This window comes from Dipteris shenzhenensis, chromosome 2, assembly GCF_047967505.1.
Source record: "Dipteris shenzhenensis isolate YYH24624 ecotype China chromosome 2, Dip_SZ_1.0, whole genome shotgun sequence".
In the NCBI taxonomy this organism is placed as follows: Eukaryota; Viridiplantae; Streptophyta; class Polypodiopsida; order Gleicheniales; family Dipteridaceae; genus Dipteris; species Dipteris shenzhenensis.
Window position 1 is genome coordinate 8,834,698 of NC_141597.1, and position 72,089 is coordinate 8,906,786.

The 72,089-nt window shown below is 43.7% G+C and overlaps 1 protein-coding gene and 1 long non-coding RNA gene across 2 annotated transcripts; both read right to left on the reverse strand.

Moving 5' to 3' along the window:
- Positions 1-9,507: 9,507 nt before the first annotated feature.
- On the reverse strand, positions 9,508-12,383 carry LOC147904300 (uncharacterized). The gene is made up of 2 exons (XR_015543168.1): positions 11,166-12,383; positions 9,508-11,084 (listed from the first exon to the last, which is right to left on the reverse strand). It is a non-coding gene; the product is annotated as an uncharacterized LOC147904300 (long non-coding RNA).
- Positions 12,384-13,381: 998 nt separating this feature from the next.
- Positions 13,382-57,235, reverse strand: LOC147904301 (Peptidase family M48 family protein). Its single transcript, XM_087393977.1, has 4 exons — positions 56,704-57,235; positions 56,149-56,616; positions 21,461-21,612; positions 13,382-13,777 (listed from the first exon to the last, which is right to left on the reverse strand). The coding sequence occupies exons 1-4, from the start codon at positions 57,190-57,192 to the stop codon at positions 13,528-13,530; spliced, it is 1,359 nt and encodes a 452-aa protein (XP_087250103.1). The 5' UTR covers positions 57,193-57,235; the 3' UTR covers positions 13,382-13,527.
- Positions 57,236-72,089: the final 14,854 nt, after the last annotated feature.

Consider the following 72,089-nt stretch of genomic DNA (forward strand, 5'->3'; position numbering starts at 1 on the left):
GTGCTCTTGTGGTGGTGCATGAAAGCATCATTCGTTGATGTATTTTATTTGTTCCTCATTACGTGTACAAGTTCTAAAACAGTTGAGGGCTTCTATGAAGTCGTTGTTGTTTTGTCGCATTGGTTTTTTGGGTTCTTAACATCATGGTTTTGTCAACCAGTAGTAGGTGTTGGCTAATGTTTGTAACGATTCTTTCTTTGTTTTGAATATCTAACTATCTAGTACCTATTTAGCCTGATAAAAATCCCCACATCAAATGACAACGACGTCCCCAAAGTATTCTATGTGGTTTCTTTTGAATGTGCGCATGCGAAGGTCTGCAAAATCTAAAGTTTGCCTACCAACCAATGAGATCTCGTTGAACATGATGAGTGTGTCTAGTTTTTCCCTACCCAAACATGTCAAGTTTTTTGTTTGCAATTGCAAATTCAATGCGGAATGAATAGTGATCCCATTTATGTTGTATGAATATTTTTCAGCATAAGCTAACATCAGCACATGTAGTATTTCATAATCTATGTTTTGTAGTGTTTGGTTATAAAGTCATAGCAAACATTGCACTATGAGCAACAAAAGATATGTTTTTCCTATGCCAACTCCACCTGTTAGGAACAAGTGTATTTTTTTCATTGCTTTAATTCTTTGTGTATCATGACATCATCAAATAGTTATCTTTGTTCAAAGTTGAGCGATCGAATCATTTTGAAGTATTTTTCATTTTGCATGAGTATTTGTTTTTTAATAGGAATGAGAAATTTGTCGTTTGATGGTTTTTGATATTTTGTTTTCATGTCTAATGCAATGTCATATTTAGGAAAGTCACGCTCGTGTATGGCATGATTTTCACTTATTGTAGCATCGTCATTGTTAACCAGTTCATTATTGTTTGCTTTTGTTGGTTGATCGTTGTCGTCGTCTTGTGTATATAAATTCTTGTTTTGTGTAATGGTTTGATATCGAGAGTTGTAAACTTTTTCCCAAAATCCATGTATTAATAATTCATGGTCCTCGTCATTTTTAAAAGGATAGGACAATAATAATTGTTCATGGTAATAATTGTCTAGATCTTTTGCTATGCTAAATTTCACAAATCTTATGATTCTTGATTTTTTTCTTTTTTTGATTTTCTTGTTGTTGTGGTCGTATTCTAGAACAAATGTTGCAAGGCAAATATTGTCCATGTTTTCTCTTTTTTTGTATTTGTCTAAAACTGTTTGGCATGTAATTTCTATTGATTTGATGGAAAATCGTTGCAGTTGTTGTTTTCTTTCAAGAATGAGGGATCCATTTTGTTAATGTTTGTATCTATGAAGTAAAAGTCTCTTGTTGTTCTATGTAGTGGTGGTAAAGATAAAGTAATAAAAGATGCTAATTGTGCACTCATTTGTTGTGCATGCAAGAATGTATTGCCCATTGCTCATAGTCTATCGTGCGTGCTGTTGTTATCTTGAGTGCATGTTATCATTGTCTATCGGAGGCTTGCCGTTATCATATTATCCATTTTTGTGGTGTACAAAGTATAATATGTTGTCACTGAGTATGGATCCATAATGTATCGTATATCCATGTTTGATTGCCATAAGAAAACCATTTTGCGATTGAAAGCATTTGTGAAGATGTCTTTTGGTTGTCTTCTTAAGAATAGAGTTGGTTTTGATATTGATGAACGCAGTGCTAGTATATATGTTGGTATATCCACTCCAATATTATCTATCCCCATTGAGTAAAATTTGTCAATTGTGAGTCAAGTTCTATGCAGTCCATGTTCGCGGAAATGCCTTGGTATTTCTGTTTGTAACAATGCATGTTGCTCTATTCCAGAGGTTCTAATATTATCATTTCATGCAACGGAGGTTTTCGGTAGTGTTATCTGCACTTGTTGTTGATTTTTTTTTTGCAAGTGAATGTGTGTTTGTGGGTTTGGATGGGTCTTTAATATTTGTTGGCAGCAGGCTCTTGTCACATGTTATGTATTTATCGATAAAGGAGATGGTTTGTTCAGTTTCATGAATACCATATGTAGGTGCATTTTGTATCCACAAAATCCCATGTTCATGCTGGCTTCCTCTACTTTAAACTTCCGTGAGTGTGACGAAGTAGTCCATTATGTTTCCAAGTAATTCTTTGTCTTTTATTATCAAATTTAGGAATTGTTGGAGTTTTTGCATATAATATTGCACATATTGTTGGATTTTCTCTTATCAATTCTCTTACTTCCATGGTTGAGTTTTTTTGTTCTGGACGTGTTTTATTGTTGTTTGAATATGTTTGTTGTAAACATTTTGTCAAAGGTTCCCATAGTCTCTCTGCACATGATAGTGTCATAAAAAAGGGTGGACAGCCCAATTGTCTCATAATTGCGAACGCATCTTTTTTTAGTTTCTCTTTATGGTCTGGAGAAGTGTGTAGGTTTTCGAAGTCTCTGTATCCAATTCTAGATTTCAAAATGGCTTCAATGTTTATGTCATTCATGACATCCTTTGCATATATCATTTTGTTTTGTAGTGATCCTTTACACAAGCAAACCTAACTAGATTGCATCACTTCGTTGATCAAAACTTCAATTGACTTGAAGAATAGATTTGGTATATTCTGTGAGAAATGAAGGGATGTGTGTGTTAATTCCCACTTTACAATGTCTTGTTATGTTAGCTTTGCATTTCCAATTTGTCTTTCATGACCAAAGAAAAGTGTCAGAAAATTCAATTCCTCACTGTGCTTGCAAACCCAATGGTTTGTTGCCTTCACAAGGAGCAACATACCTGATGTCTGTTTCATAATCTATGACTTGATCAGCCATAATAAGATTATGAATTAATGTGTTCGTGTAGGTGTCGTCATTATGTTCTCCATTAGCTTCGTTGTTGTTTTCTTCTTCTATAGTTTGGTCATTATGTAGTATTTGTTGTAAATGTTTGGCCCATTGGTTGTTGTTGATTTTGACATTGTTAGCTTTGTAAAGTGGTGTTTGAATGAGTGTGTGTAGTGCTCACATTAAAACATTTGGGCGGAATTTCCCAAGGAGGTATGTACTCTTATATTGTAGTTTTTTCTTGATTCCAAGTATTATGGATGCTCATGAATTGTGGCAAGATGTATTGCACTTGACATGTGTTGATACAACATTGACAATGCTACCTTGTACTCCATATTGTCCATCATGTAACAGCTCTCTGATTTGAGTAAATGCTATTCTGGGGGCAACTTTCGTTCTTCAATATCATTTAGAATTATTACATCGGACATAGTAGTATTTCACCGAATTTGTAGGGGAACAAAATATTTTGGCAACGTATCTGCACATATGGCTTTTTTGCATTCTATGCAACTGCATCGTGTTTCTTTGAAATGGTGTGTCACATTGTATTTTGGTCATTATCCGAGCATGTGTGTCTTGTTTAACATGTACTATTTGTTTTTAAATAGTAAACGTTCACAGGATATGGATCCATGAACTGGAGTATCCTCATTTGCGTTGATGTATGTACGTATAAACTTTATAGGAATTCTAAATGTTTCTGAATACTTTGTAAATGTTATACAATCATTTTTTATCTATGCATGTTTTCTTTTTTATGTTGTCAAAAGTGTTTGTGTAGCTAGATTATGTTCTCCTGGTGGCGTTTTCGAAATGCAGTGACGATGGTCCGTCCTCTCATCGCGGCCATTATCTTGCTTATTGGACTCGTGTGTAGATATATTGGAATTGTATTTTGGAGTCTTTTTTTGAGGTTTGAGATTTTATGTCTAGTAGTATCATGACGTATTCATGTTGAGGGAAATTGTTCAATCAAGGTATGTGCCACATTACTTGTGGAAATAGAAATGTTATTTATGATAATGTGTTCCAATGTAGTCAACATGTCTTCTATTCAACGAGTGCTTTTCTTTTTGGTTAGTTGCACATCAGATACGAAGGTAAACATTCCGAGGTGTCTTACACAACGACTTGTATTTGTTTTGGTTGTTTTGGGAGCTTCATGAGTATTAAAGTACCGCAGCCTATTTCATCACACAAATGATATGTTTTAAGTTCGAAATGCAAAATATTGATAAGAATGTGTTGTAAGAATAGATCTTCCGCACAGTAGTATGAACCATCATCTAGTAATCCTTCAAAGTATTGTTCAGTATTGTTGATGTGTGAGTAAAGCTGTTTGGAAAGGTACGATTCAAAGAATTATTGCCCCCATTTGTCATGTGTGAATGTAGGTGTTTGTAGAACAATTTCTTCCCTTCTAAGTAAACCATTTTCCTTAGTGTTGTAGGTGTGATATGAAATTGCAACATGTAAGATATACATGTGAATACACACTTGTTCTATGGATAAAGCTTGCAGAAGGCTCTGTCAACCTGTATTTCTTTTAAATTATTAGAGATGCTTATTTGCGAGTACTTCTTTTCCATAGCTCGTGCTTCATGAGAAGTGGAAATTGAATATATCGATGTTTTCAAAGTAAGAATCATGTGTAACTATCTCAAGGGTCAATGTTTGTTTTAATAGGTCGTTGTAGGTTGTAGAGTGCATGTAGTTGCCAATGTTTATGCACGTTGTGAGTCTTTACCGTGAGATGTATTTACAGTCCATATGCTGATGATGGTTGTTTTTCATGTCTTATGTTGCACACAATGGAGAGAGTACTCAAGGCCTACTTGTAATTGCAAAGTTGTACACATAATTTGGTTTTCCTTATAGGCATATGTTTTGAAAACATGCAACAAGATACGAGAGGATTTTATCAACAGTTACTTTGTTTTCTACGGCTGTGTTCAACTGTTGTAGAATATGCGTATGAAGAAGGAGAGTAGGTCGCAAACATTATGCAATGACGGAAGATTGCAGGTCGCACGAAAGATGGCTTCTGCGCGGACGTACCGTGAATGTGTGCAGTACATTTCAATTTCAGTATGAAGTTACCAAAGTATGATGATTGCTTGTACTAAAGCATGCGATGTGAAGATAACATGTTAACGAATTTAAATTCGAAAACGTATCTCGATATAATTTATGGCGATGAAATAAGGATTTTTTGGCGATGGAATAAGGATTTGTACGAGTCATATGAGTTCATACTACAACATTTGTTTGATTAAGGGGAGTGACATTTTAAGCAACATCTTATATGTAAATCTGGCTTGGAGTACAAATGGAGTGTCATAGAAGTCGCATAAGAATTACGTCTATATACTTAGATTAATTAATGTTGTACGAATGGAACGTTATACTTAAAGTGTCTAATAGAATGAAGTACTTTAAAGTTACGCAACATTGAACTTCATATGGTCACACCAATTAATACTATCGCTAATGAATAAGCACTTATTAAAGTGTCCAATAGCTGAAAATGCGTAGAAGTCACGAGTATGGCACATAGTCCTTACAGGATGTCGGTTACCCAAAGAGTTTGAAGCTAGATCTAACTGAAAGAGAGGGCAATGGCTATATTACCCTCACGGTAGGTGAGGTGTATTACGCAGATTTCGCCAAGAATCTCAACGTTGGTGACTGTATTAAAATAACCAACTTCTTTGTATGCAGTAGGAACACTCGTAACGATGGGGGGACGATTGATTTCACCCTAGTTTTTTATCCTTCAACTAGGATCGAACGATATGAGCCGTTTATGGTCGATCCGATGTTCGTTCCAACAACAGGCATTTGTAAGTATAAGGAGGAATGTAAGGACCTTCTAAACAAAGGACAAGTGAATTACCTTCCGTTGGCAAACGGTTGTAGTAACAATCATCAAGCTCGGGAGCTTAATCCGTCAGATGGATGAACTAATCATTGGTGATGGCGAGGATGTTGTGGATGACTTAATAATGGTAATGATTCATTATGATTGTTTCCCTTCCACCCAAGCTATGCAAACCTAATCATGGCCACTCTTATGCTCTTACACAACTAAAATGTTTTCCTTTTTTTTTTTACAGCTCACGTTTTGGAGCAATAGTAGGCGTTCCGATTACATTTAGATTGTAAAGAGATTCAAGGCTGTCGCTTTTGGCCATTTCATACTGAGGAATGTTGGAGTGAAGAAAAATAGCCAACCCATTGCCCTAAATATGCTGAATCTAACCATTTTGGTCTCGGCTCGAATTCCCTCCATCTCTACAAGGTTGGCTTGTGTTTTCCATCGACATATTCAACAAATCGGATATGTTCAGTTTGAGCTGCTCCACTACCTTTGTAAGTGCAATTCATGTTATTGCTAATTTACTTTTGCGCTATTTTGTATGAAGGTAAGTGGTGTCCTTAGTATTGTGGGAATCAAATCAACACTGTACGAGCCCATATGCACTTTTTGCAAAGAAGGTAAAATCTCGTAGGACAATATTGTGGCTCGTTGTTTGACCTGCAAGGGTTCTGGAGAAAATTCCCAAAGTGAAAGGCGTTATTACAAGTTTGGATGGTGGGAGTATAGACATTATGCTGAAGGACGTGGGTGGACAAGGTCTTGGATTTACCTCGTCCTTTCATAGAAATTCTAGAAGACAATACACAGTTTCTAAAATCCAAACTTCTTGACATGAAGATTGAAGGCAAGTTTCTAGTTAACATGCACGGCGTGGTCGCAAGATTTGTTCCTTTGCGGAATGTTGTTGCTTAGCCAATACCTTCACCATAGTTCGACTACAGTGTGATACGGTTTGCAATGGTTTCCCAGTTTTCCATCCTGCTTTTCTCTTGTATAGCAGCTGTCGTAAGTTCAATCGGTTTTCATCCATTGTACAACACAAGACCGTCGTCTTTCTTTCTTTCTAGTAAGAAGAGTGGTATCTTACTACTTCACAGTAGAGTGCTTTGCTTTTGGGAGAAGGACATGACATGACATGTCCTCTTGTAAATGTGACCTGCTTTTATGGGAAAGAAAAAATTATACATAGAAAAAAGTTGCACATTCTATTTGTTCCAAAAGTAATTGTTCATTCTATGCGCTATAATTCATCATTTTATAAGGTTCAGTATTACAACTCTCCCTTCGAATATTCCATTTTTGACATACAAGTCAATTTCATCGATTGATAGGGGCCTATCAATTGGAGAGTACTCAATCTCAACACTTGCTTGGTCCGATGATTCTATGGACAAAATGTTTGGAGATCTCTCATCCTTTGGGGCCTCTAATTTAATTATTTTGTCATCTCTCTCATATACACTCTGGAAGTAGCGCTTCACAAATGACTTGTCAATGGTTACTATAGCACAGCTCGATGATTCTGCATCATTATCATCAAGGGCAATAGCTTCACTTCGCATGTACAAATTGCTCGATTCTGCGAGAAGCAACCTCATTGTAAATGTTTCCCCATACAATAGTTATTTACAAATTTAAAGCATGTGTTAGTATTTCAAGGTGCACTTTCATAATTTAATTTTTAAGATGCTCACCACATAACATCATGCCATAGCCCATACTGGCGATATCTACAAGCAATACCAATGCGTGTCAAGAGTCACTGTTGTACAACCATGACACATAAAAGGGTCATATGTACCCATCTATGCGTTTAAAAAAATACTGAAAAATGGATTATTATGAAGATGGAATCTTCAAAGACTCACATGACACTGAAACATGAAGACCCATAGAATTCTGTATACTTTATCTTTTCATTTTATGTGCTTACTAATGCGCACGATGCCATTTTGACCTTAACTCTGTTGGCTCATTTTCAATTAAAATTTTGTGGATTACTAGTAAAGGTAAAAGTATCGAACGCTAAAAAAGTCATTTGAACCTTACAACATTAACAGATCACAATGGGAAGGTTAGTCTCCCGTCCATTAATTTCAATCATACACGAAAGAGTATGTACAAAATGTAACAGTTAATCAAAATTACTTACATCAAAGTGTTAATTGTACAGATGCATGTGCGTACTCATAAACTCTGAAAAACCTAAACCCCTTACAGTTTCATAGTACCAAGGCTTTTTCATAGCTTTGTCTCTTGTTTTCTTACGCTTCGCAACCTTCTTCTTTAGTTGCTTCTTTCTAACTTTGATGGATTTCGAGTTAGAGGATTCATCAAAAGATGAGTTTTTTTAGACATTTTCACAAGCAATCACTAAACACTAGAATTCACTTTCAATACTTGCCGTTCCAAGTCCGAAGTTGTTAGGGCCATACGGAGTCATTGGAGTAGTCACTCACCACACTCACAAAGCTTGAACGAATGTAACTGCATAATGATACGCAACTATTGTCACACAAATGCTATCACTATGGATGGTGTAACGAGTCCCTCATCAAATGTCAACACAATCTAGGTGAAGAGACCATTCTATGCATGCTTCGTTCATTATGTAAATTTCATGATTGCTACGTACAATTTTACCATGTAAGACAAGCTACGTGCACTCAATTCAAGTTTTTTGTGAATGACAATAGGCATGGATGCATGCGCAACGTAAGAACCAACCGTTGACCGATCTGAAATTCAAAACATTCGAGCTACGTTCTCCTACAAATGAATTGCTAATAAGACGTACGTAAGCCTTAAATGGAAAGCACCTCCAATGCCCTAGATCTATTTTGAGTCGTCGAGGTCCTTGGACAGCCTAGGTGACTGAGGAGTTTTCCAGCAACTAACGTGGCACTTCCATGGTAGTGACGTGGTAAAGTCAATGCTCCAGAAGGATACAACCCATGGTAGAGTTTATTGATGCCAAAGAACAAGAAAAGAGTAATAAAGGTAGTCTAACATGGGCTCCAGAAATGCAAAACACTATAGCAAGAACAGCACAGGGCTCACAGGCAGTGAAAGCAGTTAGGAAAAAGATGCAACAACAGATGTGGATGGTGCAAAGATGTGAGAAAAAAGTCACAGGATAGACCAACCGAACAGCATGGCATACTTTGAACAGTAATGTGAAAGCAGCATCAATTTTCATACGCAGATTGAAGTATTTAGGGTGTGCAAAAAACAAGTTGTATAGATAGAGGTCACATTAGTCATGATGTAGACTGCAACAAAAATGCAGCATGTGTGATGGTAGATCGCAAGCTCACAGTAAGCAGCACGCAGGTAAGGAAAAAAGTACGTAGAAGAGAGTTTAGAAGGACGACAGCTGAGGACAATAGCAAGAGGTTTATAGACGGCATTACAACAAACCAACAAGCCAAATACGTAAAAAAGAGAAGGAAAGCGACCCCACGTTGCGGAATGAGAAATCAACTTGAGTACTTGCAAAAAACATCGTTTAATACGTTGAGAGTGAAGAGAGCCACGCTTCATTCGTAAACCACTGTCGAAGGACGTAAGGGCACAATTGGAGGGAATAGGGAATTGCTACAACAAAGAACAATCGAGCACACATGTAAACAGCGCATGGGATCATACATGACACATGGCCATCTGTGGACTCGCATATAGAACATGATGTGGCAAATTACAGCATGTGGACTAAGGAATCTATTTAAGACAAATAATTTGTATTAAAAAAATTCTACTATTAAACAAATTATTTATTAACCATCACAAGTCTTTCCATAATTCCACATTAACAGAATTTGCTGATTCTTGATTAAAATCAAAACATGAAATACATTTTCGAAATGGTGCATTACATCAACTCCCTACATAGGTACTCAAGTATTCCCTACATAGGTACTCAAGATACTTGTAGCCATTTTAAAAAAAATATTAACCATGTCAAATTCTCAAAATACATAATGTACAATCCCAACTGCTTGGGTTGATGCACAACTCTGACAAGGGTGCAGCTCTTCGATTGCACTTGTAGTCTATGCAATGTAGTTCACAACTGTGACAAGGTGCAGCTCCTCGATTGCACTTATAATATATGCAATGTAGTTTTGAGCACGCTAAAAAAAGATTGTTTTGAATGCTGCATTCTGCATAAGAAACATCTAGGGCCAATGAAGGCTGCTGCAACCGGTTTGCCAAAAGTAATGGCGAGCAAAATAATGATGAGGCCGGAACAACTTGATGGATAATATTAAATGTTGGGCCTTCCAAAGAATGTCTTCCAACAAATTTGGAAGACTAGACTGTAACGTTGCAAGCAACCATGCATCAACTAATCGCAACGACCAGACAAACAAACTACACTAATAACCAGTAACGAGTAATCACAACAACAGACAATGACAGTGGTCAAAGAGACGTAATCCACATAAAATTCACAATTCAATGACATATTCTAAGTAAATGATTACATAATCTACACAACAGTGTAAAAGAATAGTTTTGCTTGCTGCATACATGCAACGACAGTGATCAAAGAGACATAATCCACATAAAATTCACGATTCAATGTCATATTCTAAGTAAATGATTCACAACAGTGTAAAAGAATAGCTTTGCTTGTTGCATACATGCAACGACTAGAAGAACCAGTCACCAGGAGGTTTGAAACGAAGTGATAGACTTGAGCAACACAAATAGCAAGTGGATGCATTTGCTACCAGAAAATGCAATTTCGGCCAAAAATACAATTTCGGAGGTCAGATTCAACGTCTGTCCACACAAACTATGTACACTGATATGTGTAAACATTCAAAAGCTATGGACAACAGCCCCATTTAGAAACCCCTGTAAACAGCATACACGTGTTGAGTTCGAAGCTCCAAAATGAAATAACACAAACAAAACGAAGATTCACCTCATATAGATTCCGCCATATCCATCTCGCAAGCGCCAACCATAGCAAAAGAACATTTTCCCTCACAGCTCCCGATACTTGATCGCACTCACAACTTCAGAACACTCAAGTTGATACTTGTAGATACGGTTCGAGTGTAGGCATGCGTCCTTTTATAGACAAGCGCGGACGAGACAAACAACTCCATACAGTTCTCGAAAGAACTCCCTCCCATACATGCTAAACACAACGACACAACGAACGAACTCTGGAAGGCCCTTTTTCTTTTCCCAGACACTCGCGCATGCGACATGCAAGACAAAATACTAGAATAGCCCAGAATTTCGACGTGGTCACCCAAGCCATTGACAGCGCAGCCAAAGAAGACAAAGCCAACGCCGAAGTTAGCGAACACTGTCAAAGCCACTCCATCGCCTCATCTCAAGCAAACGAACAACATAGAGAACATGACGCTCTAGAAGGCCCTTTTTCTATTCCGGTGGACACCAGCATGCAAGAATAGAAAGTTGCATGTCAAAGGGTCTTCGGGATACATCAAAAAAGCAGGACCGCGACAGAAGCCGTCGAAGAGACTTCGGGATACACCTAAAAAGCAGGACCGCGAGAGAAGACGTCGAGTGCAAAGGTTAGACAGCAGAGAAGCCGTCGAGTAGACAGATTGGAGAAGCGCAGGAGAGGTTGGAGCGGCGATGAGGAAGAGAGACGCGAGAGGTTGAAGCGCAGGTCAGATTGGAGCGCAGAGAGGTTGGAGAGGCTATGGTTGTGGAGGCGGGAAAGCCACCAACAAAAAAGGGAAAGCCAACCCTAAAAACCCCTGGACACGGACTACTATCCCAACCGTCCATTTCGCGCTCAAATCGCCACCGTCCGTTTCATGTTCGCCTAGCCGCAACTAACATCGTCCCCCCCTCCCACTCCGCTAACCTGGTCAAACTGACCGGGAAGTCTACAAGCAGCAACCTTAAGGGTGGGGGAATGCCTGAAATTGGTACAAGGACAAATGGCCTGCCAAGACATACTAGCAGCAGTGGAAAGAGCGACCCTGATATCACAGGGAATATGCAAGCTTTGAGCTTAATTGAAAACAGACGTAGCCAAGCACGTATCACATTCAGAACAAGAGATGATAAGCTCCTAATACTACACGAGTCACAGCAACTACAGGGCACAAAACTATGGATAGATAAGGACCTCGTCCCTGCACGATTTGTTGGAAAACACACCTCAATTGTTTGGAATATAGAAAAGCTAATGTGACCTGTAGATGAATGAATGCCCTTGATACCCCCAACTGAGAAAACAAGGCATCTGAATGCAGAAAGCACAACACTCATATATCTTGCTTCAGACTCTGCACTTAGAAGAAGAGAGAGCTCTGCTGAGGTAAGATACCACCTAAGACTTGGTATGCTGCACCCCATGTCTGACATCTCCTCCAAACTGCCGAAGGCCTCTCCAATAAGCTTCAGTAGCTGCTTCTGGTCAAGCTCCGCTTGCTGCTCCCTCCGGGCGGTCTTGTGCTCCCCTAGTGGCTCAAGACAGGCACTGAAATCTGCCCCAATAGAGGCTGAGCTCTGCACTGAACTGAGCTAAATGTTGTGCCCACAAATGGTCCTATTTATAGAGCTCCAGGCCCTCCAGACTGGCCGACACAGTCTATAAACTGGCAAGAACACATGTCTGCCGACCTGCTGCTGCCTCCTACTGCCTATATAAGGCCTCTGTACCAGGCTCCTGGCCTCTGGTCTTTGCTCCAGAGCTCCTGCCTTCAGTTGGCCCTACCCCAGACCACCTGTACCTGCTGCAGCACCTGACCAGGCACTTGTGTTGTACCTTCGCTGCAGTACTGCTGACCAGTTGCAGACTGCTCCTGCCGCAGGCCTTCTGTACTGCCATTTGGCAGCCCTTGGCTGCTGCCTCTGTTGCTGTCCTGCCCCAGCCCACTGGCCCTTGTCCATAGACCTATGGCTGGCTGCATACAGCCATATAGCAGGCCCCATTCCAGGACATGAGTGCTGCCCATGCGCCAGCCTTTCATGCTGTCCACATGGCAGCCACTTTACCTCCTTTATCCCTCCTTATCATGCTACAGCTATCAAACCCCATTCCACTCGTCATTCGGGGCTAACAGGAGGGGCATTGCCCTATACTTCCAACGCAATTGCAATAGAAAGCACCAAATTGGAGAAGGTGAGAACCCAAGAAACCCGGGCAATGACAGCTTAGAGAGAAGGCCCAGCTCTCATAAGAGAATTCCACAAGGGTAAGAAAACTTGACAGGTTTTTAGCCTTCAGCTGAAGTAAAGAAGAGAATGTTTGAGAAGACTGTGATTTTCTTTTGTTAGTTTTCTTAGCCTTCAATTGATGTAAAGAAGATAAAATCTCTGCAAAGATGTTAGTTTTTTTTTGTTTTTCATTTTTGGGGATGCTTTGTTGGTCTGACAGAGCATCTCTCTCTCTCTCTCTCTCTCTCTCTCTCTCTCTCACACACACACACACATGCATGCCTACCACACATTCAAAGAAGTCTGTCGCAGCTTGATTCTCACATCACATAGGTTCTGGAGGCATCATACTGATTGCAACAGCAGCATCTTACACTCTGGGCTGCAGAGGAGCCATGAGACGTTGAAGGAGGCCACATGTTCTGTGTGCGTATGTAATGATCCAAACAAGCTCTCTCTCTCTCTCTCTCTCTCTCTCACACACACACACATGCACGCACACAAAAACACACACACACACACACAGGAACCAAAGCTGTTACCTTCACTGAATACACGATCACAGTGTATAATACCAGCATATATACGAGTATGGAGACCCTTAGATATGGGCTCTGCCCACAATTGCTCATTTATAATGGTCTTCAACTTAGTACCCCATAATGCGAAGTCAAAGAAAACCTTCAATAATTCTTCCTTGAGTCCTTTGTTGGTATATCTTCAAGGCTTCCTCCATTGTGCCAGTCTTCTTTAGCAACTCACCTCGTTTTTTCCCTGATGGATGAGTAGTAACATATTGAAGCAAGTCCGAGGCTCCGCTAAGCTCCCCTAACTTTTCATAAAGATGTGGTGCAACTCGTGGATCATAACCCGCAGCTGCCATCAGCAGCAACCCAATATGATCTGCTTCTAGTTCTTGTCTGCAAAAGTATTCAAACATAGTCATGAATATGCATCTCTTGTAATTTTTGTAATAAAATAGCAAATCCTGATTTCAATATGCCCCTGTGACCTCATTCCGATAAATGTCTCAACCCTGCAGTTTTCTTATCGTTGTTCTTTTTCTTGTCGTTCTTCTTCTCCTAATTAGATTGGGGTGGGGCACAAAAAGAGGATTTGAAGTTATTAGAAAGATTTTTTTTTTTTTCCCCGAAAAAACAGTGCTGATTATATTACTTCGAGAAAAACAAGAATACATGGGGTCAGTTTTGCAGCTGACGGGGCTGCATTCACAAATCGGACGCAGCCCTAAGAGGAATCAAAAAAAGCTCTCTCTCACGGAGGGATCAGGCGGGTGTTAATAAAAAGCCAGAGAGGCGGTGAGTAGCGCCACTGAAGGCCCTGAGATGTATGCTCGAAGAAGAGGCCCTGCGTATCCCAATCTCGGAGGAAACGTCTCCGCTTCTCCCGGCCGGCCCTGGAGTCCCCCTGGACCTGGTCCCACTGGCCTCTGAGCGTGTGGATAATCTCGCTCCAGATGTCGGCCATGACCTGGGCAGTCGAGGGGGAGGTACCTCCGAGGATCTACGCGCAGCGCGAGGTCCAAATGTGCCATCCAACGATGCTGCTAATAATCTCCCAGACTGGCTGCCTCACCTGAGATCCTGTGTCCACCTCTGCCAAATGCTGCCGCAAGTCCCCTGGGTGATGAGGAACATAGGATCCTGCGGGCCTGCCTCGAACATCTGGTGATAGCCAGGTATGGTGCTGCACCAGCAGAACGCGCCCCAAGTGATCAAACCTAACTCCGGTTCTGCACGAGTAAGGATCCCGAAAGCCCACCTCCACACTTCTTGGGCGCGAGTGCAGCTCCATAGGCAATGTTTTGTGACTCCTCGTTCTCATGACAAATCTGACAGAGTCCCTCCTGACCAAACTGCCGCAACCAGCTCCCCACTGGAAGTCCCTTGTGGGCGAGTAGCCAAAGGAAGTAGGAAATCTTCCGCGGCCGCCAACTCTCCCACAAGGCCTTCCAGAAGGCCTGCAGAAATAGCCTGGAAATACCCTGAGCATACCAACTCGGCCGCTGGGTGGGCGGTCTGCTCTGCATCCTCCCGAGAACGCTCCTGCCGAGTTTCGTACTGTATGCGAAGAAAGAGGTCAGCCCCTGGTCTGCCACAACCTCTGGCCATCTCCACTCTCCTGGGTCCTAGTCAAGCTCTGAAAGGGCCCGCCCCTCCCAAAGCCAGAGACGCCACAACTGCAATGCTCTACTCTAGGATCGACCTGCCAAACCTTCCCCAAGAGGCCTACAACACGAACCCTCTGCCACGAGAGAAGGGGGTCGATGAGCGCACCCTCTCTCCTGAGTCGGCCGTCACTCAAAACGGCGAAGGAGACAGAGGTGTCGTCTAGCCGACCTGCGACAACCAATGGGATGCCACGGGGGGTGAATAGTCCAAGCCAACGGGCATCACCAGGCATGAGGAACTGAATCTCCAGTGGTACCAACCATCCGGCAAGAATCGCTCCATCTATCTCTGTACGCCTCGCCTGAGCTCCACGGACGCCCCCAGCTGCGGCTGCAAGTGCAGCTGTCTCCAAGTGTCTGTAAGTGTCCCTCCAAACTCGAAGGGACCGAGCGAGCCCCCGCATCCAGCCATCCCACGAGATATGCGACCTCTCTCCCAACTGAAGGCCCGAGACATCTCTGACCTGACCGTTCCAGATGAGCGGCTGGCGGTCGATCTCCTCCTGACTGCTAGGAGGCGACTGGATGAGACTGAGACGAAGTCGCCTCCAAACCGTAAGCAGGCTACGAATGAGCGGGGAGGGGGAGCGGGTAAGCGGTGCAGAGGTAAAGATCCACCTGAGGGACGGCAGCCACTCTCCTCCTCGGCGCAGGGTGCAAGAACTGATCCCCTGCTGAAGTAGCAACTTCCACGTTTGCCCCCCCGGGGTCAAACCGCGGATAACTAACTTGCCCAGCAGGGCTTGACTCTGGAGCTCTGGATCAATGACTCCTAAGCCACCCTCCGCCTGCGGAAGAATGACTGTCTACCAGGCTACCCTGGCTCTGGTATCTCTGAGACCATCCCCTCCGGACCACAGGAAATTCCGAATCATCCTCCTAAGCTGTGGCACGCAAGACCGCGAGAAGCACCAACAAGAGGCGACATACCAGGCCGTGGCCAGGAGAACCTGATTGACCACAAGGGCACGACCTGCAAGAGAGAGCTTAGCAGTGCTCCAAAAAGCCAGCTTCCGTCGTATGGAATCTAGCACTGAGAGAAACTGTTGAGCTGGCGTGATGTCCAGGCCAACCTGAAAACCGAGATATCTAGTAGTCTGCCCCGCGGGATCCATCTGAAACCCAAAAACCTCCCCCACTGTGAGCAGGCCCCTGGGCCAATGAGAAAACCAACTGCTTTGTTCCAGTTGATTTTCGCACCGGCTGCCGAACAGAAGACCTCTAAGACCAGCCTCACCCTCTCCAGCGTCATCTCATCATCCTGAACATACAGCGCTGTGTCATCTGTATACTCCGAGTCCAAGAGCTCAGTGTCCTCCCTGATGGGAAGGCAAACACCCCGAATCCCTGTCGTCCTAGCTCGAAGATAGTGCGTCATCGCCTCGGCGAAGAAGAGAAACAGGTAAGGAGCAAGTGGGCAACCCTGACGCACTGATCTCTCCAAACGAAATCGCTCTCCCATCTTGCCGCCGATGATGACCCTGCTGGAAGCTGTCCTGTATAACGCTGAGATGCCCTGAATCCAGCCCACTGGGAATCCAAGTCTCTCCAGAGTACCCTCCAGGAAGGACCAGTCCACTCAATCGTAAGCCTTCTCAAAGTCGAGAAGTAGGATGGCTAAATGAAGCCCGTTGTGCTGAGCCCACTCCGTTGCCTCCGAGAAGGTGAAGACATTATCCAGAATACTACGATCCTGGACAAATCCTGTCTGAGTGTCATGGATGACGTTCGGAAGTAGTGGCCGAACTCTGACGCTGATCATTTTGACAAGGATTTTGAAGGCAGCGGTGAGGAGAGTGATCGGGCGCCACTGACGGATCTCCTGCCGATCTCCCCCCTTCGAGATGAGGTAGATCAATCCCAAAGAGAGGCTCTCTGGCATCTGTCCGCTGCTGAAAATCTTCTGGAGAGCTGCAAGAAGGGGCTGATGGATCTGATCCCAGAATGAAGTGAAGAAAGCTCTAGAGAGCCCATCCTCACCAGGGCATTTATGCCCATCGATAGCCATCAAAGCCTCCTGCATCTCGATGGTGGTGAACGGGGCCATCAGCATCGTCTGCATGCTGGGCTGAACAAGGGCCGGAGTGTGCCTCCACACCTCCTCGCGGGAACGTCTAGTGCGGGGGGCAAGCTGCTCCTGCTGGAAAAGAGTCCTGTAGAAGTCGGTAGCCAACCCCATGACCTCCTCCTGGTCGGTAGTGATGTGACCCTCCGTTGTCCTAAGACTCCGGATCTGGTCTCCTGCCGCCCTCTGACCATGCGTTCTGAAGAACTCTCTACTCATCCTGTCTCCCTTCCTAGCCCAGTAATAGAGAGAGGCGTGATAAGAAAACTCCGAGCGACGCTAGAGAGTCTCCTCAAGAAGGGCTCTGGCTCGAAGGGCCTGGTTACGAAGCTCCTCCAAACCCGGAGCTGCTTGCTGGAGCCGCTGAATGGAGGCGAGGTCCCTACGAAGAGCTCTCTCTCTGCCCCACCACTCCTGACGAACCTGAAGGGCTGCTAGCTGGCAAATCTGACTGGACTCCTGCAAAGCCTGAGCCACCGTCTCTGCCAGATCCTCGCACTCGCCCCAATCTCTGTCCCAAAGGCTACCGATACGACTGCGCACCTCCTCCCCAGAAAAGATCGAATCAGGAATCTTGCACGAACAGGGGACAAGGGACTGAGCTGCCGAGTCTAGTGTCAAGAGCACTGGCGCGTGGTCGGAGAGCGTCGTCCCTGGCACTACACCCACCTGACCACCTCTGTCGATGGCCCAATCACTGACATAAAATCTGTCCAATCTCTCCAGGAGTCTGCCCCCTTCCCTGCGGAAACCCCACGAGAAGTCCAAGCTCCCTTGCCATCGGCGGAAGGCAGGATCTCTCCAGATGTCCCTCCCTCCTATCGCAAAGAGAAAGGAGTCCCATGCGGTCTGCTCTGCCTGAGCTATGCCTGTAAACTCTGGTCCTCTGTCCTGCTGGTCCTCCATGGTCTCGAGATTGTTGAAGTCACCTCCAACAATCCACGAATCCATGTCTGGGAGAAGCTCTACAAGTGTCCTCCAAAAGGTGGCTCTGCGTCGGAGATCTGTGGGTGCATAAATGTTGAGGACTCCTATTCTGGAGCCCTCCAACTCTAGGCCAGCCCACAGCGCACGGCCTGGGATCAACGTACCATGGTCAAAAACCCCCTGGGCAATTGACTCGCAGACGGACGTGCAGACACCGCCACTCCTCCCCTGTTCACCGATCGAGGGCTCCCAATAAGTGTGAGAGCGCCCAGGGAGGATCTTCCCGCAACTACTGGTGTGAGCCACTGAAAGCTTATGCTCCTGGAGCAGGAGCATATCCAAGCGACCAATCACTACTGGTTGAAGTTCCTGTCTCAAGATAAACTTCCTGGGACCACGGGTGCCAATAGAATGAAACCCGTTCACATTCCAGGAAACAATGTGTAAGCTCATGGCGAGGACTGGTAGGCTGCGAATAACTGTCTGCTCGCGGTCGAGGTCGATGAAGAGGGTGGTTGTTCGGAATGAAGGCACAGACGCTTCTATGAGGGTTTTGAGGAGGAGGCGGGGTCATCCTGCCCGTTCTTCAAAACTTTGAGCAAAGGCGTGAGGCCTTTGGTGCCATGGACGAACGCTTTCTCGAGCCAGCTCGAGATCTTTGAGGTTGTCATCCCGTAGAAGGCGCAAAGTTTCTGTGCTGTCCAGACTCTGACATCCTGTGGGAGGAGCCAAGGCAGAGGGGGCCTGAGGATCACAATCAACCTGAAACGCTTGGCGACGCATCGCCACCGCAGGCGCACGTCACCCTCGGACCACTGGGTCTCGAGAAGCTGTCCACCCGTCGGGCCTATCCAGGAGCTAATCTGAGCGTGTCTGCTCCCTGAGAGCCTCCCAGACCGAGTCGTCTGTCCAACTCTCGGTGCCGTCGCTGAGAAAAGTGAAGGCAAAGCTGGGTCCATCCCTCGGGGCCAAGGCTGCGATCTTCCCATCCGTCCCTTTGCGGAGCAGGAAGATACTGATGTCAAGGCAAGCTGGGAAGGTCCCGAGGTTGGCCACATCCAAGTAATCCCCGGGTCCGGACCTGTAGAAGTCGCGTGGGAGCTCTCTCTCCTGGAGCTGAGGCCCGCCAGAATCTGCAACTGAGGGGGCCAGGCTAGCAGACAAGGAAGGCTGCTCCTGAGGTGGTGAAGTCTCGAGGTGCCCTACTAGGGGGGAGGAGGGGGGAGGAAGCTGCGGGGTAGGAGACACTGACTCCACTGAAGCATCTAGCTGGGGAGGCAGAGGTGGGGGAGTAGGAGCTGCACGCGGCTGAGATACCACCGGTGAAGCTGACGGTGCGGGAGAGCCGAGAGGGGCGGGGGGGGATGGGGCTGGGGCTGGGACTGGGGCTGAAGGGGAAGAGGCGGGGGTTGAGGCTGAGGGGCGGTAGGAGGGGACTGCGGCTGGGGCTGGGGCTGGGGCTGAGGCTGGGTGAGGGGGGGCTGGGGACAGGGAGAAAGGGGGACCTGATGCTGCGCGGAGCGGGTAACAGACGAAGAAGCTCTCCCTAGACCTTGGGGCGGCTACCTGTCAGGTCTCTGAGGCACTGCTGCAGGCTAGGTATCCTCTGCCTCCTTGCCTTTGTCAAAAGTCTTCTTATTCTTTCCCCTTTTCCTTCTGACCTCGGTCCAGCCACCAACCACCTCTGGACCGGACTCATGCTGCCTCTGCTCTGCTTGGCGAGGCTGCCTGGAGGGGGGGGGAGGGAGCTGCGGGGGAGGGGACGGGAGGGACCGAGAGGGGCTGGAGAAGCGCGGGCAAGCAGCAGCCAGGTGCTTAAAACCATGACAACGCAAGCACTGGCCTGGTTGTCCTGTGACCACCATGCTCTGAGCAATGCTGCCAGCATCTGTCACAACCTCGATCTCTGTAGGGAGGGACGCAGGATCTACCACAACCACGCGGACTCTGGGAGCTCCTGCCGCAGCAACCGCGTCGACAAAAATGTCATGCATCACCCAGCCAAAGTGGGAACCCAGGTCTCTGACTATCGGTCACAACTCAGCAGCAAGGCCTAGAAATACTAGTGTCACTAGGTGGCGAGGTATGCGGAAATGAGCATCAAATTCCACTGCGCTGAATCCTCGGTACCAAGGGACTATCATGATGATCTTTCCATCCACAGATGTGGGGGAACCAGCAATCAGGTTGCTCACAGCTTTCGCAGTGGAGAGTTTGAGCCAGAAGATGCCCCTTCCCACAAGGGCCACCTCCTCGATATGGCTATCCTCTAGCACAAGGGTGGATTGTAGCCAATCCCTGATGGCTGGCCTGGAGGGAGAGTGTCCAATGACTCTGCCATAAACTGAAGTGTGGGCAAAGTCATTGGCAGCCTGTTTCACCAGGGAAGACTGCTGCTCTGTCAGAATCACGCGGTAGGCTACTGGAGAGGGGGGGTCCGGCTGGGCCTCCGGTTCCAGGCAGGGAGCCGCCATACCGCAGAGACAAACTGCGAGAACTCCAACGAGGAAGAGGTTGCCACCGAAATGGAGAGCTAGACGAGAGGTGGAGCCTGGGGGTGGATGAGGGAACGAGGCTCGCAAAGGGGCGACTCCTTCAACCGAACAAGGCCAAGCCAGGGGGAGATGTCGTCGAGGCAGCACGCGGGCTGCCACACGAACTGCAGCGAGCAGGGATCCTTGAACGCCTGGGCGAAGCTACAAGCAGCTGGGCGGAGCTTCGAGCAACTGGACAGGGAGACACCTGAGCTACGAGCAGGCGGCGGCAGCGACGTGCTGAAAGGCAGACTCTGAGCGCGGCGAGGCTCTAAACGGGGGGGGAGAGGCAGCTTGTGCGAGCTCGATCAGGAGATAGGCGACGGAGAGGGAGAAGCAGACGCGTGAGGGGCGGGGGGTGGGGGGGGAGAGAAGAGGCGATGGCGAGGCAACGGGGGCAAGGAGGAGGAGGGCTCGCAGGAGCAAAATTCTAAATTTGTATTGATCCACGTTATTAGAAAGACTGACTTGGAGGATTTGAACAATCAATCAATTGACGGTAGTAGGTATAACACAGGTAGTCTCTTTAAGGTGTGATAACTTTACAGTGCTTTAAGGTTTTTTTACTATGAGCTTTCACCAGTAAAGTCCTTACTATTTAATGGCTTGTATTGGCCAAAGAACTCAATGCTGACAGCTTCATAACCATTGCCCTCTGATTTTTGCTCTACAATTTTGTAAAGGGTTTCTGTCAAATGGAACTCTTTTTTGGAAAAGAAAAAAAATGGAACTCTAAGATATTGCATACTATCTATATAGACAATATAAAAACTAAAACTGGATTTTCTATGGATACAAAACCAGAGATTGAAGTCTAGCACCTCCTTTGACTAAGCTACAACGAGGAAAATACCAGAGTTTCTTTTAACAAAGAGAATTGGCGTACCTTCTTGAGAATGGAAGCTCAAGAAAAAGCACTGAAACTGTTCGCACAATGTCAGGAGCATAGAAAAAGGCAAGAATAAATAGCTCTATCATTGTGAGAAATAAGTGGCGTGTCAACCGCTCTGCACTATGTCTTGCCACAACATGTGCAACCTGAAAAATCCATGTGTTTGCAGTCAAGAAAATATCAATGGAAAACTTTGTTGCAAAACAATAAACTATGCCTTATAAAACATTGATAGCATGCTATGATGTACCTACTCAGCACCTAAAAGTGTCTATAGGTCACATAGATTTAAAACACGTCCACAGTAACATTTGTTCATTTGTATAACTGGCAGAGCCATATTTTTCTTGTAAAGATGAACTGCAGACTTGGCCATGACACATGTCCAAAGAAAATAAGAATAGTCAATTTGGGAAAATTGTCTCCATAACCATCATGCAAATACAAAGCCAAATTCAACAAAGCTAGAAAACAAAACAAAGATGGCAGCGCAAAACAAAGCACAAAGCAAGTTCAATCTCAAACATGGAACCTTTAGTCAGGTCCTAAATGTCTATCTGCATGCTATTTCAAAACAAGTGCTAGTACAACGTAGCCCTCCCTCGGATGGTTCAATTCACCATTATAACATGATTTCTCAGTTTGTCATGTTACGGTCAGTCATCTCTTGTCTGTATACTAGTGAGTGAGGGCTTCTAAATGGGTGTGCCCGCCTAGAGAGAAACATAGTATATGATTCCTTTCAATGCATTTCTACGGATTATGAGGGGGTTTGGCCAAGGTACAATGCCAAGGTTAGATGCTCAATTAGTGGGCCTTGTATAGGCTGACTTACAGCCTGGTAAAGGCCTCAGTTTGGGTCAGTGAAACCAAGCCAATCAAAGGCCCGTTTGGGGATGATTTTAGACCCTAACCAGAGTCGGCTGAGCAGAAGGTTTTTTTTAATATTCAGCAAAGTTTTTCCGTGATATTTTATGCGCAGTTCCATCTCTTTGTATTCACATTTCTTTGCTCAACCGCAGATCTGCTCTCTATTGTCTGTTCGATATTCCGCTGCACTTAGACATGGTATCGAAGCACAAGATTGTGTAAAGCATGCAACCCGAAACAAACTCCAGCCACAAGACCACAGCAGCTAGGAGCTCTGGTAAGCTATTCGTAATCCGAACTAGCAACCGGAGATCAAATTGCAGCATAAACGGGCCATCTAGAGCATTCACAATCAGATCTAGCCTCCTGGTACAAGTCGCAGCAGTCCTGAAGCCCTTTGGAAGGCTGGAAAACCTTATCGCAGCAAACCCTCTCCTTCTTGCAGCTCGCACGTGTAAGGACAGAAATTATGAGGCTGGAATCATCCGTACAATCGTCTAGGAAGGCGTGGAAGCACAACAGGCGAATGCGCTGCAAAAGAAGAGTGCTAGGGGGGAGACAAGTATTGGAGGTCAACATCTCCTGATGGCACTCTAGAGAAAGAAAGAAAAAGAAAGAAAAGAAAGATGTATTAACGTCTGCAAGAGGCCTCGCGGGCCTATGACACAAAGTACAAAACCAAAAAGTAACTCATACAAGCCACTATGGGCTGAAACAAAGGGCTCACTAAGGCCCTTGCTGAAAGCTTAAGTGCTAAACTAGTAATCAAAATAGCATTAGAGTATCAGGTGCTCAGAGCTAACGCTCCTAGTACACGCCCAGGCTCCATATATCCAAGTACCCTGGTGGCTCTCTAATGGGATGTGAGGAGCTCTCATATCTACGTCTATCGAGATGTCTCTCGATGCGGTGGAGGGTGTGGTCTCCTCGATCTCTGTATCCGATGGGCTACATCAAGGGTGATGCCTCGTCTCTGGCGGTCTCCTCTGAAGAGGGCTGCAATAGACTGGACCTCGATCGTGAGTGCTGTGGTCACTCTCCGTGTAGCATGTAGAGTGTGTGCCTCTCATGTGGTAGCATCGTGGCGGAGACTCTCAAATGCTAATCCATGATGCTCTCATTTCATCAAGCTCCTCTCCCTCAACCTCCCCAATAGCTTACTCAGATGCATAGAAATCTATAGCATGTGTCTGCTCTGTCGATCTCGGGAACCTGTGGCATCGCCCCCTGCTGCTCTCTAGTCTGTCACATCACTATATCACTCCGTCGACACATCTCAATCAAATAGAGCCCAACACAAACCTGGTCAAGAAAATGGATCAATCGTGTAATCGGACCATAGCCATGCCCCTCCTGAAAGAGGCAGTGATATCACCCTCAGATCTCATAGTAGACCGGGCGGAGACAGAGAAAGTGCTCTTCTATCTCGACCTCCCCCATCTGGCATGGTCTGCACTCTACTCTCTAGGTATGCATTCAGCTCTCCTTGCCTAAATCCTCAGCTGATGTGACGAGACTCGCAACTGCCCTATGGCGATCCTCAGTGCATGTGAGACTCTCCCGTCCTCGAGGTACTGAGGTCTGATGACGAGACCATGCTCCGAGACCCTCAAGAAGTGGTCATGGTAGAATTGGATCTTGGTGGGGAACTCCTCTTCCCCCCAAGCCCTAGACATATGGAGCTGAAATAGGTCCAACCGTATAATACGGCTGATCTCATCTCATGGGATTATCTCAGGTGGTGCATCCATGATGTACTAAAGGGGGAAAGTCTGTCCATCTGAATGTCGTGACTACAAAACCATGTGGATATCCATGCGTACAATGTTGTATCAACACCGCTCTCTGCCAGTCGCCTAGAAGACTCCAACGCTAGTCTCGGTAATCTCCACTGAGGTAAGGCCGAGACTCTGTGGAGGAATGTCACTGTTTGAAAGATGGCATCAGCCTGGAGAGGGGTCATGCTGAACTTTGCCTGTATAATCTGATGAGGGACTGAGGGCATACTTCAAATCATCTTGGATCCCATAGTCACATGTAGCCTCTCAAATCTCTTCCACTCTGTCGCTGAAATGTCACTCCCCCAAAAAGGTGTTGCATACGTGGCAATCGGTCTCACCAAGGTGTCAAAAAGCCAACCCTTCGTCAGAGGGTCCTGGAAGTGTGCCTAGAAGCACCACCTCTCTAGTCGGGCCATGGCACCCCGTCCTCGTGTGAGTCGTGCTATACCTCCATGGATCATTGTGAAACCTGGTCCAATAAACACTATCTCCAAATATGTGTAAGGCTGCACTATCTCCACTGGCTCATCTCGGTATGTGAAGCTATGGCGAAGGGACACTACTTGTGAGGTATTTGAAGATCATAACCTTGGTTTTTTAAAGGTTAACTGTCAAGTCTCTATCTTTGCAGAATTCTGCAATCCCTTTGTTGAGGATGATCCGAGGACTATGTCATGTGCGTAAAACAGTATATGCACCATCAGGTTAACCAGAAGTGAACCCTCTCCGCCTAGGCAACCTACAAAGGATGTAATCTCATAGTTAGAGAGCCCAAAGAGAGTCGGTGAGAAGAGTCTTGCCCCTCCTGCTCAGAGATGGTCAATGACCTCTCAGGGTATGACATGCTTGCTAAGATTGATGGCTATAGCAACAATTGCAATGAAGGTGTCTTTCCCCGAACACTACCAGGGCTCACCTCTGAAGGAAGACGGTGACTATCTCGGCAATGGAACCACTGAAACCGGCCTTCAATGAGCAAAAGGAAAGTGATCTTCTACTCCATCATAAACTTCATAAATAGCCACAATGCAAGCTTAGTCACTTCAACCACGTAGCACAACTTAGAAACAAACTTCAACAACAACAAAGGGGAGGCTAGAATGACCCTGCTCAATGAAAACAGTACACAATGCACCCACTGGCTCCAAATGCCTTGGCGCCTCTTACGATATTTATTTATGCTTCTAAATGGAAATGCTTTACACCAGGGTTTCACCCCTGCACTGTTCCTATCTGCAAATCCTCTACCTGTCTTCAAGGCAAACAATCCAAGTGCACCACTAGAATTCCAACTGGCAAGGCATACTCAAGCATCCACTTTTGATCTGACCCAACTAAGAGGCATTCAGGCATCCATACCACTAGCAAACTGAGCTCAAGGCAGCCTCAAGGCTATCACATGCATCCATACTATCCATACAGCTGTACAGCCTGCTTTCAGTGCCAAAATTTGGCTCAAGAATCGCGCCACAGCCGTACAGCAACCTTGAGATGCGTGCTAGTAGCCAGGGCTACTTCTAGAAGTTGCAGGAGCTGGGGAGAGAGTCAGAACAGCAGCAAACACACAAGAGCAGCAGCAAAATGCAACGAAACAACAACAAGAAGCTTCTGCTAGACTTACAAGCCTCCAAGAGGGTGAGGGGAGAGAGATGGTAGGTGGGGGAAGGGCATGCATACACATGCATGACAAATGGCACATCTTTCTTTCCATTTTCCCCTTCATCAAAGTCCTAACCACCATACCAAGGACGACGTTGGTTGTCCTTGGGCCCAACTTTTAGACCCCTCTTTAAAGCCTTTGCCTTGTCCCTAGGACCTAGTGGTGCACCTAGACTTTGCCCCTAGGAACTTCTAGGAAGTGTGCACTTCCTCTAACCAGCCCCTCACGGCCAAACCATTACTACACTTAACCATGGTTAACCACGGGTTAAGCGTGGTTAAGTTACAAAGATATTTTACATCACTTTTCACGTCCTCGTGACACGTACCCTAGTGGTATGTTTCATTACACGTACCAAGAGGGGAAAAATACCCTACATTTAAGGGAGGCTAAGGCTGCTAAGCAAGAGGAGTCTACATCACCATGTGACCAAGGGCTACGAAGACCCCAGAGCTGTCCTATGTTGTTTTGGGTTCATCCTGTGAGCTATTAATCTTTTGTACTCTCTCATTTTCAAAAATAAAGATACCTAGGGGGGAGTCTAGCCTGTTTGGGTTTTGGGCCCTAATGTGTTTGAGAGAGAGAGGAGAGGGGGAGAGATTGAGTCGTGTGAATGAATCGTTGAGCGCTGAAGTTTTTTCTTTTTTGCAAATCAATTCGAAACGGTTTTTATTGGCATTAGAGCATGCTTTTGTTGCCCCTTCTAGCAACAACGATCCCAGAGAAAGGAATAAGCACTTTGAAATGTGCTTCGGATGCACAACGCTACACCAGCCTGAATGTGTCAATGCATGCGTAAGGGTAGTGTCCCATCAGTTCCTCCATGAACCATCGTAGTTCCCACCGCCAACGTAAGATAAATCGAGACACGGCTAGGTGCAGTCCATGAAGGAGCTAGAATCAATTGGACTACGCCGAGGAGGTAGTAAAACTAGCAACAGCCACGTAAAGGCAATGAGCAGCCGTTGCATCGTACGATGGATAGTTTGAAGCAGGGCGAGACCCAAGCAAGGGAAATTGGTGGAAGAAGAATTAACTTATGATTCCTACGAATGGTGCAAAGAGGTTGTGTGCAATCGTATGGTGGCTGAAGCAACGAAGAAATTCAACGACTTTCTAATAGCTGGAATCGGGAGACCACCTTGAGAGAATCGTGCAAATTGACTTGTATATACAATTGTCAAGATTGTATTGCGCAAATTCGCCTGCTGCTGATTTGCATGTGTATGGACGACCAGCGGCAAGTGCATCAGATTGTTGCTAGCAGATATGCTCACTAATCACGCACATAACCCAGGTTGGGTTCACTAGATCAGACCCTAGACAGAGTTTGGTAAAGACCTGACACGAAGCTGACATGGCGCTGACACGTCGTGTTGATGTGGCGCTGATGTGGCAGTGGGTTGCAGATACTGACGTGGCAAGCACGTGTGCGCTGATGCAGCAGTGCAGGTAGGCAGTGACACGTGGCACTGGCAGTGTAGTCAGCTAACCAAAGTACCTAACTATATCACTTTATCTAACTAGACTCTGTTAGGGTAACCAGACCAAACCCCGTGTGACAGACAGACCCCAGTTAATTAAACCAAACCACAGTCAAGTCTAGAGCAGGTACAATTAGTAGGAAAAAAAGGAGGCAGTTTCTACTTGTCAGTTCTTACCTGTCAGAAAAACACTCTGTCAGTGCCTACCTGTCAGAAAACAGAGAAAAATCATAAATCTCTTAACAAATAAAGGAATATGTATACCTTCCGAGCAGTAGAAAGAAAATTAAATGCAATCCTGAGACTTCTTGCAGTAGCTGGATATTGGATCAAATGCACTTTTGCAGAAATCTGAAGTATAACAGAGCCATTAATGATGTGCATCAATTGTGTATGCCCATGATGAGGTCTGATAGTCAGCTCCATTGTTAGATTACTCAGAAAAGTGGGCACAAACAATAGAAATTGCAGAAATTTGAGCTAGGAAAACCTCAAAGTTTTTCAAAAAGATAATTTTGACAATGACTTCTCGCTATCTGCTCAAGGGAATACTGCCATTTGCCTTTATAGGTTTTCTGTGCTTAGTTCCCCCTCGGCTTTTGAGGCTGAAATTCCCTCTTTTGAGCCTTGGGAAACCCCTTTTTCTCTGTAATGAAGGGGAAAAGGGGCCATGTTAGAGGTCCTTTTGAGGCCCTTTAGATGGAAAATGTGGAGATAGAGTATGTGGCCCTCCTCATCCATAGGTGATAGTCAGCTCCATTGTTAGATTACTCAAAAAAGTGGGCACAAACAATAGAAATTGCAGAAATTTGAGCTTGGACTAGGTAGGCGTAAGTGCACATAATCCCCTTCTTCAAAAGACAGATACCTCCTGTGTTCATCCGCGTACTTCTTCTGCTGGGTTTGGGCATCCTGCATATTTTTTTAGCCAATTGCAGAAGGGCATCCATACTCTCCAAGTCATTTCTTGCCTGCTGATTTTTCACAGCCATGTCTGCAACTAAAGATGGCATACCCACTGTGCATCCATACATGGCCTTGAACGGGCTCATGCCAATAGAGATGTGCTTGGTACTGTTGTAACAAAATTCAGCAAGTGCCAACCACGTATCCCAAGATTTCTGTGTGTCATGATAGAAATGCCTCAAATACTCCTCCAGCCATTTGTTCACCCTTTCTGACTGTCCATCCGTCTCAAGGTGGTAAGCAGTGCTAGGTGTAAGAGAAGTACCCACTGCTGTAAATAATTCCTGCCAAAAGTGACCCATAATTTTTGCATCTTTGTCATTCCTGACAATCTCCCGAGGGAAACCATGCTTAAAAACATGCTCGATGAACTGCCAAGCAACCTGTGATGCTGAATAACGGGTCTTAGTGGGTATGAAATGGGCCTGCTTTGTCATTCTGTCAACCACCACAAAAATGCTATCCCATCCCCGCCCTGTGGAAGGCAACCCTGTGATGAAATCCATAGCAATGTGAGTCCATTTTCCTTCTGGAATAGGTAATGGCTGCAAGAGACCCGCAGGTAACCTGCTGTCCACTTTATTTTGCTGGCAAGGCAAACATTCACTAACAAATTTAACTACATCCCGCCACAAGCCATCCCACATAAAGCTCTGTTTGACCTTTTCATACGTCTTAGTACTACCCGCATGTCCTGCCATAGGAGATGAGTGCATTTCCTGTAAGACCAGCAGTCGGTACTTTGAATCTGGCACCAAATAAATTCTGTCCTTGCACCACAACAGCCCATTATGCAGCTTAAATTCAGCATGCCCATAGCTCGATGGCCTCTGTAACTCCACAAATATGAAAGCTGCCTTCGAATCCTGCACGTATTCTTCCTGAATACCATGAATCCACTCCTGGTAGATGGTAGAAATGGCCGACAAACTGCAAGCCCACATATGGGATAAGGCATCTGCAACCATGTTTTCTTTCCCTTTCCTGTACTCGATGCCAAAATCATAAGACTGAACCTTAGCCAGCCACCTCTTCAAATTCATTGACAAGTTGGGCTGCGTAAGGAAATACCTGAGTGTCCTATGATCTGTCTTAACCTTGATTTTGCTACCATACAGGTAGTGGTGTCATTTTTCGAAAGCATGGAGGATAGCCAACATTTACTGTTCATACACATGATAATCTAGTTCCATGGCATCCAATTTCCTGCTTTCAAAAGCAATTACCCCGTGTTCCTGTCTTAGCACAGCCCCTAATCCTTTGCCACTGGCATCCACAATGAAAGTACGTGAAAAATCAGGGCATACCAACACAGGAGCATGAGTGAGGGCGAATTTCAGGTCTTCAAAGCTGTGCTGTACATCTGTAGACCACATAAAAGCATCCTTCTTCAAAAGGTTTGTCAGAGGGGCTGCTCTCTTGGCAAACTTGCGAATAAAGCGCCTGTAGAAGGAAGCAAGACCTAGAAATCCCCTCAACTGAGTAGGGTTGCGTAGCTGCGGCCAATCCTCAATGCATTTCACCTTTGCAAGATCCACTCGAATGCCATCCTTGCTCACAATGTGACCAAGATACTCAACCTCTTATGCCATAAAAGTGCATTTGCTGGCTTTAGCATAAAGCTGATGCAACCTCAAAATTTCCAGCACTTGCTTGACATGTCTGATGTGATCCTGCTTATCCTTGCTGTAAATGAGGATGTCATCAAAAAATACCAGCACATATTTGGAAAGGAGAGGCTGCAAAATCTTGTTCATGAGTGCCTGAAAGGTAGCTGGTGCATTGGTAAATCCAAAAGGCATCACCTTGAACTCATACAATCCCCTCTCTATGCGAAAGGCTATCTTGTGCTCATCCCCAACTTTCATTCTAATCTGATGATAGCCGGACCTCAAATCAATCTTAGTGAAAAATTGGGCACCCTTGAGTTCATCCAACAAGTCATCTATCCTGGGGATTGGAAACCTGTTCTTGATGGTGACCTTATTCAAGTCTCTGTAGTCAATGCACATACGGTAAGAACCATCCTTCTTCACCAGGAGCACAGGGGATGCAAGAGGAGAGGTGCTATGAGTGATGAAACTCTTCTGAAGTAAGTCCCTCACTTGAGTTGCCACTTCCTCCCGTTCTACCTTAGAGAGTCGGTATGGGGCCTTATTGATTGGCTTACTGCCAGGTTCCAAGAGTATGGCATGATCTACATCTCTTCTCGGAGGCAACTATGATGGCAAATCAGCAAACACATCTGCAAACTCTGAGAGCAATCTCGGCATATCACAAACATCAACATAGGGAGTGCCACCCTCTTTAGTTACTGACACATTTAATGCATATATGGCACTGCCCCTCTTGAGCTCTCTGGCCAACTGCCTTGCTGAAATGACCTGCAATTTAGGAGCTGCAATACCATGCAATGTAACTGATCCATCCCTGTGGGTAAAGCTGAGTGTTAAGGCATTGAAATCCATGCTGATTTTTCCCAGTGATTGCAACCAATCACAGCCCAAGAGAACATCTATTGGGCCCATGTCAAGTGCCAAGAGATCACCTACAAATGTATAGTCATCATAGAACTTAATCCTTGCATCTTGGCAACAAGATCTACTGATCATATGCTGTCCATTGGCCACTTCTACTGTCAACCCATGGTCTATCTCAATAGCAATGAGTCCCACCCTCTGTAAGGTCTTGCAGTTAACAAAACTGTGGGTACTACCGCTATCCACCAACACATGCACAATCCTGCCATTAAGCATCCCTGTTAATCTGATAGTATCAGCACTTTTGGCACCCATCAAGGCATGCATGGAAATAGTATGAAGTGTTGGCTGGGCATCCCAATAAACCTCATCCTCGTTCACAGGAGCATTACCACCTGCATCTTCGCGTGCATAAAAAGGTATCACATCGTGATGCTCCACAGAAAATAGTGTGGGCCTACGGCATCTCATGCCACCAGTGGGCGAAAACTCATACGAATGCAAAGCATGAGTGTCATGCGTAGTAGCACCACCAGGATCAAAAGGAAATTCAGTGCCCTTCGTGGCTACAGTGTCAAGAGCCTCATCTGCATCGTGTGTATTTGCCATCTCATCCTGAGACGTATCTAAAGAACATGGGGCATCAAACAATTCCTCGTCATCTGAGAGGTCAATGATCATGCTAAGCTTGGCAGTACCACTGTTGCGCATCTTGCACACATTCCTGTGCTCAGGAGTCCATTTCTCGCCACATTTAAAACATAAGTTGGCCTTCTTTCTGCTGTCCATTATTGCCCATGTATGCTGTTTTATTTCAGGCTGCTCATTTCCAGCAATAGGCTTGGCATCAAGATACCTGTAAGACCTGGCATATGGCATCTTACTACCCGAGACAATAGGAAAGCGAGGAAATAGTGCTGCTGCAGATTTCTTGTCAGTCCACTCAGCAAACTTAGGCTTTGACTCATCTAAGAGGTCAATGATCATGCTGAGCTTGGCAGTAAACAATTCCTCGTCATCTGAGAGGTCAATGATCATGCTAAGCTTGGCGGTACCACTGTTGCGCATCTTGCACACATTGCTGTGCTCAGGAGTCCATTTCTCGCCACATTTAAAACATAAGTTGGCCTTCTTTCTGCAGTCCATTATTGCCCGTGTATGCTGTTTTATTTCAGGCTGCTCATTTCCAGCAATAGGCTTGCCTCCAGGCTTGGCATCAGGATACCTGTAAGACCTGGCATATGGCATCTTAGTACCGGAGACCATAGGAAAGCGAGGAAATAGTGCTGCTGCAGATTTCTTGTCAGTCCACTCAGCAAACTTAGGCTTTGACTCAGCGTCATACCCCGTAGCATGTGAGCTGCCCATGGCATTTCTATGCTTGCCAGCATACTTAGGCTCGAATACTTTGCAAGCTAAGTTGCCCTCTCAATTGTTTGAGGGTTATGTGCCTTCACATCTGCAGCGAAAGAAGAATTTAACCCATGGAAGAAACGCAACAGCTTTCCCTTTTCAGATACGTCCTGCACAATAGGAAAAGCTTCCAAAAGCGTTGCAAGTACTCTTTGACCGTACCGGTCTATGACAAGGCATAAAATTCAGCCAAGTATTGATCCAATACAAGTGGAGATACAAATGTAGTAACCATCAATTCTTTGAAAACCCTCCAAGTGGTTGGTCTCTGAGGCGAATCCCTCATGTATCGCCACCATGTGTGGGCATAGTCTTGCATATGCATACCTGCAAAAATAATGCACTCCTCCTCAGACTTGGGGTAGAAGCGGAAATAGTCTTCCAGCTTTGTGAGCCACTCCTTCAACTCATTGGGAGTGTGAGTGTCCCCTTTAAACTTATGCACTATGAGTTTGTCCTTGATATCCTTGGCTGCATAATTCTTGTGTTTAACCTCCAGAAATGCGGGCATCATCACGCTTGAGGTTCACATAATCGGAGAAGGGCATCTCAAGTTTGATGGCCTCAGGTAGGGCCCTGTATGAACACAAAGAATCTGCCAACATGTCATCAAAAGTGGCTTGCTGCCCACCACTGACTCCCTAGTGCGTAGAAGCTGCTGCCATCTGATGCACTGGCTGCGTCTGGCTATACGTGCTCGCTAGCGGAGCGATAGGTACATGAACCTCGGGCTGGGTCTCTCTGCCAAATGCATCTCTCCGAAATGATGGCATACCAGCTGAGAAGAGGACTGTCCTCTCCCCCAGGGGTGTAGGCTGTCATATATCCTGCATAGCAATGGCAGATGTGATCTACTGACCAATCTGCTGTCCCATCTGGACAAGAGCGGTATCTTACATAGCCATGGCTGTGGTAAGCTGCTGGCTGAACTCCTATCCTATCAAGCGGAAAGCACCCTGGAGCATAGAGGAAAGGGCATCCAGAAACTGCGTTTGCGCTGCCTGCACTTCCCGAGATGTAGGAGAGAGAGGCTGAGTGGAAGGAACCTCTGCACTCCTAGTGGATGCAACCACTAGGGCAGGGACTTGCTCATACTGATCAGTCTCAATATATCACGAGGGACACACTTCGGTGCCATGGTAACTAGCCCTGGAGAGAGGAGCTCGAATGTAGGCAAGGAGAAACGGATACCAAAAACCTTGCCGTAATGAGCACTTGAGATAGTGTGTGGAAAACACAAAAATGTCGATGGAGAGGCTCAAAAGAAAGGTCGTCGAAGAAGCTTCAAAATGGAGTTAAAATGGCTCCAAACAGCTCTGAAAGGTGCTTAAAAAGAGGCTGGAAAAGTTGACTTTTTTTTTTTGGGAGAGGGGGGGGGGGGGGGGGGGGGGGTGACACGTCCCAGCACTCCTGAAACCCCTGATCTGCAAAATAACCACACACAACATCAGAACTGAGCAGGCTGCTCACCACCCAACCGTGACATCTACGGGATGTGATCCCGAATCAGAAGATGTCCCCCCGAGCCACGAGCTGAGCTACTGGTACGAACTCCCAATCAAATCCAAACCAGCCTGGTGTCCCATACCACCAGGTGGCGCTGTGAAGCCCTGGATCTGCCACTGGGCCTTGGGCTACGCTAAGATGCAGGCGCGCGTCCGCGACACAATCCAGGATCAGACCTAGCACCTGGGAACGAGACTTGCTCCCAACTGCTCCCTGAGAACTGAACCCCCTGGGCCTCTTTTATAGACTCGGGCCCCGGCGCCAAAAATAGCGAAGACCTATAAATAGTTCGTACCCTTGCCACTCAACCCGAGAATCAAGCCTGCCTAGCTCTAAGCCTCCCCAGGCTAACCTGAGCTAGTTCTGTGTACCTAGTACACGTCAGATACCAATCCGTGCACATGACATACTCCCCCTCCTCTAAGAACTCACTCCTGAGTTCGCTTAAGAAATCCGGAAATGTTCTTTGGAGGTTTTGTAATGTCTCCCATGTTGCATCCTCCTCAACACGATCCTTCCACTTAATCTTGTATTCCGTGATAGTACGATTTCGAATCTGTCTTTCACGGAATTCAAGAATAGATTCAGGTTCGTGAGGAATAAAAGTTAAATCTGTAACTTCTATAATCTCATGAGGAGAAACAATTTGATCATCTGCACCCAATACTTCTTTCAATCTACTGACATGAAAGACTGGATGTACCTTAACATCAGGAGGCAATTCTAGTCGATATGCAACTGGTCCAATTCTTTTAATGACCTTGAATGGGCCACAGTATCTGGGGGATAATTTCGGAACCAAACCAGTACTTAGGCTCTTGGATTCCTTAGGAATTCTCAAATATACCATCGTTCCTTCAGAGAACTCTCTAGGTGAACGATGTCTATTAGCATAAAATCTGTCCCGATCTTGGGCACTTCTAATAGACTCCTTGGCAAACTGCAACATTTCCTGCATGTCTTGCAAGAAATTCTTAGCAGCATCATTTTGAATCCCTTGTAATCCTACCATAACTGGTGACTTAGGTTGAAACCCGTACATAAGCATAAAAGGACTATAACCTGTACTAGAATGCTTTGCACTGTTGTAAGCAAATTCAATCATGGGTAGATAATCTTCCCATGAAGACTGTCTCTTAGATACATATGCCCGAAGCATGTCTTCAACCAACTGGTTGACCTTTTCTGTACTGCCATCGGATTGTGCATGATCCGAGGAACTCATACTTAGAGTAGTTTCCAACTTCTCAAATACAAGTGTCCAAAAGTTACTTGTAAACTTTGAGTCCCTGTCACTGACTATGTCAGATGGCAAACCATACAGCTTGAACAAGTGGTCTACAAACTCGTGAGCCAGCTGAACAGCTGAAATAGTTGTTCTTGTAGGTAAGAATCTAGCCATTTGTGTCAAACGGTCGACTATGACCCAAATAGAGTCATGACCCTTGCGCGTTCGAGGTAAACCAGTAATAAAATCCATGGAAATACTTTCCCATTTATTACTTGGAATCTGTAATGGCTGTAATAAGCCCGCGCTCCTAAGGCGTTCAGCCTTAGTAACCTGACAAACTCGGCAACCTACCACATAGTTCTCTACAAATGCACGCATCTTAGGCCAATAAAAGGTATGCTTCACAAGAGACAGAGTCCTATGTATACCTGGATGTCCCGCACTAGGAGCATCATGACACTCCCAGAGAATCTTGGATTTTAGGTCCAGAACATCAGGTACACAAATCTTTTCATTCCGGAACAGCAAGCCGTTCCTAATCATCCACTGACCTCCCGCCGCCTGTATCCTAGGTGGCACAATCCCTGAGTCCTGGTCAACTATAGAGCTCCCATCCTGGACTCTCTGCCAATAAGAACTGAAATGACTATCAGTTGCGTATAGCCCTCTCAAGGATTGAAATAGGTCTGAGGATATTTCCGTAAATGACAAAGCATTTACAAACTTAACTCGACTTAAGGCATCGGCCACACTATTCAACGAACCCTTACGATAACGTATTTCGAAATCAAAATCCTGCATTAGCTCTGCCCATCTAGCTTTCCTTCCTCTCAATTCTGAGCCATCACACACATACTTGATTGACTGGTGATCAGTCAATACAAGGAACTTTGAACCATACAAGTAGTGTCTCCAAACCTTGAGAGCATACACTACCGCATAAAGTTCCTTCTCCAGTGTGGGCCAACGATACTGGGTGTCGTCTAGCTTCTTACTCTCAAAAGCTACAGGTCTGCCCTCTTGGAATAGAGCTGCCCCAATCGCATAATCACTCGCATCGGCCTCTAAAACATAAGGCCGGGTAGGATCGGGTAATGCAAGAACGGGTGCTTCCTTGATAGATAACTTCAAGGTTTCAAAAGCCTTGTTCATTGCATCATTCCAAGGGATCGGTTGAGTAGACCGGCGTCCACGACCTTTCAATATGTTGGTCAATGGTACCGTGATTTGTGAATAATCACGGACCGACTTCCGAAGAAATACCGTAAATCCTAGGAAAGAACGAAGTTGTTTCACAGTCTGAGGTATAGGCCAATCTAAAACCTTCTGGATACGATCCAGATCAATGCTAATGCCTTCAGAAGAAATCTTGTGTCCTAAGTAAATGATCTCCTTCATAAAGAAGTCACATTTACTCATCTTGGCATAAAGCTTATGCTGTCTTAGAACAAATAAGACAACCCGGAGGTGTCCTATATGATCCTCAAGCGTTTTACTATATACCAAGATATCATCTAAGAACACGACAACAAATTTGCCCAGATAATCTCTGAACAAATCGTTCATCATCTGCTGAAAAGTAGCAGGAGCATTGGTCAAACCAAAAGGTAATACGAGGAACTCGTAATGACCATACCTAGTCCGGAATGCGGTCCTATCTATGTGTTTAGCATAGATACGGATTTGGTGATAACCCGTACGCAAATCAATCTTAGTGAAATACTTCGCTCCGGCCAAACGGTCTATTAAATCATCAGAACGAGGTAAAGGATAGCGGTTCTTAATTGTAACTTTATTAAGTCGTTTATAATCTATACACATCCTCCAGGAAGAATCCTTTTTCTTTCTCAAGAGGACAGGTGCACCCCAAGGAGATTTACTTGGGCGGATATAGCCCATATTCAGGTAATCCTCAAGCTGGATAGCTAACTCATCCTCCTCTACCTGGCTCATCCTATATGGTGGTACACTGATAGGTTGAGCCCCTGGGACTAAGTCTATGCGATGATCTACTGCCCTTTCTGGAGGTAAACCTTCCGGCAGTTGAGCTGGGAATACGTCCTTAAAATTATCTAACAACGTTCTCAATTCTCGGTGTTCAAACACACTTAATTCATTTTTGTTAATTACCGAAACAATAAATGAAGAGAGTGGAATCAAAACACACTGATAGACATCATAATGAGAAGTGTTTAATATATTCCGAAGCTGCATCGCAGATACAATAGGCCCCTGAGAAGGGATAATCTTATCACACTGAATACAAAATTGGGTGCCTTTGTCTTCAAAAGAAAGGGTATGCTCCGTCCATCCGATCTGGATATTGTGGGTTTTAAACCACTCTATCCCGATCAACAAGTCTACATGCTCTAGATGCATAACGTAACATGTGAGAGCTCCTGTGTAGGCTTGAATCCGGATGGGAAGCGCTTCAACCTTGCGATCCCAAAACTGCTTCCCGGCTGGAAGCTGCACCTCGTAGGTGTGGTCGCTAGGTACTGTGGACAGCCCCATCTTCTGCACAAATTTGTAATTAACAAAATTGTGAGAGCTGCCCGGATCAAAGAGAATGTGAACCCGTTGGTCCCTAACTTCTCCATAAACTCGGAAAAGATCATGGGAACCAAATAACGAAGTATTAAAGGTACAATTACAAGAAAGGGGGCAGGTAATGACATTTACTGAAATACCTGTCATCGTAACCTGGTTGGCTCCCTTGGCTGCGGTACGCTGACCTGCCTGGAGCTTCGGTCCTAGCACCAATTTCTGGTTCTTCCGCTTAGGACACTCATTCTTCGTGTGGCCCCGCTCCTCGCAATAAAAACACCGGCCCTCTTTCTTGAGCTGTAGAGTGCGAAGGAAACGGGCCTTACCATTCTTCGCAGGAGTTAAGCTTTTCTTGGAGGCGTTGTCCGTAGACTTCGTCTCCCCAATACCAGTCGCATGCTGAAAGAACTTGCGTTTGTTCTTTCCGCTGGTCTCGGTAACTGTGGTTGTTTTAATACCGGCCATGGTATCATCATATATGCGTGCATATGTCATGGCCTCCTGTAATGTTGTGCACTTGTTATTCTTAATCTGTAACTTATAGGAGTCTGGCAAACCATCCACGAAAAAACCTAACAAGGTTACAGGATCCATTTTGGTGGCCCTGGTTTGCAGATCCCTAAATCTCTGAAGATACACTTCAAAAGTTAAATTCAACTTTGACATATCGAGGGCTTTGAGCTTGCCGACGATATCATAATCATCTTCCTTCTTCAGGAACTCCTTCCTGAAGATACCCTCAAATTCTGTCCAAGTGTCAGGCTTAGGCTGGAGTTCTTTCCACCAAAGCAAGGCTTTACCTGACATAAACCCTGCTGCTAGCTGAATCTTTTTCTCGTCTGGATAGGGGTGAAATTGGAAGTGAACTTGCCACTTGTGCAGCCAAGTGTCAACCACCTCCTTTGTTCTTGACTTCTGGTCACCTGGAAAGGGATCCGGAGTGATATTCGGGCCTAGCACGGAGGCCATGGCATCCACATGCGTGAGTGCCTGAACCGTGCTAGCCAGAAGAGTCAAGGTAGCTTGTATCCCTTGGAGTTGCTGTGTCAACCCCGATTGATTAGCGTTGACCTGCTCAAATTTACCATCTAGAGCAGTCGTGAACTCACTGAAGGCTTTCTTAGTGATCAGGTCGTCATAGAGACCCTGATCATCCTCCCCCACTGGAGTGTAATCTAATTCCTGCTCTCCCATAGTGAACTCGGGATTCGGAGCATCAGACATGGCTGAATACTAACTCGATTACAGGCTGAGAGAAATAAATAACTGAAACGGAGCACGGAGGGAGATGGAGTAGAAGAAAACCGTCCAGATAAATCTGACAGAAAGGATGCTGAAATCTGGAAGACCACGAACCCTGTTGCCTCCCCGAATCAGCAACCGGATGCGCAGTCAATGGTGGAGGCTGTACGGACTGCTGACGTGGCCTGTACGGCTGCTGACGCAGTCCGTACGGTGGCTGTAGGTGCAGGCGCAGCTGCTGTACGGAGCAGCAGCAGGTACCGAAGGTGACAGTACAGTCCGTACAGGCTGTACGGCTGTAGCTGCAGCTGTACGGGCTGGTACGGGAGCCTTGGGAGCAGCGCTGGGCTGACGCAGGCAGGGGCTGCAGCAGAGGAGCTGGTCGAAGCTGAAGGGCGAGGCGGGCTGGCTCAGATCTCAAGGTAAGATCTCGAAACTGGGGCTGCTTGTGGGTTGCCTAGCTCCCAGCCCCCACCTATATAGGGTGCAGGGCGGCCTAATTTGGAAGCTAGGCTTCCAAAGAAGGCTGAGCCCCTCCAGCTTTGGAGGGGTGCTTTTACGAAAAAAGCACCTGAGCCCCTCCAACTTTGGAGGGGTGCTTTTTCGCAAAAAAGCACCTTCCCCCTGCCCTTCTTCCTGCGCAGGCTGCACGCAGCCCTAGGCAGGCTGTTCGCAGCCTGTTGCGCAGGCTGTGGTCAGCCTGTTGCGCAGGCTGTCCTGCCCCTACAGCCTCGCCTCTTCTACTCCCCGCATACTCTACTCCTAGGCTGTCAATTTCCTGCCCTACGCTCCTTCCTTTCTGCTCTCCTTCTCCTCCCTCAGACTTCTCTCTGTAGCCTTCAGAATTTTCGATTCTATTTCACTCCTCTTCTTCTTCCTTTTCCAGATATTTCCTCACCCCTTCTACCCCAGGTAGACAGCAAATACGCAGCAGGAAATCTCGAATTTTAGGGCATACCTGGAAGAGAAATCCGTCAAATTTCTCGCATCAGAAGTTCCTACCTCAGGAGTTGGCTCTGATACCAACTGACACGTCCCAGCACTCCTGAAACCCCTGATCTGCAAAATAACCACACACAACATCAGAACTGAGCAGGCTGCTCACCACCCAACCGTGACATCTACGGGATGTGATCCCGAATCAGAAGATGTCCCCCCGAGCCACGAGCTGAGCTACTGGTACGAACTCCCAATCAGATCCAAACCAGCCTGGTGTCCCATACCACCAGGTGGCGCTGTGAAGCCCTGGATCTGCCACTGGGCCTTGGGCTACGCTAAGATGCAGGCGCGCGTCCGCGACACAATCCAGGATCAGACCTAGCACCTGGGAACGAGACTTGCTCCCAACTGCTCCCTGAGAACTGAACCCCCTGGGCCTCTTTTATAGACTCGGGCCCCGGCGCCAAAAATAGCGAAGACCTATAAATAGTTCGTACCCTTGCCACTCAACCCGAGAATCAAGCCTGCCTAGCTCTAAGCCTCCCCAGGCTAACCTGAGCTAGTTCTGTGTACCTAGTACACGTCAGATACCAATCCGTGCACATGACAGGGGGGGTTCCCTAAGTCACCTAAGACAGTTAGGACTCCTAACCTATGACTGGTAAGATAGTTAGTCACCTAAGACAGTTAGGACAGTTATGCAGACATGGCTATAAACAACATGCTTGCAGATGGGCTGGCTGGTTACGAGCTTCATAGCTAACATTCATCGTTGCAGATCAATGTTCTCTGAGAACCAAGCCTTGCTATAGTCACTTATGCCCCAAAGGCAATGAAGGAGCTTGAGAGATTAGCTCTGTCTGTTTGTGTATGATTTGGGATTCTCATAAACGTGGACTACGTTGTGTGTAGTAATTCACAGAATCCAATGCTACGAAGGGCAAAGAGTACAAGGCCCAAGGAAAATGCTCTGATACTAATGTAGAAAAGGGGGTAGGGACAGATTTGGAAAAGGGGGATAGACTAGCAGAAGAAGAGAGAGATAGGGCAAGAAGGAAGGAGAAGGGGTAGGAGAGAGAGAATGAGGCAGGAAAGAGAGGGAGAGATTGAGGAGTAGGGAAGAGAGAGAGAGAGAGAGAGAGAGAGAGAGAGAGAGTGAGCATAGGTAGGAAGGAGGAAGGGAGAGTAGAAAGATTAGATGTCACATCAAAAAGTACATAGTAGGGGGTGGATGGAGACTCATATAGTCCCTCCACATTTTCCACCTAAAGGGCCTCTTTTTCCCCTTCATTACACTTTCCTTGTGCGAGAAGATGCAAATGGAAATGCTCCTGTGGACGAGGAGTGGATCTATTGGGATGCGCAGCAAACAATTTATGCTATCTCTTTTCATGCCTTGATGGGTGCCAAAAGTGCTGAAACTATCAGATTGAAAGGACAAATTAATGGCAGGACTGTTCACATGCTTGTGGACAGCGGTAGCACTCATAGTTTTTTCAATTCTAAGACCTTCAAGAAGGTGGGACTGATTGCGACTGAGATTGATCATGGGCTGAGAGTAGAGGAGGCAGCATTTGGTTGGTAAATTTTGTTGCCAAGATGCAAGGATCAAGCTCTCTAAGGATTATGAATTTGCTAGGGATCTCTTGGCACTAGATATGGGCCCAATAGATGCTGTCCAAGGTTGCGATTGGCTAAAATCTTTGAGTAAAATCAGCATGAATTTAAATGCCTTAACACTCAGCTTTGTCCACAACAGTAGGACTGTAGCATTGCATGGCATTGCCACTCCTAAATTGCAGGTCATTTCAGCAAGGCAGTTGGCCAGAGAGCTCAGGAAAGAGCATGCCTTCTACGCATTGAATGTGTCGGTATCTCAGGGGGGCAGCATTCACTGTGTTGAGGATTGTGATATGCAGCACTTGCTATCGGACTTTGCTGATGTATTTGCTGATATGCCATCCCAATTGCCTCCCAAGAGGGATGTGAATCATGCCATTGTTCTAGAGCCTGGCAGTAATTGGCAGTAAGCCCATAAACAAAGCCCCATACCGTCTCTGTAAGGTTGAGCGGGAGGAGGTGGTAGTACACGTGCCGGAATTTCTTGAGAAGAACTTCATCTCTCATAGCACTTCTCCTTTTGCCTCTCCGGTGCTTCTGGTGAAGAAGGATGGATCGTACCGCATGTGCATTGATTACAAGGATCTAAATAAGGCCACTATCAAGAGCAGGTTTCCAATCCCCAGGATAGATGACCTATTGGATGAACTCAAGGGTGCTTAGTTTTTCACGAAGATAGATTTGAGGTCTGGTTACCATCAAATTAGGATGAAAGAAGAAGATGAGCACAAGACGGCCGTCCGCACAGAATGGGGCTTGTATGAATTCAAGGTGATGCCTTTTGGATTGACTAATGCACCGGCCACCTTCTAGACACTAATGAACGAGATATTGCAGCCACTTATTTTCAAATGCGTGCTGGTTTTCTTTGATGATATCCTCATTTACAGCAAGGATAGACAAGAGCACACTAGGCATGGGAAGCAAGTACTGGAAATTTTGAGGGTGCGTCAACTTTATGCAAAAGTCAGCAAATGCACTTTTATGGCAAAGGAGGTTGAGTACCTGGGTCATATTGTGAGTAGACGTGGCATTCGGGTGAATCCTGCAAAGGTGAAATGCATCAAAGATTGGCCATAGCCACAAAATCCCACCCAGTTGAGAGGAATTTTAGGTCTTGCTTCCTTCTACAGGCGCTTTATTCGCAAATTTGCCAAAAGAGAAGCTCCTCTTAATGACCTCTTGAAGAAGGATGCTTTTCGGTGGTCAAAGGAAGCACAACACAGCTTTGAAGACCTGAAATTTACACTCACTCATGCACCTGTCTTGGTATGCCCTAGTGGCAAAGGATTGGGGGCTGTTTTGAGGCAGGAACACGGGATAATAGCCTTTGAAAGCAGGAAGTTTGATGCCCAAGAACTCAATTATCATGTTTATGATCAAGAGATGCTGGCTATCTTGCATGCTTTCAAGAACTGGCACCACTATCTGTGCGGAAGTAAAATTAAGGTGAAAATAGATCATAGGCAACTCTGATTCTTAAATTGCAAATAACGGAAGATGCGTTTTACGGCCTGCCAATGTGTTGTCTTTGGGCTGTGCATATATCCGCTCACCTGAGATACTGCATACTGAATATCGGGCCTTGTATTGCACAAATAAATGAGGCATCCAACAGCCTGGCTGTAAAGTAGGGCATCCACTGATTCACCTGCATCATACATAGTAAGCTTCAGCCCGGCTCCATGGGAGTGGCTATAGGCTTAAATCTTGCATGTTGAACCTATCCAAGAGCTTTTACACATACTTGTATTGAGACATAGCAACGCCACGCTTGTCTTGTATGAACTGGACCCCCAAATAGAATGTGTTTGACTACTTCATTTGTTTACTGATCTTCGTTTTTCATTGGAGGGTCCTTCTCCGATTCTCACTGATAGTCAGAGTGCTATAGCAGTGGCAAAGAATCCAGTGTTTCATGCTCACACGAAGCACATTGAGGTTCACTATCACTATGTCAGAAAGAAGTTGCATGCAAGAGAGATCAGTATGATGTATGTGTCAACACATGACAATGTTGCAGATATCTTCACCAAGCACTTCCACGTGAAAAGTTTTAGGCATTTCGCAGTGCCCTGAACTTATCTCCTTTTGGTGATTGATAATTTCCTTGTACATGACATTGGCACTGCAGGGGGGTGTCAGAATTATTATTATATTCTAGCAGTGACCAATGAAATGTAATAAGTAGGTTAGGGGCACTTTTCCCTCTTTAGAGGTTTTTTTCCCTAACCCTAGTTAGTTCACTAACTACGGTAAGGTTTTGTCACTTAGACAAAACCTTTCCCTGCTTTGTATTTTTTCTGACTTCATCTATTGCAAACTTACGTTCAGCTCTATGACTCTCCTACTCTCTCTTTATCTAACACCATGTACATGGTATGCCAAGATTAATGCCTTCCTGGCAAGGAAGGGGTTACACAATAGTCCCACGGAAAGCACCCTTTACATCAAGAAGGGGGGGATATTTTGGTCATCATTCTTTATGTAGATGACATGTTGCTCACAAGGTCAAATGAGGAAATAATTGCAGATTTCAAGGCTGAATTGAAAGCTGAATTTGACATGACTGTCGCTGTGAAAGCTGCCCTGTACTCAGCTTCACATGAGGAGGTAGCCATTGTAGATTGTTCCTTGCTCAACCAAGAAATGCAAGCATGTCCTAGAAAGAAACAATTCCCATTGGTGGACTGCCTAGTATCATAGTCTCCAGCCCAATCTGAGTCACTGTAAGCATGCATCTGCAAGTCACCCCCCCTGGGAAACATCAAGCCAAAAGACTTTGTACCTTGCAAGTAACGAAAGATGCGTTTTACAGCCTACTAATGCATAATCTTTAGGCTGTGCATATACCTGCTCACCTGAGAAACTGAAACTGAATATAAGGTCGTGTATTGCAGAGATAAATGAGGCATCCAACAACCTGGCTATAGAGTGTGACATCAATTGATTCACCTGCATCATGGGAGTGGACATAGGCTTGCAATCATGCATGTTGAATCTGTCCAAGAGCTTTTGAACATACTTGGACTGAGACATAACAATGCCACGTTTCTCTTGAATAAACTAAGTCTAACATATCAAATGTAGCTTTCAATTGGACTTTGAAATCTGCAATTACTTCCTCATTTCATCCGGTGAGCAGCATGTCATCTACATAAAGAATGATGACCAAAATATCCCCCCCATCCTTCTTGATGTAGAGGGTGCTCTCAGTTGGACTATTGTGCAGCCCCTTGCTAGTTAAAAAGGCTTATTCAGTTTGCATACCTGATGTGCATTTCCTGAAATTTCAAAGCCCAGAGGTTGCTTGACATAAACCTCTTCCAACAAGTCTCCATTAAGGAAAGCTGTTTTAATGTCCAACTGATGAACATTCCATTCAAAATTTGCAGCCATTGCTATAACTGACCTGATGGTGGTCATCTTGGATGTAGGAGCAAAAGTCTCGTCATAATCTATGCCCTTTTTCTGAGCATATCCTTTTGCAACCAGCCTTGCCTTGTACCGATCAATGGACCCATCTGGCTTTCTTTTGACTTTGAAAACCCAACATGTACCTATGGCATTCTTACCTGGTGGCAAATCCACAACATCCCAAGTCTAATTTTTATGAATGGACTGCAATTCATCGTGCATGGCATTCATCCAATGCAATTATCCTTTGCTTCTTCAAATGTCTCAGGTTCCTCCTCATCAAGAAGAGTACCTGCATAAGCTGATTCAACTGAAAGAGCCCCCCCCATGTGCCTTATTGCACTACGAGTCCTGCCAGGCAATGGAGCCTCAAGCTTACTCTCCCTGAGAGTCTAAAAGCAACCAATTTGGGACTGCATGTATCTCTTGAATTTCTTGCCTGACAACTTCATCCACACCTTGAGGTTGTACTAAATCAGCTGGGGGCTGACTCTGTACATGTGGATCTGGCGGAGGTTGCTATAAATTCTGAGTTTCAGCGGGGGAACCAAATGCTATAGAAAGCATCCCCTCAAACACATCATCTAAAGAGGCTGGAATCTGAAATTCAGCATGTGTAAATGCAGAATTTTCAGAGAATATAACATCTCTACTAACAAAAATCTTGCGTATAGCAGGATTGTAGAGATGATAGCCTTTGCTTTGTGAACTATATCCCACAAAAATGCATTTGAGTGCCTTGTCTGACAACTTGTGTCTAAACTCCACAGGCACGTGGGCATATGCAACACAACCAAAAACTTTGAAATGGTCCACTGAAGGCTTTCTCCCATGCCATGCCTCATAGGGAGTGATTGTCTTCAAAGCCTTTGTAGGAGCCCGATTTAAAATATAGTTGGCACACATGAGGCTTTCTAGCCAAAACCTGTGAGGCAACTTCTTACTTGTGAGCATGCATCTATCCATTTCCATGGCAGTGCGATTCTTCCGCTCAGCTTTGCCATTCTGTTGAGGTGTAAGCCTCACTGTAAGCTGATGCATGATGCCTTTTTCTTTCAAAAATGTCTCAAATTCATGAGACATATACTCCCCCTCTCGATCTATTCGAAGTGTCTGTACCTTGAGTCCTGTCTCATTTGCAACCATAGCCACAAAGTGTTTGAAATGCATAAACACTTCTGATTTTGCCTTGAGACCATAGACCCAAGTGTAGTTGGTAAAGTCATCTATGAATGTAACAAAATAGAGATAACCCCCAAAGCAGGTGTCCTCATGGGACTGCAGACATCACTATGAATAAGCTGTAATTTTCGTGTAGCTTTCACTGCACCATCCTTTTTGAAGGGAAGTCTATGCATTTTGCCAAGAATGCAGCCTTCACATGCATGAGGAGGAGGCGACTCCAAAGGAGGCAATGCATCAACCATATCATGCCTCTGAAGCGTCATTAAGCTGCCATAGCTCATGTGCCCATACCTGGCATGCCATAACTCCGCATTCTGCATCGCAGTAGTGGGAGAGTTAACTGATAATGCAAGATGGGATCTTTTTCATATAGATCAAGCTCAAAAAAACCCCGATGCAAAGTGCCAAACAACATTAAAGCATAGTCATTCTCTTTGTCTCTGACTGCACACTTGTCATCATCAAAAACAACCTGAAATCCTCCTCTATTGAGTGAGGACACTGAAGCAAATTCTTCTTTATCCCTGGCACATAGAGAACATCTGAAATTCTGAAATCTATGCCATCAGTGGATGTGAGAATAATGTCTCCCAACTCCACACACTGAATAAGAAGAATTATTCGCGCAAGTTACCTTCTTCTTGGTGGGTGGAGAATGCAGAGTTACAAACAGACTCTTCTTGGAGGTGATGTGCTTTGAAGCACCATTGTCAAAATACCAAGTATGAAGTGTCTCATCAACGCTAAAAGAGCATTCATCCTTTGAAGGATCATAACTGCAAGTCAAGAAAGCACATGGGTCATCATCATTAGTGGCTGTAATATCAGAACTACCCACTGAAAGATCTGAAGTGCTAGACAGAAAGGCATAGTGCTCTTCAACAAAGTTGGCTGCAACATCTCCTCCATCATGAGAATGTGGAACTGATGCATCTGGCACAGCCATACCAGAATCCCTTTTCTTCTCTTTGGCTATGCGCTTCTTGCACTCTCCAATATAATGACCTAACTTCTTGCAATAATGACAGATGCCCTTCTTTTTCTGCTTGTTTGTATCACCCTTTGCCTTATAAGAAGGCTGTCTAAAATCAGCTTTATGCTGATGTGTGGGCTGATTGGCATGTGGCTTTTGCTGCCCTTTACCCTTGGGCTTGAACTTGGAAAGCATAGCATGCTCGCCAGCCCGGGTTGCCATATTTCTACGAGTTTGTTCCTCCTGCAACAGAAGTCCTACCAACTCGTGAAAGGAGAGAGGATTGCTGCCCCCCCTCAATGACAAATTCAGCGAGGTGTGGAAACCGAGATAGGACTGAGGAAGAGAGTTCAGAGTGGTGGTGATCATCTCTGAATCCGGAATGACTTCATCAATATTCAGCAATTGTTCCTTGAGGTCCTGAAGCTTTGTGAGGTGAGAATTCATGGAATCTTCCTCCTCCATATGCGTATGGGAAAATTCTCGCTTCAGAAAGGAAACCCTGGCATCATTTCTTGCTACAAACATACTCTCTAGTATCTCCCAAGCTGCCATAAATGTCTTGCATGACCGAATATGAGGTATAATGAATCTCTTGACAGAAAGAGAAATTACTGAAAGAGCTTGTGCATCTCTAGAGTCCCATCTTTTCTGCTCTGCTGTGGGAGCTCCCAGAGCAACTGCTCCAACCACTTGTGCTGCATTTGTACCTCTACCCCTGCCTCCAGCTGTAGGAGTGACAGGTGTAGTCGCTGTATCTGGTCTTGCTTCATCTCCATTGACATAATCCCAAAGATGTCTGCCAACCAAGATATTGCGAACCATGAAACTCCACAAGGAATAGTTGGTGCCATCCAACTTATCCTCCTGTGTGAGAACCCTGAACACTTCATTGGAGTTATTCTGAGCCATTTTTACCAGATAATCTCAAAAAATACAGCAAACAGACCAAGTGAAATCCCTTCCTGGGATATAAAATGCACAAGTAAAATCTGCAAAGAAAAAATCTGCCCACAGTGACAAATACTGTCACAGCCTGTCAAAGGCTCAGAGTGCACTTCAACTATCCTGCAAATGCTCTCCAAAACTGCCAAAAAACACTGCAAAATTTGCCAATGTCTACAATGTCACTCAAAATGAGTCCAAAATTGCCTGCAACAGTCCCAAAATGCTTGTACACTGCCAAATTGCATCAGAATGCCAAAAGCCCCAATTTCTTCAGAGAAATTGCATCCAAAAGAGGGCAAATTGCTTGAAAGCCCCAAAAATACAAGAAATTGCTGTGTAAAGCAAAAAGCCCCAAATTTTTGCAAGAAATTGCAACTCAAAAAGGGGCAAATTGTCTGAAGGTTTTGTCACTTAGACAAAACCTTTCCCTGCTTTGTATTTTTTCTCACTTCATCTATTGCAAACTTACGTTCAGCTCTCTGACTCTCCTACTCTCTCTTTATCTAACATTTGGTATCAGAGCATCTGCTTCTTTCTCGGACTTCTGCCATTGTCCGTGTGTGAGAGTGCTCTTAGATCCCGAGCTCCTGCTTTCTGGACTAGCTCCCAAATCTTCTACTTTAGCTCCCAAGCTCACGTAGCTCAACCTGTGCACCAGCCTCTAGGTGCCGTACCCTCTGCTGTGTACAATCTGCGCTCCTGGACTGTACAGCCTTCTGTTCATCTTCCATACAAATCAGCCGTGCGAATCAGCTCCGTATGCTCCGTTTCGAATCAGCCACCGTACCTTGGTACTTGCTTACACCTGTACTTGCGTATCTGCATCAGCACCGTAGGGTGATAGCACCTGCACGCAAGCAGCCGTACAACGTCTGTACGCTGTACGGATTTCAAACTTGCAATGTGCCGTACAACAGCGCAAGGCTTCCGTACGGTACTGTAACCAGTACTGCTTGCTTCAATCGTACATGCGCCACGCCATCAGCTCCAGTACCTACAAGCATCATTTGTACGCTGTTGTTTTGTATAGGCTCAATCCATCAATTGGATTTCGTTGATGCATAGGTTCATTTGACGTAAAGTGGTATCTGCAAATTCGTTTTCATTTGCAGTCAAGCTTTTTAGCAAAAATTTGGGACTTGTGCATTCTAGAACATAGAATTGCTTTTTGGGTGAAATTTGGCTCAATTTCAGCTCAAAATTTGGGGCTTTTGGCATTTGGATGCATTTAGGCAGAGTACAAGCAATTTGGGATTTTTGGACTTTTTTTTTTTGGAACTCAGTTTGAGTTACCTATGAGCACTTGGGAATTTTCACTTGGACACATTGGCAGTAGAATTTACTTCTTTTGCAGATAAATTGCAAAGTGGCATGCCATAACTCCGCATTCTACATGGCAGCAGTGGGAGTGCTCATTGAAAGTGCAAGAGCAGATCTTCTCTCATAAATATCAAGCTGAAAAAGACCCCGATACAAAGTGCCAAACAACATCAAAGCATAGTCATTCTCTTTGTCTCGGACTGCACACTTAGCATCATCAAATATGACCTGAAATCCTCCTCGATTGAGAGAGGACACTGAAAGTAAATTCTTCTTAATACCTGGCACATAAAGAACATCAGTAATTCTGAAATCTGTGCCATCCGTGGAGGTGACTAAGATGTTGTTGGAATGGTCACCTCCCATCTGTAAGCTTCCATATGAGGAGAGCATGGGGAGGTAGACCTGGAAATATTGGGGCTGCCACATGGGCAGCACATGAGCTGCCATGTGGGCAGCTGTCAAGGCAAAGGGCAGGCCCCATGGACCTGCAATTGGAGGCGCAGCATGGCGACCTGTTTGGGTAGGCTTGTGCACAGGGGTATTGCCTGCAGCAGGTCCTGAACAGGGCGCGGACCTGTACAGCTGCAGTACAGCTGCATGGCGGGGGTCTGTGGGCAGGTATGAAGCCTGCAAGAGGGCCGTCTAGCAGCAGCCCAAAAGGGCTAGCTAGGGCCCTTATATAGGGCTGGTTGGACCAGCCAACCAGGTCGGCCAGCAAGCAGACTGGTTGGCCAGGATGAGGCTGGCTGGTCAGTCCATTCAAGGGGGCCTTGAGCCCTATAAAAGGAGGGCTTCCATGCCCTCATTCAACATCATCTGGAGCAGCCTTCACACAAGCAGCAGGAGCAGTCTTCTACCCATCTTGGAGCCTATACTTTGGAGGACCAAGAGACCTAGAGAAGCTGCAGACGGAGCTTGAAGGGTTGCCCACCTATGCTGATCTATAGGCAGCAAGGTGGAGAGGATCACTCTAGACAGAGAGTCTACATTTGCTCGAGGTGGAGCATGCAGACTCAAAGATCTAGAAGTGCTTGGCATCTACTAGGATAACCTGTTGGTATTGTATCCTGTCCTACTTTGTGGATGGACGGAAATATAAAGTGTTGCTTCTATATTTTTCTCTGAGCATTGTCTATTTACTGGCTTGCAATCTATGCACATAAGTTAAGAAGTTTGTGATTCCACGCCCCACACACACACTGTTTGAGCTATCAGTCTTCCGCTATGTGTAGTATGTACACTCTGTTGGGTAATATCTAACAGATGTCACCCACTCCACACACTGAATAAGAAGAATTGTTTGCACATGTCACCTTCTTTTTAGCGGGTGGTGCATGCAGAGATGCCCTTGAAATGATGTGCTTGGAAGCACCACTATCAAAATACCAAGTGCTTAGTGTCTCATTGACACTGAAAGAGCATGCATCCTTTGAAGGGTCATAGCTGCAAGTCAAGAAAGCATACAAGTCATCCTCAAGAGTGGCTGTAGTATCTAGACCAGCCACTGGAAAATCTGAAATGCAAGACAAAAAGGCATAATCCTCTTCTACAAAGTTGGCTGTAACATCCCCTCCTTCATGTGCATTAGGAGCTGATGCATCTGAGACAGCCAAACCCGAATCCTTTTTCTTCTCCTTTGCTATTCGCTTCTTGCATTCATCAATGTAGTGACCCGGCTTCTTACAATAGTGACAAATGCCCTTCCTCTTAGGCTTCTCTGCATCACCTTTAACCTTATGAGAGGGCTGTCCCGAATCAGCTTTATGCTGATGTATGGGCTGATTTCCATGTTGCTTTTGCTGCCCTTTCCCTTTGGGCCTGAACTTTGAAAGCATGGCATGTTCACCAGCCCGTGTGGCCATGTTCTTTCTTGTTTGCTCTTCCTGCAACAAGAGTCCTAACTGTGAAAAGAGAAAGGATTGCTACCCCCCCCCCAATGACAAATTCAGCGAGGTATGGAAACCGAGATAGGACTCAGGAAGAGAATTCAGAGTGGTGGTAATCATCTCTGAATCCGGAATAATCTCATCTATATTCAGCAACTGTTCCCTCAAATCCTGAAATTTTGTGAGGTGAGCATTCATGGAATCTCCCTCATCCATGTGTGTATGAGATAGATGAGACTCTGGCATCATTTCTTGCTGCAAACATGCTCTCTAAAATCTCCCAAGCTGCCTTCGAGGTCTTGCATGACCGAATGTAAGGAATGATAAACCTCTTGACAGAAAGATAAATAACTGAAAGAGCTTGTGCATCCCGTGAATCCCACCTTTTCTGTTCTACAATGGGAGCCACCAAAGTAGCAATTGTTGCTCCTACCACTTGTCTTGCACCTTGACCTCTACCCCTGCCTCCACTTGTAGGAGTGACAGGTGTAGCCACGGTTTCTAGCCTTGTCTCATCTCCATTGACATAATCCCAGAGATGTCTGCCAACTAGAATGTTGCACACCATAAAGCTCCACAAGGAGTAGTTGGTGCCATCCAACTTATCCTCCTGTGTGAGGACTCCAAAGACCTCATTGGGATTGTTCTAAGCCATATCAGACAACTCAAAAATGCAGCAAACTAAACATTGAAATCCCTTCCTCGGATGTAAGATGCACAACCAAAGTCTGCAAAAAATCTGCCCAAAATGCCAATTGCTGTCACAGCCTATCAAAGGCTTGAAATGCAACAAATTGCTCTACAAATGCCCAAAATCTGCAAAAAGTGGCAAATGTCTGCAATGTGACTCAAACTGAGTCCAAAACTACTTGCAAAGCTCCCAAATGATCTGTCCACTGCCAAATTGCATCCAAAATGCAAAGGCCCCAAATTCCTGCAAGAAATTGCACGTGAAAGAGGGCAAATCAACCAAAGGCCCCAAATTTTGTCTGCAAGATTGCAAGCAGAACCAAAAAGCCCCAAATTGTTGGAGCAGATTCTGCAACCTGACTGCAATGCGCCTGCAACAAACAAAATACCCCAAACGTGCTTCCACAATCTAAGCCAAACAATGGCTATCTGCAAAGTGCACCTGCATAGGAAAACCTCCAAAGTAATCTTGCAAGAAGGCCCGTCACTAGAAATTGCACTGGCTGGAGCAAAATTCACAAGAATGCAGTCTGCAAGGCAGCTGTACGGACAGTCTGAGTGCTGTACAGCAAGTAGGCAGTTGCACATAACCGTACGGGAGATGCATAGACAAAGTACGATGCTGACAGAGTACGGTGGTACGACATTGTACCTTGTACGACGTCACATGTGAGTATGGACACTGTACAGTAACAGTACAGAGCAATAGTCACACCCACGAGCTTGTACAGCAGACTTGCAATGGTGGTACGGAAGGGCAGGCTCACTGTAGTTCCGTACAGTCGTACGGACGTATGGCGACTGTACGGATGGGGAGCTCTACGGAGTGCTGCGAGCGTACAAAATGGCACGGACAGAATGCAACAGCAGGAGCACGAGCTGTACGGAATGAAGGAGCTTGCAAGTAAGGAGCAGGTCCAAGAGCTCAAGCTTCTCTGATACCAAATGTGAGAACGGAGGGAGCAAGAGGTAAGCAAGCAAGAGTGTGAGAGCAAGAGCAAAACGTACGATTGCAAAAGAAGAGAGATAAGATGAGTACAAGTGAGGAGATGGTTTTGTCCAAGTGACAAAACCATACTAACCCACTAAATGTGGTTAGGGGAAAAAACCTCCTAGTGAGGGAAAAGTGCCCCTAACTCACTTATGGATTACATTGGCCACTGCCTAGAATATGCCAATAATTCTAACAACTGTGTGATGAGCTTGCTACTTCGTGTGTCGCATCGGACATCTAGGTCATTGTGCTTTTGTGTTGTAGTCAGCTTGCTTGTGTCTTTGTAGATATGGTCAGTGCTGTCATTTGTCGATTTGTTATCTGGTCGCGGCACACAGTATTGCGGCTACCTTGCTTGTGCGCTTTCGCTTCTGCTTGCTTTTGCTTCAAGTTGCTGTTGGGAACCTGCTTATTACTGGAGTCTCGTCTGAGTCGTTGAGTGTAGAGTCTGCTGTAGGTCGCTTGTTTTGTAACCAGGTCATATTGCTAGTGTATTGGGCTTACCAATAGTTGCATGTCTACTTGCTTGCTTGTGGTGCTTGGTTTGTGTCATAGTAATCATCGATGGGCTTTGTAGTCTTGTTGTGGTAGACTACATCTCACATTCGTGCCTTGCTGTAGGAGCCTTGCTGTTGTAGTCAACTTCTTTGTTGTGCTTAGAACTGCTGATTTGCAGTTGCCCTAATAGACTATCGTTGGGTCGTCAAGTACATGTTGCTGCCTATTAGTAGTCTGAAGACTAAGAACGTTAGCAAACAGGACTTCAACAAAGAATGATGAAGAAGACCCTCAAAAACTCTCACAAGAACACACAGAGAAACTTTCACGCTCACTCTCTCTAGGGCCTATGCCCACAAAGCCGCATTGGTGGCACATTTCTCTGGCCACACACGAAATCATAGAGGCGCAGTGGTGCATAAATGCACAAATAGGCACCTGCAAAATTTGAGCATTGGTGCACAATTTTCCTCTCCACCAATCAGCTATGTCTTCTCTCTCCTCTGCCACCCTGCAAACACTGACCAGCCAATCTGCAAAGCCCAACGCAACTTTGACAGAGGCTCTCTGCATCATATTGTACATTCAATAGCTAGAGCTATCTACTGCGTGCGAAACAAATCTTGCCCATTCCAGCTTCTCTCAATCTGTGCGCAGCCTAGTTGCACACTCGTGGGAGCATGTCCACTGCTCACACAAGATCACTCTTTCACTCAAACACTCTCAAGAAAGCCTCAAAACTCAACATCACACACTCCATAGCTCCAAACGCAAAGCATCTTGAAGTTGAGTGGAGAGGGGAAACTCCAATACAACATGGACAAGCCTCAAAGAAAGGCATGGACTTGCTCTGATACCATGTGAAAACATAAGTACCTCAGGATTTAAAGTAATCGAGGGTGGGTGGAGCACACATGTAGATGAAGAGCCAGACAATTAAAGCACAAACTCAAGGTCAACTATGTTACTCAAGCTCAATTAGTTACACATAGAAAGACTTCAGAGCTTGCGAATATTATTGCCTGAAAATGACCTCCCTTTTATAGCAATAGAGTACATACTTGCATTGATTGTCTACATGAGGATAATGGCCCTTTGCCATGTGGCAGCATGCTCTTGCTTTCATACTGCTTTTGCAGGTGACAATGCATGGAAGCCACATTTATCATATGCTGTATGTGATATGAGGCCACCATTCCAAAAGTCTGTCCTTGCATTTTAATACTCCTATGAGATGTCATCTTTTCCCTTATGGCTGCACAAGGGGTAAGGCCCTCATATAGAATCACCAAGTGAGCAGCGGTAAAATAAGTCTTGTGAGGAGCATTGGTAATTTTTGAGCTGCAGCCCTGTTCCCCACCGTAAACCTCTAAGGAATCTATTCAATATCGGCATCTCCTAAACCATATACTATCGACATCTCCTGAACCCTAAACCCCACTAGCATAAGGAATCTGTTCAACATTGGCATCTCCAGCTAAGCCACGTGTTCCACACTGTCATGCTCCTCAATATCCTGTCATGCATCTTCAAGACTGGAACTGTCGTGTGTTCCTTGCTCTTGTTGCATCACCTAGGTGTTCATGGTCATGCTTGTCATCTTATGCAATTTTATTTTTGCATCCTTTGCTATCAAGTTTTTCCATCCTATGGAGACCAGACATTGCTCAATACTCATCTCTTCCTAAAGCTCAAAAACTGTCCTCAAATTTGTTATGCTTGAAATTAGTACATCGGTACACCTGTGGCAGCTAGTAGTGCTAGAGCAAGTAGTACAGATAGGACAGTAAGGCAAGTAAGGTGTTAGGTGGGATGGTTGCTAGCTCTAGATAGGGTTATATTCACCCCAACTGAAATAGTGTAGGATTAGGTTCGACCTTAGTCAAGACAGGGATGCAGGTTTGAGCAAAGCTCCTGGCAGGTTGAGCAAGCGTAGGGGCTTTACAGACGGCATATAAGTGGGTCGACTGATGGTAGAATAGTAAAACTGGAGCAAAGGGCAGATGAGGAGCAAATGGGTTTACGATGGATGGCTAATGATGGCAGATGAAGAGGCTGCGCCTGGCTTTTGAAGACAGTGGTCATAAGCTAGCAAACTGCAAAAAGCGAACGAGCAGTGGGTGAAGATGTTTATAATTGATGGTGAGGTTCAGGTAGGCGTGTGCCAAGCGGAGGACAGAAAGTCATCACCCATGACGTAAAGTGGGTTGGGATGGAACAAATCTGGCAAGTTGGGGTGGACGGGAGCAGAGAGTGTAGAGCTACCCGTGCTTGCCTTTGTGTTGTCACTCATGACAATGAAGCGTCACCAGTGTTGGTCGTCTGTTTAGCTACTTTGATGATGCTATTGTTGAGAGCAGATGTTTGTTTGTGAAAGCAACCAAGATCGCAATGCTCTGAAATGTCCTTCAACTTTGAAAAAGAGGCTGGCCTATGAGCTATGAAATTTGTATTTTCAGATTTTGGTTAAGCCAGTCATCTTTTGCCATTGCCTTGCATGGACTGCATCAAGCCAAATTGTAACAGAGGGATTATGGAGTTGGCTAGTTTGGAGAGAAGGTTGGTAGCATCATTGTGAACATGATTAAAATATCTTCAAAGATGAATTAGACATGGGTCCCAAAAGCCTTGCACCTTCCTTCTTTTCATTGGAGACCTACCTCAGCCAACCCTTACTTTGCTCTTTCTCCTCTTCTCACTCTTACTCTATTGTGAGCTATTCTAGCCCAGTGAGCTGAATAGCCCATTCACGCATTGGCCAACTAATAGGAATTTATACATATTCCATACACTGTTTTATGTTGGATGTGATGCACATGATATACAGCTGTAAAAGCCCTATATGTCTATTTTGTACACATTGTGCTCTGTTCCCTGTGGTCTATGACAGCACTAGTGTACAAACTGTGAGTGCGACCATCCCAGTGGAAGACCAGCTTAAACGACAGAGATCTGTCTAATACTTTGTTCTTCATTGGACTACTCCTCGATATGCACATTGCAATAAATGTGAGTGGGAAGTGACTCACCTCATGGCCCAAGACAGTTGCGATCTCTGCGTCACCGGGAAAACGCCTCAGAAGGCCAGTGTACACCACAATTATGCCTCCGGGAAGGCAGAAGGCATTCATAATATCCTTTTCTATTACCAACACTTCCCACTTCATAAGCTTCACATGCTCCACAAATGGCTTGAGACCCTTTTTCTTGGCCTTTTTCCTGGCCTCATCGACCCACAGGTCATCCAACGCTTCGTCGTTGGCATTCCATTGTGCTGAAGCTGGTAAAGACCCACTTTCCTTCGAGGCCTGAACATCCCTCCCACGCTCCCCAGGTAACTGCAACAGACCACTGTCGTTAAATTCAAGGGTGTCCCAATCCTCCTTCGTCTTCGTGCCTTCCATCACTGCTTGGATAATATCCTTGGCAATTTTCCGGACTCGAATGGACTGGGGGTGTATAGGTGGAAGAATTTGCGACTTCCACTGTTTCTTTAGCTGCGATCAAAATCGTACGAGGTGAAGCTCTTACACGAATGAAAGCAAAACGACGACGAGAAAGATCGCGGAGGTCATGGCACTTACCACCTGGAATTGATCCTCAACCAATGCCACCTCAAAGTGAGGGGGAATAAGCACAAAATGCTTGCGATAGGTGTATGGTATGACCTCCAAATGTGTAACATAAATCGTTCCACAGAACGTGATTATAGCGACGAAGATGATGGTATATTGCCTGAGTTTTCTCTTTCCTTCAGGTGTCTCTAACATGGCTTTGAGCCCTCTGCCTTCAAAATGTTGAAAACCACGGGAGTCGGTGTGATAAAATCGGCGTCCAAGGGATACATTGGAGACATTTATGTGAGAGACGGCGTTACGAATAGTTGGGGAGGAGCAGAGCGAAGAGAAAGGAGGGGATCGAAAACTGAGGGAGGCGCGATACTGTGAAGCAGAGGAGAAGAAACGCATGAGATGTGAAAGCTCAAAGGAAGGAGGAGATGAAGAAGGAAGGGAGAGGAGAGGGAAGAGCTGATGGTGGAGATGGTGGAGAGCTTTCTTGAGGGAGCGTGCCATGATCGCGAGCTCTCAATCTCAACGATTCTGAGTAAGTTTGGAGCACATTACTACTGCTTAAAGATTGCTAAAGTGGGATGAAATGCCCCTATTTATTGAAGAAGCAACATATTTCGAAATGGGCATTTTCGTGGAAGGCCCCATGTAATTGGAAGGCACCAGCCAAACATACCATCCAGCCCTCAAGGAGGAGTAAGACGAGGAAAGGGCACTTTGGCGGGGCCTATCGCTCATTGCATCACATCTTTGGTCCTCCTCTCTTTCCCCACCGCCCACGCATAAATTTGATTCCCCCGCATTCGATCATGTGGGTGCAAAATGGGAGTTGGAGCATTTCGGTGCACACTTTGTACTATTGCCATTGTATCTTATATTTCAGTTGAAAAAGCAATAAAGTCTGCAGTTTCAGCATACATGGTTTTCCTTAAAGAAAGCAATGTTGAAATGCATGCTTAAATAGATGATACGTAAAACGAAAAATTCCGGTTTCTTGCATACTTTGAAGATCATATGCTTTGCCCGGGGAGTTACCTCTGAAAAGACCTAAAGACCATCAAATAGAGCTTATTCCTAGTAGTGAGCCACCTCATAGGTCCCCGTATAGAGTTAGTGTAACTCAACGAGAAGAAATCATGGCCCAAGTGTAGGACTTGCTATCCAAAGGGCTGATTCAGCCCAGTTCCTCTCCATTCGTTCCCATGTACTTCTTGTATAGAAGAAAGATGATTCATTCCGTATGTGTGTTGATTATCACGCAATAAACAAGATGACCATCAAGAAGAGATTCCCAATTCCACACATTCATGATGTGCTGGACCAGCTTCATGGAGCCTCAATGTTCAACAAGATAGATTTGAAGAGTGGTTATCATCAAGTTAGAATACAGACACACGATGTGCACAAGACAGCATTTTGCACTACATTTGGGTTGTATGAGTATCTGGTGATGCCTTTTGGGTTAACAAATGTCTCGGCTACCTTTATCAGAATGATGGATCGTATCTTACGTCCTTATAGACAGTTCACAGATACCTTCTTCGATGACATAATCATCTTCTCAAAATCCAAGGAAGAGCATAGGGAGCATCTTGCTACTGTATTCCAAGAGCTGCATAATCATCAGGTCTATGCAAACATCAAGAAAATTGAATTTCTCTTTAAAGAGATTCACTACTTGGGGCACATAATTTCCAAGGATGGAATATGGATGGATCCAACGAAGGTCCAACCAATCTAGGAATGGCCATACCTGAAAACTGTGCATGAAATCCATAGTTTCCTGAGCCTCTGTTCATATTACAAAAGATTTATCAGGCATTTTGCTAATATTTCTACTCCACTTCATGACTTGACCAAGAAAAATGAATCTTTCAGATGGAAAGGAAAGCATTCATTTCACTCAAAGAGAAGTTGACTATAGAGCCAATTTTGACAGTTCCTAGTTTGTATCATCCTTTTGATGTTGACTGTGATGCTTGTGGAGAAAATCAAAATGGTCATGTACTGGCTTATGAAAGCCGGAGACTATGGGATGTCAAGAGATACTTGGGAATCTATGGAAAGAATTGCTGGCAATGATTCATGCCATTAATACATGGAAACACTGTTCTTGCGTATAGACTTTATTGTCAAGACTGAACACCAAAGTCTGAGATATTTCTTGACTCATACTAAGCTCTCAAAGAAGCATATGAAATGGGCAAAATTTTTTACAGTTCCTGGTTTGTATCATCCTTTTGATGTTGACTGTGATGCTTGTGGAGAGTATTAGAATGGTCACTGGCTTATGAAAGTCGCAGACTATGGGATGTCAAGAGATACTTTGGAATCTATGAAAAGAATTGCTGGCAATGATTCATGCCATTAATACATGGAAACACTGTCTCTTTTGGGTACATACTTTACTGTCAAGACTGAACACCAAAGTCTGAGATATTTCTTGACTCAGACTAAGCTCTCAAAGAAGCATATGAAATGGGCAAAAATGTTGTCCATGTATCATTTTCAGATTGTCCATACACCAGGACCACAAAATAGAGTGATTGATGCTCTATCTCGAAGATCCTAAGTCAATAATGTGACTATTGCCTTCACAAGGATCTTGAAGATATGAGAGAGCACTATGCCACTCATGCAAACTTTGGTGAAATATTGCAGCAAATGCAAGAGGGGCAGTTGTCTAGTTAGTATTCCTTGAAAGACGAGTATTTAAAAGGATGACTGCTTATGCATTACCCGAGATATGAGGCAAAAGATTCTAGAGGAATGCCATGCAACTCCATATGTTGGGCATAGAGGAATTACAGGTACTACTCAGGCTTTAGAAATGTATCTTTATTGGCCAGCTATGTGTAAAGATATACACAAGTTTATTACATAATGCCTCACTTGTCAAAAGGTCAAATATGACAAGCGAAAGACACCTAGCCTATTTATGCCTCTTCCCGTGCATCAAGCACCATGGGAAAGTATTGCAATGGACTTCATTTTTTATTTTCCAAGATCAAAATCAGGGAATGATGGGATTTGGACTATCATTGATAGATTCAATTAACAAGCCCATTTCATTCCAGTACGCAATACCATAAAGGCAGATCATATGGCTAAGCTTTTTATGGCACAGATCTTTAAGCATCATGGAATGCCAAAGTCCATTGTTAGTCACCAAGACCCCAGAATGATGAGCCTATTTCGAAGAGCCTTATTTGAGAATATGGGGATGAATTTGAATTTTCCTTCTTTAAAGTGAAGTAGCAATTCAACAGTGTTAGATCTTCTGAAATGCTATGGGGCTTGTGACCAAAAATCGGTGCTTGCTCACTCTCTGACTCTCACTCTCACGTTTCTCAGTGTCGCCCTCTCTTGTTGCAAGGGTAAAGATCGAAGTTTGGAGCACATTCAGCAAAAGTAGCAGAGGACTGTTGCTAAAGGATGCTAAAGGAGGAGAATGGTTGCTAAATTGGGATGGTCAGTTGGATGAAATGCCCAATTGAAGGAGCAACATGTGTAGAGATGGGCATTTTGTGGGGGCAAGGAGAGGCCGGATGCAATTGGAAGGCACCAAACAAACAAAACATCCTACACCAACAAGCACCACCCAGAATGCTCCAAAAGCTCGTTGAACACCCCTTCCTCCCTCCCTTTGTCACTAGGAATGCAAAGGAGGAGGAAGTAGAGGAAAGGGAACTTTGGCGGGGCGTCTTGGTGATTGGGCCCCCTGTATCACATTTTGGGTCTTGATGTTTCCCCACCGTCCATGCATAAACTTGATTCCCCTTGCATTGGACCATGTGGGTGCAAAATGGAAGTCGGAGCATTTGGGTGCACGCTTGAGACTAGGAATCCTCTCGCCACCTGCTATCGTGCATTCTAAAGGTAGTGTTGCTATCTGAAACAATGTACTATGTAGGGGAGGGATGTAGCTATTGGCGAGGTAGTCGATAGAGCGAGCGAGGAAAAGCGAGCGGGCCCAAAAAAGCGAGCGAGCTTTTCTGCAATTTCCTTATCGAGGTACTCAACATAGCTTCGTGGAAACCACTATTTGGGAAGATTCTCAAAAATAAAACTTATGTTACTATGTGTAACTATACCAATATTGCGAATTATAGTCTACCTTAACTTCCAATTGGAGCCATACTCACATTATGCAACAATAATATGTGGGTTTGAAAGAAACCGAATTTCCACTCCAAAGCGGATTCCATTACTGATACAATAAATCTTTTGCATTTGAAATGGGTCTTATTATCAAACTCCTTCAATAATCAAAACAAATGTGTTGCTTGATATGTTGAACTTAGTAACGTAAACATCACTTCACCCATATGCGGGGAAAAAAAACTGTCTGTAGACTTCATAGCATGGGATTGCATGAACACTTATAACATTCAAAATGGTTCTTCTTATTAAAAGTGTTATCAACCATGAAAGAAAATGTTTAAAAATAGTTCACCCATATGTTGAAAAACCCAAGTGTCATTTATGACATTCAAAATTGTTCTTGCAACCATCCTGTAGTTCCTAGAGATTTTGCCCATACTTCCAACCCCTTCCCTTCAACCACTAAGAGGTATCTAATAGTTTTGTAGAACACTTGAGATATCATCACCTCCTAATACAAAACCATTATTACTATTTGTAGAACACTTGTAATATCATCACCTCTTAATACAAGACCATTCTTACTATATGTAGAACACTTGAGATATCATCACTCCTTCCCTTTAGCCACTAAGAGGTACCTAATACTTTTGTAGAACACTTGAACCATTCTTACTATTTGTAGAACACTTGAGATATCATCACCTTTTAATACAAAACCATTCTTATGGTTTGTATAACACTTGAGATATCATCACCTCTTAATATAAGACCATTCTTAGTATTTGTAGATCACTTTAGATATCATCGCCTCTTAATACAAGACCATTCTTACTATTTGAGAGATTAATGGATTAAAGGTTTGAAGCTCATAGGAGACGAAGGAAGAGAAAGTCAGTTTCAACATGAGGACAATAAAACTAATTGGAATATTTTGACTTATGTATTATACCTTTTTGAAGACTATGAATTTAAGTCAGTTTCAACATTAGGATGATAAAACTAATTAGAATATTTTGACTTATGTATTATATATTTTTGAAGACTATGAATTTTAATGAGGAGAGGCACACACACTACTTAGTAAATACACTAGTACTACTACTAGCCTACGACTATTAAGCCTAGTAGCACCAGTGTGATTTTGAGCCTTGTATCAACCTTTTGATAATTTTCTTTCATCGTTAGTGCAATAGAAATTATTCCTTCTATCAGAAGAATCTTGCCAAATTTCTTCAAAGTGATGATTTTGTAGTCTACATCCACTATCGTCTGACTCTCAAAAATATATTAAATGTGAGCACCCATTTATCTTGTATGATCAACCCTAGACTATGCTACGATAGGACATTACTAGAACAAAAAAAATATGAATTGATATGGCGATGTTCGGTGTGAAATAAACAAATTAAGGATTTAATAAGAAAGAAAACAATCAGAATCAATGGCTCAAATCTGCACAGAAATTATAATGTGCCTCCCAACTCTTATGCATTCCAGCTCCTCATGTTTGACAAGAATGCAAACAATAATGAAATCACATTATCTTTAGTTTCAAAGTAAGCAAAGCACCAAAAATAAATGCAAACATATTGGATGAGGAATAAATAGGTATAGATATAGATAGACCTATATATATGCATTCATAGATATAGTGATGATTAAAGTTGGATGGTCGTAATAATATTATGTGTACTATCATTGGGATTAGGACTACTATTGGTAATATTGTATGTAGTAGTAGGAGAACTACCATTAAGGAACACTCAAATAAAATTACTAATGGTGGTGATAAAACTACCACTAGTAGTTTGGTAATTACCCCTAACATCTACAACAAATATTTGATGGGTAGCTAGTATTAGGTCAAAAGGCCCTAATTGTGCTATAATAATGGACCAAAAAAGGGAGTGCTATAGCATCACCTAAGGGTCACTTTTTATCCATGAAAGAAACAAGTCGGTGCAACCTAGGTCATGTGGAGTGGTTCGCGTCTCTTTCCTTGACAAAAAAGTTACACTTCCTTTGATAGTAACTACAAAAATTGCTGCCATAGTGCCGTAGAGTAGCCCCTAGGTTGCACCATCATCCTTTTTTGCTTTTGAGCCATTAAGTTTGATCCACTGATTTTATGTAGAATTATTCTACTATATGTTCACATGTTCTTAATAGGATCCTGATATAATCCCTTCCATTGTAAGTACTTTTACTTTAAGTTTCACATATCCTTAACAAACCACTAGGCTTCAACACAGATTCATTCTTATGTTTCAAGCCTCAAAATCAAACACCCTTGTAAAAGGGATAATGTATTAAAGCTACATTCAATCCATCAAATATTTGAATAACAGTTCTATTGAAAATTCATGTATCATGAATAGGATTTCATCCATTATATGTTCATTTGTCTTTAATAGTATGTCTAAAAATTCATGTATCTTCAATATTATTTCTCTCATGTGTTCCAATATCTTCAAAAGGATACCTTTATTTATGTCCAAACTTGAGCATTGATTTATATTTATCAAACACAATTTCACTCCACCTATTCTTTAGAATGAAATTTTTTTTGCCAAAAGTGGGACAAATGTAAGGTCTTTCCACATATTCTTAAGAATGAAAATTTTGGCCTTATGTTGGCAAGTCTATGGAATGAGGGTAAGGCCAAAGTCTCTGGTACGGTGCACTAGGTCTTGATTAATTCTTCTTTAGGCTTGAATATTTAATGCATTAACTTCACGACTATTATCTATGCTTGAACTTGTAATGTATTAATTTCATGACTTAGGATTTTATGAAGTTATATCTAACATGTCCCAAATTTAATGGAAATTAATATCCTACATAACACAACAAAGTATCATCATATCCCTTCCCAAAATCAATGCTACCTAGCAACTCTCCTGGCATTTTCACTACCTTGCATTTGAGTTAGCTATGATGAAGAATGTTGCCTGCCTTTGGAACCTCTTACAGTTACCGTTAGCATGATCTAATTTCATGTACCCCAAAACTTGAGACTTGGAGATTCCCATATCACACCAGCGGTAGCTATCTTGTCCACTCTCAATGCTAGTAAGAGCTAGGCCCCATAGACCGGTAAAAGAAGTCTTTTTGGAGGCTCAATTTTTTCCCTCCGTCTTCTGCAGGCCCCATGATAAAATAGGATATATTCATCACCGTACATTTAATGCAAGAATCGACACAACTTTTTTGGACTTGACTATGTAGTTTACATCTCAAACTTGGTGCTAAAATTGTAGACTGGGAGATTCCCATATCACACCAACGGTAGCTGTCTTGTCCACTCTCAACACTAGTAAGAGCCGGTCCCCATAGACCGGTAAAAGAAGTCTTTTTGGAGGTTCAATTTTTTGCCTCCGTCTTCTCCGGCCCCATGACGGAATAGGATATATTCACCACCCTACATTTAATGCAAGAATTGACAACTTTTTTTCGACATGACTATGCAGCTTACATCCCAAAATTGGTGCTAAAATTGCATACCGAGCATCTCCCTTTGCGGGGGGGTGTCCCTAGCAACCCCTTGGACTTGCTCTATTTGTCTAGTTGTGTCTCTCCACAAAAATCGGAGTGGGGCCTATTTTCCCCATCTAGTAAAACTATATGCATCAATATGTATGTATGTATGTATGCATGCATGCATGCATCCATGTATGTATGTACACACACACACACACATGTATGTATGTATGTGTACTAAAACTACTAAAACTATATGCATCAAATAATGTTGTTGATCAATTTTTGGCATACCCCACCAAAATCAAGACCCCCATTACAAAGAAAGGTAAGGAACACAAGTGCTTGTTCTTATGCTCATGAAACAACAAAATGCATGACATAGGCAACCAATGGGGTCTTACTTTTGATGTTTGTATGTATGTATGTATATATGTATGTACATACATACATGCATACATATATATATATATGTGTGTGTGTGTATATATATATATATGTATGTATGTATGTATGTATGTATGTATGTATGTGTGTGTGTGTATGTATGTATGTATGTATGTATGTATGTATATATATGTGTATATGTATATGTTGATGCATATATGTATATATTGATGCATACAATTTTGATATATGGAGAAAATGGACATGAAAACCATCTAAATTGGTTCTTGTTGTTCGATTTGATATATGACATGATCCTATTTGGATTTGTAAGTCCAAAGATATGGGGTCCTACTTTTAGGGCCTGAATGCCTAAAATAGGTAGTGCGTTAACACGCTGCCTATTTCATGCATTTAGGCCTCAAAAGTAGGACCCCATTGGCAAGGCCTAAATGCATGAAATAGACAGCGCGTTAACGCGCTGCCTATTTTAGGCATTCAGGCCCTAAAAGTAGTACCCCGTATCTTTGGACTTGCATATCCAAATGGGGTAATGTCATATATCAAATCAAACGGCAAGATCCAATTTAGATGGTTTTCATGTCCATTTTCTCCATCAACCAAAACTATATTCATCAAATAATGTTGTTGATCAATTTTTGGCATACCCCCCGAAAATCAAGACCCCCATTGCAAAGAAAGGTAAAGAACACAAGTGCTTGTTCTTATGCTCATGAGACAACAAAATGCATTCATGACATGGGAAACCAATGGGGTCTTACTTTTGATGTTTGTATGTATGTATGTATGTATATATATGCATGTACATACATACATACATACATACACACACATATATATATATATATATATATGTATGTATGTATATGTTGATGCATATATGTATATATTGATGCATACAATTTTGATATATGGAGAACATGGACATGAAAATCATCTAAACTGGCTCTTGCCGTTTGATTTGATATATGACATGACCCCATTTGGATTTGTAAGCCCAAAGATACGGGGTCCTACTTTTAGGGCCTGAATGCTTGAAATAGGCAGCGCGTTAACGCGCTGCTTATTTTAGGCATTCAGGCCCTAAAAGTAGTACCCCGTATCTTTGGACTTGCATATCCAAATGGGGTAATGTCATATATCAAATCAAACGGCAAGATCCAATTTAGATGGTTTTCATGTCCATTTTCTCCATCAACCAAAACTATATTCATCAAATAATGTTGTTGATCAATTTTTGGCATACCCCCCGAAAATCAAGACCCCCATTGCAAACAAAGGTAAAGAACACAAGTGCTTGTTCTTATGCTCATGAGACAATAAAATGCATTCATGACATGGGAAACCAATGGGGTCTTACTTTTGATGTTTGTATGTATGTATGTATGTATATATATGCATGTACATACATACATACATACATACATACATATATATATATATATATATGTATGTATGTATATGTTGATGCATATATGTATATATTGATGCATACAATTTTGATATATGGAGAAAATGGACATGAAAATCATCTAAACTGGCTCTTGCCGTTTGATTTGATATATGACATGACCCCATTTGGATTTGTAAGCCCAAAGATACGGGGTCCTACTTTTAGGGCCTGAATGCTTGAAATAGGCAGCGCGTTAACGCACTGCCTATTTCATGCATTTAGGCCTCAAAAGTAGGACCCCATTGGCAACACAATGGGGTCCTACTTTTGAGGCCTAAATGCATGAAATAGGGAGCGCGTTAACGCGCTGCCTATTTTAGGCATTTAGGTCCTAAAAGTAGCACCCTGCATACTTGGACTTGCATATCCGAATGGGGTCATGTCATATATCAAATCGAATGGCAAGATCCAATTTAGATGGTTTGCATGTCCATTTTCTCCATCAACTAAAACTATATTCATCAAATAATGGTGTTTATCAATTTTTGGCATACCTCCCCCAAAATCAAGACCCCCATTACAAAGAAAGGTAAGGAACACAAGTGCTTGTTCTTATGCTCATGAGACAACAAAATGCATGAAATAGGCAACCAATGGGGTCTTAATTTTGCTGTATGTATGTAATTATGTATATATGTATGTATATACATACATATATATCTATATATGTATATATGTGTGTGTGTGTGTGTATGTGTGTGTGTGTGTGTGTATGTGTGTGTGTGTGTGTGTGTGTGTGCGTGCGCGCGTGTGTGTGTGTGTGTGTGTATGTATATATATATATATATATATATATATATATATATATGTATATGTATATGTATATGTATATGTTGATGCATATATGTATATATTGATGTATATATTGATGCATACAATTTTGATATATGGAGAAAATGGACATAAAAACCATCTAAATTGGCTCTTGTCGTTCGATTTGATATATGACATGATCCCATTTGGATTTGCAAGTCCAAAGATATGGGGTCCTACTTTTAGGGCCTGAATACCTAAAATAGGCAGCGCATTAACGCACTACCTATTTCATGCATTTAGACCTCCAAAGTAGGACCCCATTGGCAACACAATGGGGTCCTAGTTTTGAGGCCTAAATGCATGAAATAGACAGCGCGTTAACGCGCTGCCTATTTTAGGCATTCAGGCCCTAAAAGTAGTATCCCGTATCTTTGGACTTGCATATCCAAATGGGGTCATGTCATATATCAAATCGAACGGCAAGATCCAATTTAGATGGTTTGCATGTCCATTTTCTCCATCAACTAAAACTATATTCATCAAATAATTTTGTTGATCAATTTTTGGCATACCCCCCCAAAATCAAGACCCATATTGCAAAGAAAGGTAAAGAACACAAGTGCTTGTTCTTATGCTCATGAGACAACGAAATGCATGACATGGGAAACTAATGGGGTCTTAATTTTGATGTTTGTATGTATGTATGTATGTCTATATATGCATGTACATACATACATACATACATACATACATACATACATATATATATATATATATATGTATGTATATGTTGATGCATATATGTATATATTGATGCATACAATTTTGATATATGGAGAAAATGGACATGAAAATCATCTAAACTGGCTCTTGCCGTTTGATTTGATATATGACATGACCCCATTTGGATTTGTAAGTCCAAAGATACGGGGTCCTACTTTTAGGGCTTGAATGCCTGAAATAGGCAGCGCGTTAACGCACTGCCTATTTCATGCATTTAGGCCTTAAAAGTAGGACCCCATTGGCAACACAATGGGGTCCTACTTTTGAGGCCTAAATGCATGAAATAGGGAGCGCGTTAACGCGCTGCCTATTGTAGGCATTCAGGCCCTAAAAGTAGTACCCCGTATCTTTGGACTTGCATATCCAAATGGGGTCATGTCATATATCAAATCGAACGGAAAGATCCACTTTAGATGGTTTTCATGTCCATTTTCTCCATCAACTAAAACTATATTCATCAAATAATGTTATTGATCAATTTTTAGCATACCCCCCCAAAATCAAGACCCCCATTGCAAAGAAAGGTAAAGAACACAAGTGCTTGTTCTTATGCTCATGAGACAACAAAATGCATGACATGGGAAACCAATGGGGTCTTACTTTTGATGTTTGTATGTATGTATGTATGTATATATATGCATGTACATACATACATACATACATACATACATACATACATATATATATATATATGTATGTATGTATGTATATGTTGATGCATATATGTATATATTGATGTATATATTGATGCATACAATTTTGATATATGGAGAAAATGGACATGAAAGTCATCTAAATTGGCTCTTGTCGTTTGATTCGATATATGACATGACCCCATTTAGATTTGTAAGTCCAAAGATACGGGGTCCTACTTTTAGGGCCTGAATGCCTAAAATAGGCAGCGCGTTAACACGCTGCCTATTTCATGCATTTAGGCCTCAAAAGTAGGACCCCATTGTGTTGCCAATGGGGTCCTACTTTTGAGGCCTAAATGCATGAAATAGGCAGTGCGTTAACGCGCCACCTATTTTAGGCATTCAGACCCTAAAAGTAGCACCTTGTATCTTTGGACTTGTATATCCGAGTGGGGTCATGTCATATATCAAATCGAATGGCAAGATCCAATTTAGATGGTTTTCATGTCCATTTTCTCCATCAACTAAAACTATATTCATCAAATAATGTTGTTTATCAATTTTTGGCATACCTCCCCCCAAAATCAAGACCCCCATTTTGATGTATGTATGTAAGTATGTATATATGTATTTATATACATACATATATATCTATATGTGTATATATATATGTGTGTGTGTGTGTGTGTGTGTGTGTGTGTGTGTTTGTGTGTATACACACACACATGTATGTATGTATGTATGAATGTATGTATATATATATATATATACATACATACATACATATGTATATATTGATGCATATCTTGATGTATATATTTATGCATACAGTTTTGATTGATGGAGAAAATAGGCATGAAAACCATCTAAATTGGCTCTTGCCATTCGATTTGATATAGAACATGATCCCATTGGGATTTGTAAGTCCAAAGATATGGGGTCCTACTTTTAGGGCCTGAATTCCTAAAATAGGTAGCTTGCCAATGTGCTACCTATTTCATGCATTTAGGCCTCAAAAGTAGGACCTCATTTCATCCTACATGGGGTCCTACTTTTGAGGCCTAAATGTATGAAATAGGCAGCACATTCACGCGCTACCTATTTCAGGCATTCGAGCCCTAAAAGTAAGACCCCATATCTTTGGAATTACAAATCCAAATGGGATCATGTCATACATCAAATCAAATGGCAAGAGCCAATTTAGATGTTTTCATGCCTATTTTATCGATTTAATAAAGGTATATGCATCAAATAATGTTGTTTATCAATTTTTGGCATACACCCCCAAAATCAAGACCCCCATTGGAAAGAAAGGTAAGGAACACAAGTGTTTGTTCTTATGTTTAGGAGACATTAAAAAAGAGGCCCGGTAGCCCAAAAATGGCAGCGCATCAATGTGCTATCATTTTTGGGTTGCCAGGTCTCTTTTTGTTGTCTCACGAGCATACATATGGAGGTTATTATACAATATAAATAAGAAGTAGTATTGAAGTAGTTCTACAATTTGGATGCATTAAGAGCATTCACATAGCAAGGAAGAATATAATAATTGAATACATTTTTTTTTCAATACATATTGCTAGTGAGACTACCAAAAAGAGGCTCTACCCCTCATGATGTCTCTGGATACAGAATATGAGATTGCTTGATGCTTGGATTGCAGCTGGAAACGTTGCGTGGGCAAAGCCACTATATGCCTCAAGTGTTGGAAATTGATGTATGGCTCAAGTGCTAGAATGTGCAAATCATGGCCAAACTCAAGACCCCTTAGAGATTCCATGAGGACTATCCTTTTACTACTACACACATCACCTTAGAGCCATTCGTCATCATAGGTAGCAAGTTCATGGGACCCCATCCCATGATCCAAGGCATTATTCAAAGGCAAAGTATTTCTGACCATTCCCAAATTGAGTTTGCCAATTCCTAATCTGATTGATTTCATTTACTAGACTTGCAATGCCCTTGCTTAAGCTTGAATGAGCCTCTTGATTTTGGGGGTATGATGGTCAAAGATGGCTTAACACGCCCAAAATCAAGAGGCTCATTCAAGCTTAAGCAAGGGATTTGCAGGTCTTGTTTTTGGGTGGCAAAAGCATGAAAAATGACAGCGCATTAAGGTGTTGCCATTCTTATGCTTCCCCCCTCCAAAAACAAGACCCCCAAGCTATTCATTGGAGACACCAAAATGAGGAGAAGGATGACGTGAGTAGAGGGGAGGGACAGCCTTGGAATTGCCAGCAACAAGCATGATGCAAGGAGGTGAGAAGGCAAAGAAGCAAGGAGGTGAGGAGGTGAGGAAGCAAGGAGGCGAGGAGGCAAGAGGCAGTCTTGAAGGGCAACAAGAGGGTGGAGGTGGCCAAAAGAGTAAGCAGGAAAGGGAGGGATGGAGATTGCTTGTAGGAAATGCTTGGATTAATGCTACAAATGCCTTTTTTTTGTGTGTGTTTTGCAGCATGAAATTTTTATGGCATTTTTCTTTTAAAAAATACAACATTGTTGTGATTAATTGCACTACAAACAACTCAAGCGGTAAAGCACCATGGATTAGTACAACAATATACATCACAAATGGATGCATACACTCATATACATCACCGATGGATGCATACACTTATACTCACATCAATTTCCAATATTGTATTAGATGGACCCTTAGCATATATGTGTGCATAGAAGACCATTTCCTACATTGATCCCTGATTTCATAGTTAAATTATTCCCTTTCTCACATTCTAACATGTGAAGATTTAATGTACATGCATTATGGGCACATTATATTGCAATTTATGACTAACTTTTTTTATGAATGCATGATACTTGTATATGGTCAAGGAAGGTATATTATCATTTTTGAATGACAAGATTACTCTATGCTCCATTTTACCCTATATTAGAAACTATGATCACTAGATATTACATAAATGTATTGCTCCATTATATCCTATACTAAAAACTATTTTGACCCAAATACATAATGCCAATTGAGGTTAGTACTCATGACAAGTGATGAAAACAATCTAATGGTATGAATGAGATCTTATAAATTTTGGATATATAGTATGGGTACTATGTTGATTGAGCTATTTTTCTAAGGGAATATTTTCAACTTAATTACTAAATACATACTTACAATGGTGACCTGATTCCCATCTATATGTATAATCAAGTTTTACTTTGTGTTTAAAAAAAAGCTTTTGCATAAGGTTAAAATTCAAATAGTATTTATATTTGTTTAAGACTACCCATTGAGCTGGCTCCTATCCTTATATTGAACATGATAATGTTCATAAAGATTTTATGAATACAAATAGATAGCATTGGCTCTCTTTTTAGTGGTTGGGAATGAACCCTAAAAGTACCCTAAAACGACTATGTATTCCCTTATTTGTAGCATGGAAGTGATCATGGTAGAGTGGCATAATCCCTATTTTGCTTTTTTCATAGGTTTTTTTTCTACTCATGGTTGGCAGATACACCACGGCATAGATCCAAATAGATATTTGGTTTTTTGCTTCAACTTGCTTGACTAGACTTTCCTTGATGATTGTTCGATTGTGCATCATGAGTAGTCACTGGCTTAATTGATGCATTAAGTGCAATGTTTTCCTTAAAGTTTTTCATACTACAAGATACGAGTTTGCTTATAGGGGTGGAAATAGAAGCTTGTTAACGCCTGGTGCATATTTTTCGTTAGATGCAGCAGGATACTAGTTACAAAGTGTCGGCCAATTATTTCACTTGAATCATGCTCCTCTTATGCTTGAGTTTATGGTCAC

Excerpts from the sequence above, each read along its gene's own strand:
- LOC147904301 (XM_087393977.1), bottom strand. The coding sequence starts at position 57,192 with ATGGCACGCTCCCTCAAGAAAGCTCTCCACCATCTCCACCATCAGCTC. Across the intron at positions 21,613-56,148 it reads CAACTGTCTTGGGCCATGAG|GTTGCACATGTTGTGGCAAG; the intron begins GTGAGTCACTTC and ends TGGATTTTTCAG. Across the intron at positions 13,778-21,460 it reads GAGCTTCCATTCTCAAGAAG|ACAAGAACTAGAAGCAGATC; the intron begins GTACGCCAATTC and ends ATACTTTTGCAG.